We start from the raw sequence: 71,575 nt of genomic DNA on the forward strand, positions 1-71,575 counted from the left end.
GAATGTTACACCTGCTCATCGGCCCACACAGATCTGGACCCTGTTTCCACGTAGCAATTGATCTTACAAGGTAGAAGTATTTTCTACAAACGCTCTTAAATTTCCACACACGTTTCCCAAAATTAAGAGCAAGAGCACTCACTGTTAAGAATTTCATATCAAATGCACTTAAAAAAAAAACAGTGTTCAATAAGAGTCTTATTAACTTCAAATGACAGCTGTGAGGCAGCTGTACATTCATAACACTCCATAACATTTTATTCAGGCTGTTCATGGAAATAATCACCTCATGTGTACAACTTTTTTGAATCATGAAGCCTGTGTGTGCTCTGCTCCTCAGGTGAATCTTGACCCTGCAGAGCGACTCCTGAGGGAAAAATCTGTGCTGAGCTGTGATCGGTCATGGCAGACTGGAGCCTACTGGGAAACTTCCTGGAGGAAGTACAGGAGCACTCTACCTCTGTCGGCAAGGTGTGATGCAGCTAAAAACAAAAGATCAGGCGTGCGCAACTCGAATGTCTTCAGAGCCTAATTATAATGCAGCCAAGCCAAAAAAAATCACAAAATAGCAAATAAAGTCCCGAAAAATAACCGTGAAAGACTTTAATTGATGCACAGCAGAAGAAAGAAATGGCCTGAGGCTTTCCTCAGTGTTTCTAAGGCATTTGTGAGTGTGACATCAATTAAAAAAGAAGCAAGGAGCCAACACATCCGCTACAGATCATCAAAACATCATCACCAAAAACTACAAATATTAGATTAATTAAAATGTATGTCACTATATCACATTCTGTTCCTGCGACAACCACCTGAGTGCCCAACTGATTTACATGCTAACAATAACAAATGCATGCATGGCATAGCAAAACCCACATGGACATATTAATAGGGAGACCATGTGGGTCCTGCAGGTGATTCTACCCTGCCATCTTTTTGTCTGTGTGGGGATGTGAAATAAAACGGTCAACCATTGTGATAAAGGGGTAATGTTGTGCACACTGCACACATGGCGTACCAGCCAGCACAGCCCCTGTCTAACTTCCTCTGCATACATACACACTGAAAATGAAACATATTTCCAAAATATACAGTGTATTTTGTGTATCCTGGCCCATAGTTTCTGTCTTGGGATCGTCTAATAATAAGCAGATATGAAGTTTGTTAAAATAGGTCTGTTTACATTGTGTAATCTGAACAAAATCTTAAAATAATCTAGAATATCGATAACATCCAGAGGTTTTAACTCCCTCTAAAAGAGCAGCAGTAAATATCTCTAAGGGTGTCATGAGTATCCCTAGATAGTTTCTCCTTATGCATAATTTCATTTCATTTCAACATGGTTATCCCTGCCAAGACAAAAAAAACTCAATTTGTGTGACAAATAATACACAGTATCTATTTCCATATGATTGTTTTAGGGTTTTACATATCGTTTTGAATATCTTGGGTTTTTTCTCCACTGCATAGGTGTGGCTGACCATCCTGTTTATTTTCCGTATCCTGGTACTGGGGACTGCTGCTGAGTCTTCGTGGGGAGACGAACAGGAAGATTTTGACTGTGACACCGAACAGCCGGGCTGCGAGAACGTTTGTTATGACCGAGCTTTCCCTATAGCACATATACGATACTGGGTAATATACACAACCTAATGTCGCGGGATGAAAACAGACAAAATGAGGGCAAAATAGGGATAATATCAATGGATTTAAGGACTGTACTGGTTATTATGAATGTTTTAACCTTTAACTTCAAGTAAATGTTTTTAAAATAAATTTTTCTTGATGATGCATTTTAGGAAACTCCAACATTTTAATCTCTTTGTTGGTTTTGCACAGAAATCAGTAACATGTGTCCAACTCACAACCACACCAGGTCTTAGTCCCTTCCTCTCCAAAAGGTCAATCCTTCATCCTAAACCTGCCTGACCAGAAGTCACATTCATGCACACAAATACCAGGACAGGGGAAGAAAAAAATATATGAATGAGGAAAAAAACCATGAAATTAAATAAAAAGTCAAGTCTTGTTCTTCTGAAATGTTTTAAAATGGTTATCAGTGATGTACAGTAAAACATGCAAAAATGTTGGTTTTGTCACACACTTTGCAAACTTTTTTTTTTGTGACTGTAAATCTTGCTGTGTTCCTCCCAGGTGCTCCAGATCGTGTTTGTGTCCACTCCCAGTCTGATCTACATGGGCCACGCAATGCACACTGTTCGCAGAGAGGAGAAGAGGAGGAGCAGAGAGGAAGAGGGAGGAGGGAGAGAGGAGGACCCAGGAGGAGGTGAAGGAACAGAGGAACAGGGGGGCAAAGGAGAGAAGGACAGAGGAAAGGAAAAAAGAGAGGGTCCATTCACTGGGCGTGTCCGTCTGAGGGGAGCGCTGCTACAGACCTACGTACTGAGCATACTGATAAGGAGCATCATGGAGGTACATGCTGCTGTTACTGCTGCTGTCCCTCCTGCCATCAGCTCACTTTGAGCCTCTTTTAGCTAATTGTTTTGGTTTGATGGCCCTGGTAATGTATGTTTGAGTCTCAGTGCTCATTTCCAGCTGCAGGAAGCTGTTTCCAGTAAACTAGCTCTAATAAAACTACTGTACAGCACAATCTGTCAAGCATCAAATCCAGACTAAAGGTTATTAAGACACAGTATAATCACATAATAAATTATGATATATTATTAGAGGCTGAGATAAAGGATCAATAAAACTTTATTGGTCCCCAGGTGGAAATCACAAGCTAAACAGCAATATATATAAATTAATGAATGAGCTCCACCTTTAACAACTGCAGGAAGTGCCTTAATGTATCAACCAATAATATAATATATATTATTAAAGGGCCATTCTGCATTGTGACTACTTTAGTCTTAAAATACCCAAAGATTATAGTTGATGTTAATACTTTTGTACTTCAACTTCAGAAAAAAATTGGAATGTAGGACAGAGTATTTCTACACTGTTGTGTTACTACTTTTACTCAAATAAAAGATTGGAGTATTTGTTCCACTGCAGTGTAAAACTGATTGTGATTGGATCTCCATACAGGTGGTGTTTCTGTGTCTGCAGTACTTCCTGTATGGAATCTTCCTCAACCCTCTGTATGTCTGTAAGGTAAAACCAGCAATCATCATCATTTTGAGTAACTTTTGCACATAAAACATGACATTCAGACATACAGTCATATTCTCTCTCTCTCTCTCTCTCTCTCTCTCTCTCTCTCTCTCTCAGGCCTGGCCATGTCCACATCAGGTGAACTGTTATGTCTCTAGACCTACAGAGAAAAACGTCTTCATAGTGTTCATGTTGGCAGTGTCTGTGGTCTCTCTGGTCCTCAGTGTGCTCGAGCTGCATCACCTGGCGTGGAGACACTGCTGCAGGTAGATAGGAACTCTGTGTGTGTATGTGTGTGTGTGTGTGTGTGTGTTATTCTTGTGCATGCATGTGGGTGACATTTGGAAAGAGCACACTGATGTCTTTGCATGTTTTTTTTTTTTTATCAAACTGCATATACCCAACATTACTGCAGCTGATTTCCAAATGTACACTATAAGAGTGAAGCTGTGTGAGGTCTGGAGAAATTCAAGCACCAACATTAGATAGTAAATACAAACAATGGCGCAGTGGGCTAACTACCCCATGAAGAACTTGTTTTTGGTGACTAGGTGAGCTGTTTCTGGAGGCAGGCATTTTTAATTCACTGCTGATTACATGGCTTCCCCAGGATTTCCAAAGATCTCATTTTCCTGGTTTTGTTAACTAGACTTTCTCCAGAGATTTTTTTTGACAAGACGGAGATCTGCTGCCAAAGATTACACATTTTTAGATAGATTTCCTGTTTTCCAGTCGGCATTAGTGTGCATCAGTTTTTGCTTTGACGTTATGAAAATCATCTTGTAGTTCTGATACACGTGTGAGATAACCAACCGTACATAGTGAGCGACACCTTTATTTATTGGCATCGTTGTCATGATGTCAGACATCAAAACAAAGGTGACAGTTCAAGTCTGGAAGCTTAATTTGAAATAAATTAAAACCAACAGCTGCCTTAAATCTTAAAACTTGAATCAATAAAATTTAGTAATAAGAGTCTGTAATGTTTAGGGGAAAGAGAACAATATCAGTTTTTATCATCCGTCGTAGTCCGTTTAATCATCATTTAAGCACTATTCAGCTGTTCAATGTTATTTGTGGTGCAGGCAAACAAATAAATCTAATAATCTGGTAATTTTATCTCAGATCGGGCTTCCAGACGTAAAATCTATGATAAGAAATTTGAACAGAAACTGGCAAGGTCCTAGAATGAGAGCATTTTCTTGAAAATCTGAATTGTTTGTTCAGGCCAGTTTAAGGTAGGATACATTTATGCTGCAGTGTTAATGGTAAAAAATGAAAGCTATTCATATGTATTGAAAAACAGGGATTTCTGTGTATGCTGTGTAGTGTACGTGGTTAAAAAGGCTCTTTGTTTTAATCCTTTAGAACTGGATGTAAACAAAGCCCTTGCAACTATTTTAAGCTTTTAGTTCCTGGAATTAAAGATAATGGCCAAACTGTATGAGAAAAACCCTTGTAGGCCCAAAACACGACTGCCCATTTCTCCAGGGAATGAAAAGCTCAACTTCAAATACATTAGGACATATCATTGTTTTACAAATGGTACAAGTGATGGTAGAGTTCAAACTTTATGCTTACTAATCTAGTTCTGTATGATTATATCTGTTGACGGTCTAAAACTCTTTGTTGCAGGCGGTTTTTCTTAACAAAAAAGGCAGTCGCTCCTGCAAAAGCCCCACTGGCCCGACAGCTCTCTCTGTCTCCTCCACCGCCATCAACCCCACCTCCAGACTTCAGCCAGTGTGTGATTGGCTCCTCGCACTTCCTGCCACTCCCTTTCCCTAACCACCGTCTGGCTAACCAGCAAAACTCTGAAAACATGGCCACCGAGAAGCACAATATGGCCGCCGCAGTGGAGGAGGTAAACCCCCACCAGATGAGCTGCTACTCGCCTGGATGGCAGGAGACTAGTGACAATCAGATCCAAGATGGCAGATACCTGAAGACCGACACTAACTGCCACACCCCCGGGAACAAGGAGATCAACTGCCCTCAGATCCAAAATGGCGCCGCAGACGGGCTGTTGCTTTTCCCAAATGGGGGGCTCTGCCAGAAGGACAAACGAAGATTCAGCAAAACCAGCGGAACGAGCAGTCGAACAAGAGCGGACGACCTCTCTGTTTAGAGAGGAAAGTGGAAACAAACTCAACTACCCACACACCTGCCCCTTTACTGCATGAACGCATGCACACGTGTTTGGAAAAGCCTAAAAAGACAAAGTAAAGGTCAGGTGGAGGAAGGTCAACAGATGAGGGATCCCTGTCCCATTGATGACAAAATTAGTGATACATCTAGACCAGTGGTCCCCAAACCAGTGGCCCGGCCCCCTGAACAATATCAGAGACGCATTATGATTTTTTTTTCAGTCTGGCCACGCGATCGAGACTAATACACGCATAGAACGTGACATTCTGTTCCACCCTCCTGCAGTCTGTGCCCCTATCTGAACCCCCCCCAGAAAAAAAATCTTTGATTTGAAATTTTATTGATTTTATAAATAGTGTAATTTTATTTCAGAAATAGTTTATTTATTTCTTGACTTTTTTCTGTGAAGATCCCAGAGAGGGTTATTTGGTTATTATTTATTTCATAAATAGTGTTATTTATTTCATTAATAGTGTCATTATTTCCTGACTTTTTGTTTCTGTGAAGATCCCGGAAAGAGTTATTAATATTTGGTTATGTGTGGCTTTCTGGAAAACAATAAATGTTTACGTTTAGGCACCCCTGCGATCGTCACACTTTTTCTGTTACAGACTGACCCCGGCCCCCCATCAGAGAAGGGAAAAGTTATGTGGCCCTCACAGGAAAAAGTTTGGGGACCCCTGATCTAGACTATAACACATAAAGAATCTGGATCCATTTGAGGATGTTGAGCAGCTTCAGGTGTCAAATAAGGAGGATTTGAGCCAAACAACCTCCTCTCCACCACGGAAACAGGCCATAGAAAGTGAGAAAGAGAGAGGGGAAAACGAAAGAGGGGGGGGGAGTGAAACCTAAATGCAGACAAACCTTAAAGACACTTCCTACTGGTCATTTTTAACATCCTAATCTGCAGTGTTACATTAATGAAGCTTGGAGGAACTACAGACAGACATTTATTACAGCTGCAGAGACACATTTTTGTAGAAACTTTTTTTACTAGATCATCAGCTGTGATTTTTATCCCTGTCAATGGAGGCTGATTACTGTGAAGGACTGGCAACTTGGCAAACCAAATCTTCTCTCCAAAGGTCAATTTAAGACAAATGTTGCTTCTTCTGAAGGTTTTTTGGTGAACCAACCAGTAATGGGCCACTGTGGGCTGATGTTCGTCCACTGCTTGTACAGCCAGTCCTCGTGCTGTAAACGGCAGCGGAGGTTGTTTTTTCAAGAGGTTTAATACGGACATTACTTACATAGGCAACCAGGACATAGGAAGGAAGTCAAGGTGGATGGATGGGTTGAACACAGGACTTTCATCCAGACGGCCACTATTTGTGTCTTGTGTGAGATCAAACACTGATTTCACCAGAGTCACTTCCATCTGTTCTGTATCCACCTTATTTTAACCAAACCATCATCTTTTCCTAAACGACACCATTTAGTTTTGGTACCTAAACCTAACCAAACTGTGACCGTATCTTGCTTGCTTGTGGAGGATCCCCGTCTGTCCTATAGATGGCGCTGAAAACACTCATATGTTGTCTTGGTTGTTCTTAGAAATCAACCTATTCTTTCGTTTCGGTGTTCTGACATGTAGGTTTGTACCACAGAGACTTGATGTTGTTAAGCAAACCGTTATTTAGTGGCTGTTCTCTACATCGGACTGATTTACAGCCCTTGAATCTACCCAGGAATTTAACAAGTCAGCCTCAAATCTATGGAAGTCACAACATTGGGGGTGTTGGGAACTTTTTGACCCCTCAAGCAACCTCAGTTTTACCTGTGGGCTGAGTCACAGATTTATTGACTGAAACTGCCTGCTGACTTGTCACTGTTTGTGATCATTTTGACTATATAACCCGTCTGTGTTTCAACCGCTTTAGCCCCACTGGATACAGGTGTTCAACCATCTGATTGATCAGTGGATTTGAATATAAAGCACAAAAAATGATTGCATCTTCACAGCAGCATGTTTTCATCATTATCAACACAAACACAATAGATCCTCTAAAATATGAACTGTACATTGTGTGCTTTGTTTGTATATTGTACTGTTGCGTAATGGTTACCTGACAGGAGCACAACAAATTACACTTTTCAAAAATCATTAGGTGATTACTACTATCAATGGTAATTTAAACTTGTTGGACATTACCTGTATTGTATATTTATTATTTCACTTCATTAACGTCACTATTGCTTTTTTTTTTTTAACCTGTTTTGGTCTGTTCTGTGTCTTAAATGCTGTCACACGTGGCCAGCTTATAAAAATACAGAGGCACTGTTGTTTATACTGCATGTTGGATATAGAAGCAGTGTTGTTTTCAATGCATGAAGGATATAATTAGAGAAACACCTTAGTCCTGCCGTGCTCACCAGGTTTGACTTCAATTTGTGCAGCAATTATCAGTGATGTCACCTTATGTTGTCTGGAAAGTTGACACCTGCTGCTGATTATTAGTCACCCTAACATGACTATAAACTACTGTTGTCACTGCTTGAACAGGTCTTTTTCACAGCAGACATTTTGATTTTTCATCATAGGAAAAGCACAGTATAAATGTAGTGTAACGTTAATGATGCCTCTGTTCTATTCAGGTGTCCCTGTAAACTGTAACAGTTTGATAGTGAGCCAGGATGACACTGAAGCAACTAAATGGAATTCAGCCATCATTCGTTTTTTAAAATTATTTTCGCTGGTGCCTTTCCTACTGTGACATGTAAAAATAAAATAAAAATAAAAAATAACCCATTGCTGGTGCATCAAGCTCTGGAATATGACGTAATGATGTTGAGTAGGAAAAGTCTCATCAACACTGGTTGAATGACACTGTACAGATTTGAATTTCTCGTCTGCCGTGCAGTTTGAGGGGCTCACAACGTCTGACACAATCATCACCCAAAGGCCCTTCACATTTCTACTTTGGGCCTGGACAAGAGAAAGCTCCGATGGATGACAGGCAGACATCAACGCAGTTAGAAAAGTCAGCTGCTGAGAAATGCTGGATAGTTTTAAAAAAAAAAGGGGCACTCTGGAATTTAAAAACAATCCTACCCTATTCCCATGGCAAATGTCCAACTTGGGCCAGGGGCTGATGGGAAAATTCCCAGAGAGGTCATCTGAATACATCAGGAATGTTTGGGAACTGCTACACTGAAGAGTTTTCTGTTTTCATTTCCCTCTGTAGCATCCATGTTTACACCACAACCCTGCTGTATGTGCAAAAAGGCTCTCCAGCTTCTTTTAGTTCGTAAATGATTGTGTCCATTATGGTGAATGGTAAATCATCACTGAAGGCAGGCAGGTGTTTTATATTTGACAGCCGATGAAATCGCCTGCTAGAATAAACAACACTAAGGTGAAATGACAATTTATGTGGAAAATAAAAAATGAGAGAAAAAAAAAATAATGATTTGACTTGACTTTATAACTGTTCCTAGGAAACTATCAAATTAAATTGGACACTGAAATGACTAATGGAAATTCTGAGATGGTAATTTGAATGAAAGGTCAAAATGAAAAACCTGACATGGAATATGGCAACGGTTCAATTTAAAATGACAACAGAAATGGAAACAGATAAAGACATAATAAAAATGAAAATGGAGCAGGAACTACATGGAAGAACCAACTTGAAAGTTATCATGGAAAAGCAAAACAAAAATGCTCCGAAGAATAAGGCTCCAATACGACTCATTTTAGAATTGACAATATCAAACAAATGTTGGTGAAATTTAACACGTGACGAAGTGTCACCTGTGCTGCAGCCACCACAAACACCTGCTGGTGTGTCAGAACAACAATCAGTGGACAACTGTGTCCTCTTATGGCCAAACATATAACTACAGCATTACAATGACCACACAGGACTAAACAACGAACCAAGTATACCAAGGATAAGTGTGTGCATGTGTGTGTTTTTTCCTCACTGCTTCACTTTTTCAAACACATTTTCAAAGTTGAGATTAAAATTATGTTTATCTCAGTTTGAGGTTGGGATAAAACTCAGAGGGTGGGTTCTTGGAGGTTCTCCCCTGGAAACATCCCCCTGCTGCCTGCAGCCAAAACCACAGCACACACAAAGGTCAGAGGGAACTAAAGCAGTCAAGTTGTGGACAGCTTAAACAATGAGCCATAAGCCTCAGAAACCCAAGGGGAGCTGTAGATTCAGGGGTCTTTCTCCTGTAGGCTCACAACTATGAGCGACCTCTTTCACATTTGAGACACTGTTTTTAAAAAAAAATATGGATTATACCTGCTGTAAGGTTAGAGCTGGGAGAGATGGGAAGGAATTATGTCAATAAGAAAAACCTCATTAAGCCTCACATGACCTCAGATATACTCAGTATAGTGAGGTCACAGCTACGCCCCTCCTCCATCAACACACACACACACACACACACACACACACACACCTGTTTGTCATCCATAATCCTCTATTTGGGTCACATGTCAGCTGTATTCATATCTCAAAAGGGGAGACCCTCGTTTAGAGCTGTTTATATGTGTGTGTGTGTGTGTGTGTGTGTGTGTGTGTGCGCGATGTTATGCCAGCCTCTATAAATGTCACCATAAGTTACAAACACACTGTACGTGCTATTTTTTTTTTAACGTTAACTTTGTTATGTCTGATATAACACGTCATATCAAACCTGGGCCACACAAACACACTCTCACCTGTGACGCACCGTGTGGTTATGGCTGATTTTCCAGTTAATACTATACACATAATAATGTAATGGGGAATGCAGGTTTCTCTCTTGCCAATCACACTGACAGAGCCGAGCTCCCTCCCTCAACGTAAACACGCCTTACAGCGTTTAAAACCTCACTGTTACTGGTATAATTTTCTAATCAGTGCACTTACAACACCACATAATAAGCGTTTTTGTCCTTGTACACACACATTTTATTGTGAGGCACTCATTCGGACCACCAGGGATCACTACATTTCCATAAACCGACACATAACTACTGCAGAGATGTTTGCAGTGATGTCTTCTCCACCCTCCTCCTCCATTTTAATTATCCACATAAAACTATTCCCTGTTCCTCGTTCTCATGCTCCCCTTTGTCCCCCAGGAACTTGTAAAATCTTTCATAGTTTAGGGCTCCTCCCAGCAGGAAAAAATACCTGCACCAAGTAATGATCTGTCTTCATCTTTAATTCCCTTAAAACAAATTGCACATTCTCACTAATGCTATCACTGCTATAATGTGGCCCTGTTTCTTGTGCTGAGGTTATGAAGTCTCCTTTGTTGTTGCATTGTTACTTTTTCGTGTTGTGCTTTCCATTAGTTAGTTTGCTAGCTGTTCTTGCAGGTGTATGGTCGGGATCTCCTTGTAAAGCAAGATTATTCATCGCAAGGGTTGATTCACCTGCATTTCAGGAGAGCATCAGGTAGAGGAGGACGTTGAGAATAAAAATATGGGTATTCATGGGTAGGGGCGCCTGGAGACAAGGAGAAGGAGACAGGGAGAGTGGGTGGGTCAACTTTGACTGAAGGGTAATAGTCAGTCAGAGGTTGCTGTTCATCCTTAGCATGTCTTCCTGCCTTCTAGTCTGCCTGTCTAGCTGTGCTTGGTTCACCTGTTCTCCAGGTTGTCTGCCTTCCATCACTACCTTTATGGCAGCTCTCTGTTGTTCTTTTGTCTTTCGTTACAAAAGCGTCAGTTACAAAATGCATTTTGTTGTGTAATACCACACTTTGACCACCAGGTGTTACTAAATCCCCATGAATCTGTCCTCGAGGTGTTTCTTTAAATGCTTCATGTCACACAAAGATACCAGAGACCACTGGAGGAAAAGGACTTTTAAAAGTAGTGTGATCATCAGAGCTACACTGTGGCTTCCTCCATATGAAAACATGTAGAGTAACTGCAGGGTTATTAATTTAGAGTGTAATTAGGAGGAACAGAGAAATCCCCAGCAGCTGTTCATCTTAATTATAGTTTTCCGCAAACTAGATCCTCATATAATTTCCTGGGTTTACAGCCTAGCAGCACAAACAAATATACTCAGCCGTGTGCAGGCAGAGTGTTTGAAGACAGATCCAGTCACGTCTCTGCTGCTAACTGAGCTTTGACCGAGGGGAGGAAACGTGACAGGGTACAGGGCCTGAGCTGCCCTCTGTTCCTAGAAAGATTACATATGCATATATATATATACACACACGCCTATATGGTTGCATATATATACTTAAGTCTTAAGTCCAACTCTCATAAACAAATTCACTTTCAAGGCTCATGGTATAGATCTGCTCCTGGCTTTTTAAACAGGAAACAATTGAGTCTCCAAACTGTTCAAACTGTAATTAGAGGATCAGATGTGCCTCAACACACTGAAAGAAATCTCACAATCAAAAAAATGCCAGACGCAGGACCAGCTAGTCTAAAGTTTAACATACCCTGGTTTAACCAAAAAAGTGAGGACACTAAAGGACAAATGGTCGTCTTGTAAATCATCAAGATGGACCTCAGTTAATGGCTCTAATTTGATAAGAATTTAGGGTAAATGTCCCCTAAAAAAATCTGTTAGACTTCAACACAGCTGCAGAGAGGCGATTGTAGAATTTGTAGAACTGGTCTGGTTTTGACTGAAGGAAATCATAGGAGATAGTAAACTAGATTTTTACCTGCTTTATTTTTATATATTCTTTCAGCTTATGTGTCATTTCACATATGTAAAGTATATTCAGCATTTGGTTGCCTCGATCTAAATTGGAGTCTCTGTTAAACCTCAGCAGCTACTTCCATGAAAACTTGTAATATCAGAATCACGATTTAGTGCAACAATAAACACCTTGAAATGAAGACAACCATCAACATTACCATTTCTGGATGTTTTCTTTTAATTGATCCTTCATCCATCCGGTCCACAACTACACAACATAGCTATCACATTTTTAATATTGTTTATGTGCATAATGTACATTCCTGTGTACACCGACAGCAAGCAGCCCCATCAAAATATTCTACAGATGTCAGTCAGATTACAGTAAAATAAATTAAAACCATACTCTCCCAGGCCTGTGAAACCAGGTAAATAACAAACGCTTCCTTCACTCCAGATGGTTTTTCTACTTAATTACAGTAGATTCGCAACATTGTTAGGCATGGTGATTGTATGCCAGCTGATTTCACACTGTACGGATCTCAGCATTGTGGTGGTTTTAAAAAGGCATTAACATATAATCATACCCCACAATTCTCAGCTGTAATGAGGCAGATAATAGTGTCACACTTAGCACAATTTAAAAAAAAACTCGTACCGAGTCTGAGGACAGGCAGGGGGTAAAAACAGGAACTGAGAGGGGCTGCTTCAGTAACCTAACAGATCTGGCTGTGTCATTTTGTCAGGCTGCAAAATGTTCAGTCTGTGAAATCTAAGGAGCATTCATGGGGAGTGGAAGTTTCTGACCGCCAATATGTAGAGATAGAAAAGGGGGAGTGCAGAAAATTCTGGACACTGCATCACCCCTTCTGAGGTTAGAAACTCCAGCTGCCGTTAAAAGTTGGTGGTGGATTGTGAGTCAGTACCAGTAAACCACCAAAAATCCCAACGTTCCACTCTGTACCACTCTGATGTGACTGAAAGTAATAACTTTTTTTTAGCAGTTATAATTTTCAAAAAATGAGGTTGATGGCGGATGGCTCTGCTAGCAGAAAGTACCACACAATGTTGTCATGGAAAACAGATAACCTATCATGACTAGGAGTTTTAGATAATGTGATTAGTCTTTTCCTTGTCATTAGAGTCAAAGGATAGATTCACAAAAAAAAAAAGAAAACCTGATTGTAGTTTTATGTTTAGTCACTTGAACAGCCACTCGCACCCCGACCTTAAAGTGACACTTGCTGTAAACTCACTAGTACCCACAAGTGCCACTTTTTTTTTTTTTTTAAAACCCTGGACAACATAAATTAGCATTATGTACAACTGACTAAACATAAAACCATATGTTTAGTTTGTGCAAGCCTAAAAATAAACAAAAATATACTGTAAAGTTACATTAAATATTTAGATGTTTAGCTCATGATGTTGCCGATTTAAGGTATGCAACGACGTCCTGGCGCTCTCCCTTCTTTTTAATGCCAGCGAAGATCATTTTGGTTCCAGGAATGTACTTCTTGGGGTTCTCCAGGTACTCCATCAAGGTGTCCTCCCCCCACACAATACCTGTGCCAAGACACACGATCAGCGATTAGACCGATGACCAGTCATGAAAGGAGGATGACTTATTTAATCAAAGCAACTATAACAAGAAAAATAAGTTTCACCAATAGGCAATCTTTTAAACCTTAAGTCCAAACTGCTAATGTAACTAGTGCTAAATAAATTATAGACTAAACTAAAGTACTGATTAATAATTAAGGTTACACTGCTATCAAAAGCAAAGATGTGTCTCAAATGTGAATATTTGCTGCTTTATTTCTGTTTTCTCACAGTGTAATGGAATATCTTTGGGGCTTATGCTGTTTGACTTAAATGAATGAATGAATGTGTCACCTGGGACAGACTTTTAGAAAAGTACTGAACAGATTAAATCCAATAATGGCAGGAATCGTTAAAATCACTCAAATGATACTTTCAAATATATCTAACATACTGTAAGTAATTCACATACATTCATTGTTTGCCATCTTGAATCATTCGTGTGTTCTTGAAATATACAGTGACTCATTCTGAAGACATTTGCAAATGGTTAAAGAATTGTTACGGCCATGGTACACCAGATTCTCTCTTCTGTGTAGTTGTCATTATTACACAGAAAATGTCAAATATCTTTACGTCAGATTCAGACGCCGCCTTCATGTGACTGATCCATATCCAAAGGAGAGCCACGGTCTCCTGAAACCACTAGTGAACTGACCTTTACTCTTGTTGGCATCCGTGTATGAGTAGCCCTCTGCCTGGCCGGTCTTGCGGCCGAACAGACCCCAGAGGTTGGGGCCCACCTTGTGCTTGCCCCCGTCCTCTACTGTGTGGCACTGAGCACACTTCTGGACGAAAGACTTCTTTCCTTTGGCAATGTCTCCCATAGTCAGCTGGAGAGACACAGAGCAGGCAAATAAGACAGAAAGAAAGCAAGTGTCATTAGTGTAATTAATCCTGATCTGTCCAAACTCTAATAATAATAATATTAATGATGGGTGTGAACTGCCCATCTTCTATTCATAGATCCTGGTTATGACAGGAAGCTCATTCGCTGCACCAATATGACCGCCGCCATCTTGAGAAGGTCGTTTAAGGAGACAACTTTCTCTGCACTTGTAGCACGACTTTCCCGTGTTTACTTGCACCCGGCTAAGGTCACTTCAAGGAAAACCTGTACAGGCCACCCTTTAAAAACCAGGTTAGCCTAGCTTCCACTTAACACAGTTATAACGCGGTTAATAGTGTCCCAGTCTTCCGAGCGACGGCAGCCTCCGCTCGGGTTACCTCACTAGAAACGCTGCCAAAGTTATCAAGTAAACCAGATATCCCGCTATGAGGGTATAGCTTTAATATATCGATCAGGAGCCAATGAGTTTTAAACAGCCAGCATTAACGTACTTAGCTAAAAGGTGCGTAAAGGATACGTGACATTGTGGCAGAGGGCTGGCAGGTGTTACGCCAAAGTGTGTTTCCGTGCTTGTATTATCCTGGAATTACTGACGGGAACAGCTTTGCCATGCATGAGCAACAAGCTTATTAACTTTCACCACTGAGTTGTAGTTAATTCTGTTGTTGGTTGAGATAAATGCTTAACGGCACCAGCAAACATTTAACATATCAAATTTCTTTCACCGGCTGTGCTGTCCTTATGTGATCCCAGTGTGCACCCACGGCAGCCAAGACCTGGACTGTCAGCTGGCCGGAGGTGGCGCTACTTTCTAAGAAAAGCTATTAATTACAGACATATTTGACCATCTAGTAATTTATGACTTATTATCATACTTGTATACCATCTATCGGTGATTTTCTTATTCTAACGTTATATTTTCTGGACCAAAGGGCGAACAAAGACCTTGAGTGTTGTGCCATTTGGAGTAAAACAGAAGGTAAAGCTAGCATAAGTACCAAAGCCCAGTCAGCCTCTAATATGGCGGGTTACCTCACATCCTTCTCATAAAGCATCAAGGACACACACAGCTGTGTCCCCCTCCATACTGTAAGTGTGCTCCCATGCACACACACATATAACAGTCTTTTGATGTAATGCTACTGCTAGCTTGGCCTGGCTAGTTGGGTTTTTGTCTGGGAAGTGTCAGGCTGCTCAGGCTGTCAAGGATGCTTCAATGTCGGCGTCCGAGCAGTTCAGTATTAGCTAACACTCTCACCGTATCTAGGACGTCTGGCGATCATAAATACACATCTACCCAATAATTAAACAGTCCGACATAATATCTGCCGCATCCCTCTTGAATCACGGGCTAGGCTGATTAAACCTAATTCACGCAAAGAGAGCAACTGTACTATTCACCAACATGGGCGCTAACGCTAGCTAGACAGGACCGTTAGAGCAAACACCTCCTTTCTTTCTCTTTTAAATAATAAATCCACAATCCCCGCTCAGCAGGAAGCATAAAAGATTACCTTTTGATTAAAATATGCCGGGTTAGAGCCACTCCAGGGTGGGTTTGAGCTGCTTCAGTGGGCCGACAAGCGGTTTCTGGCGGTCGTAAAGAAGGTCACTGTACTTTAGAGGCACCGGCTTTTGACGTCATCACCCAATCACGTGCCGCGCGAGTCGTGACGTGACGCTTCAATCCGGCCCAGTTCCATTTTGTTTTATTAATTTTTTATTTCAGAAGCAGACGCTTCCTTACCCAATTTTACATATTTACATGATCTTGTCTTTTACATTTTCATTTGAAAATCGTATCTTTTTTGTAATGAAATACTTATGATGAAATTCTTAATTATAACTTACGTAGGAAATTAGTTAAGGAGCCAAGGAAGGAAGCGACAATGGTGCCTCTATCTTGCCGTATTCTCCAGCTGCCATTGTGGCGGACGGCACCTGCTGATGTAACCTTATAAGGCAATACATAAGTACATTAATGTGTATATTTCTTCACTGTAATCAGACAAACTGAGGTGTATATAATTTTAGCTATACAGAAACTTAAGTAGATCGATCATATTCCAGCTCCTCGAATTTGGTAATATGGACAAACTCAAAATATCCTCATATTTTTCTGCTTTATTCAAAGTAAAATGTCTTGAGTATAGATGATCGCATGTTCAGATATCTAAGCTACTCTGAGAATATGATAAGAGTTACGAACAGGATGACATGACATATTTTGTATCATATTATAATTTAGAACTGTAGCACTTACCTGTAACTAACCTTTTAATGACAAGAAGACAAGCCAACATTTAACTAGTCTATATCACGCAGTCTGACATGCCTCTCAGCTCTATCTTTTACTTATAACAGTGAAATAATACGTCAGTAATAGTAACATAAAGTTTTTGCATAAAGAGCCTCTCTAGAGTAGATTTCATAAAGTTTTTCACACTAAAAGACAAATGCAAGACATGACATATAGACAAAATACATAGTAATACATTGAATTTAATGCAACTAACTGAAGGCAAGTCTAAATAGGAGGGTCTGTTACTGTTTTTTGAAGGTGACCGCTGTGTCCTCAGACTAAAGGGAGACTTTGTCTCCATAGTTTTAACTCTAGTCTAGGAGTTCAATTGAGGTGATCTGGTAGGCCACGTCCTTCCTCCACACTGTCTGACACCTCTGTCTGTCACTACAGAGTGGACTACGGACTGTGCCTCAGACCCTTTCACGCTGTCACTCTCATTTCTCCTGATGCAATCTCAGACAGTTGGCAAAGTCCACATAGCTCAACATAATGTTCCTGTTTGGTGCATGTATAAAAGCTCATGCTGCCAGAATGAATCTGTGCAACCTCTACAATAAGCCATCATAATCTAAACGGTGGTTCTCAAACTTACTTAACACTTGTCAGCATGCGTAATCACACTCAACAACACACATACTCACACGCACACACATGCGCGGCATTTGGTGGCACAGATATAGATCACATAGCTCACCTCAACCGGACAAACAAGTCACAAGACTGTGATGCCATGTAATCAGCTGAGAGCCTTACATATGTGGTGCATGTTACGCTGGTCAGTGTCATAATATGCTCTATTATTATCATTATTATTATAAGCATTCCGGTGAGTTTATTATTAAATACATTTACACAAGTACTATATTTAAGTACTAATTTGAGGTACTTCTCATGTCACTTTCTGCATTTAGTTTTACATTTAGATTTTTTAAGATATGCTTTTTTCTTGCACACAAACCCTATGAAAAAGCACAACTACAGCTGAAATGCTCAGTAGATTAATTGATTGACAGAAAATGAATTAGCAACTAGCCTAGTTGAAAATCATTTAACTCATCATTTATCTATCTATCTATCTATCTATCTATCTATCTATCTATCTATCTATCTATCTATCTATCTATCTATCTATCTATCTATCTATCTATCTATCTAACAGCACTGAGTACTTTTACTTTTTAATACTTTGATGATACTTATATACTTAACGTTTTCAATGCAGGGCTTTTCCTTATAGCTATAATGCAGTATTTTTACACTACGGTTTAAGTAAAAGATGTGAATACTTCTTCCACCACAGGTGAGTTACAAAAGCCTTTTTGTAACTAAGAACAAGAGCTTGTGCTTTACACACCCTGCACACTAGGCGGCAGCACACGTTCACTGCTCTTCCGGTTTGTCACTGGCAGTTCTGATGATAGCTTCAAAGCTGTGGGAATTAATACGATCAATTTACTACCCTTCGCTAACAAGATAACAGTCAACACGTTTAAAGATTAAGTCACACGACTGATGGAAATGTTTTCTCACGATTCTACCCCTTCAGTGTACCACCTGCTACAGGCCCCAAACTTATAGTCACTTTTATCCAAATCATCTAATATTGGGGTTGTTTTTGACCAAAGTGGGGAACAGTGTCTGAATTTATGCAGGCCTTATATGATTATGTCAAAAAATTAGTTATCAAAAACCAAGGTCTGCCACGGTCTCGACTGGTTAGTTTGTATTGTGTGGTGTTTTAAATTGATAGTTTGGATCCAACACAGTATATGTGTAAAACAAATTAAAAAAAAGGGGGTAGAATTGCTGTTTGTGTCTGCAAAAATACACAAATAAATGAATGAATGATTGAATTAATTAAATTATGAATGCAGTAGCCGTCTTTTGATCTACTTGTAACTGCTGTTCAGTTGCCCAAAGCTACGGTGAAGGCTCCGAGGAGCACCTGAAGGCAGCACCAACGGCTGCTGGCATTGTGTGGAGCAGGGCGCAAAGATGGAGGAATATCCCACCAAACAAGTAGCCGAAAACCTCGATGACCCTCCTAACAGCCGGCTTTTCGCCGTCACAAGTCGGTCCATAACCGAAGATGAGCTTCGGGATAGTTTCTCTGTGTTTGGGGACATCCAGGGGGTTTGGGTTGTCAAAGATAAGCAGACAAAGGAGTCTAAAGGAATCTGCTATGTGAAGTTTGCCAGGTCCTCGCAGGCCTGCCTGGCCATGGAGGAAATGCACGGAAAAGTGCTGATGGAGGGGACTAAACCCATTAAGGTAAGGTTATCAATTCGGCTAGTTGTGCTAATTAGCATAACCAATGCACTTTGTCGTTAACCTAATGATACGTTACGTCCGGTTAGCAGCTTACTAGCATGCTACACAACGGGCGGTAACGGTAGCAACATGGAGAGCGACATACGTGTTAAAGGGATAACTGACTTGTCCGCTTTTTAAAGTCCACATTTTCTTACTCTCCCCCAATAGTTTCCAGCAATGCACACAGCTCATGTAGTATCTGCTGAGGTCTGGAGATAAACTCCTCTGACACCGTCATGCCTCAGTTCCCTTCAAAGTGCCCCTGCTAAAGAAACAGTTAATAGGAAAAGACGCATTTTGGTTCTTCTTGACCAACCAGGACATTTTAGAAAGCTTTTGGCAGCACAGACAGTTGAATTTTCATTCATCTAAACCATGGCACATTCAGACCAAAAGTATCAGCACGACTAGATACCCCGAAAAGACTCGGAGAAATTTAGATTTAAAATTCAGGGGAACTGACCCTTTAAGTTAGTGCCGTTGGAGGTTGTCATTAACAGGCAAAACGTGTCATCCTCTGTGTTATGTTTAGGGACATACATGTTGTTTACATGTTGGAAATCCAGCTGGGATCACGCATTGTCTTCTAACTGCAAATATATTTTTAAAATCGATGCGTTTGTGTGTATCTTGTTCTAGATTCCTTAATGCTGCAGGTGGAACCAATTACTTATTTCTTTTCCTTTTGTGCTTGATTGTGTAGGTGTTCATTGCCCAGTCACGTTCTTCAACAAGACACAGAGACGTTGAGGATGAAGAGCTGACGAGGATCTTTGTCATGATCCCCAAGACCTTCTCAGAAGAGGACCTTAAAAACACTTTCAAAGTAAGTGCACCCACTTTTCACTCCTGCTTTATTAACCATGTTAATTCCTATTGCATATGTATTAAAGAATAACATTGAAAACCTGGGCTCTATTTTTTTTTGGCGTGTAAGATCCCTTTTATTTAACCAGAAACAGCTGTGATATTGCTCAAGAATTCACTAACAGAAACTGCAATTTTACCATGCAGCTTTGGTATTTTAAAGGGTTCATTTGAATCCAACACAGCATTTGTGTAACCCACAATAACACAAACAAACTAGCTGATGGAGGCGGTTGTAGACCAACAACTTCTGTGGTCTGTGAGGTAAACCTACTGGGTTTGTTAATGGAGTCTGGTGGCTTTGAAAAGAGTTCCTGGGTAAATAAAAAGGACCTTGCAGGTCTCTCTCTGTAGGGATCTTCTCTGCAATGCTGTCACATACTCCAAATAACAACTGAGCCTGTCGCTGGCAAAAACAAGCACTTTTAGTGGATGTATTTGACAGATGTGGTTCCCTCAAATGATTACAGTACAGCCATTGTGGCCTGTCTGTGGCTGCTGGCTGAAGCAATAGACTCGACTACTTCACAGTCATCCACCAATCAATCATTTAAAAAAAAGGAAAAATAAGGCCTCGGTGTTGTCCTTTGACTAAAACTGGTGGACTCTATGTATTTTTATATTTAATTTTAATTTGATTAAATCGTAACATCTTAAATATGAATACAAATATATATACTGGTTATAACTGCTGTCTCACATTATATGTGAATGGACATTAAATTATGTGTAATCGCCATATAACCAATTTTGAAGGAAGAATACAAATCCTTTTGTCCCCTGGTTGTTGCATCTGTCTGTCTGTCTCTCTTTCAGGAGTATGGTGATATTGAGTATTGTGTGATCATCAAGAATAAGACCACAGGGGAAAGTAAAGGACTGGGCTATGTGAGATACTACAAACCTTCCCAAGCTGCCGTCGCTATAGAGAACTGTGACAAAAGTAAGATTTTGTCAACATCTTTTTAATTTCTCTTTATTTGTGGTAGAAGCAGCAGTAGAGTACTCAGAGAGTACTGAATGACAAAACTTTTACATCCCTGAACGTTCATGATTGAACTTATACAGTTAACAGAATATCTAGTATGTTTACAGACAGTCTCAGTGTCCAGAACGTTTGTGTGAACTGTGTGGACATTTCTTGTCATTCAGAACTGTGACAGTAATGATGATGGTGTTATTAGGTTACAGGGCCATCCTGGCTGAACCTCGCACCAAGGCGACAGCGTCAGAAGATTACTCCGGGGGAGCGTCCAGAGGTGATTACATGGGCAATGCTGGGGACTCCATGAACCAGTATGCTTACCCTATGGGTATGTAGTTATTTAACAACCTAAATCGATGTTTCTTTTCCGTTATATCTGGTTTAGGGTGATTCCTGTCTTTTGTTTCTGCTGTCAAATGACATTATAATCAATGGCACTGGAAGACATTATTACATCATTATTTAGGTTTATTAATATTATCACAACTTGATTATTAACATTTTATGACGCACATTTGATGTGCAGTGGGACTGTTCAGCATAAGTAATCAGTATTTAAAGTTACCCTGTAGAGTTTTTTTCCCCTTTAGTGGAGCTGTGGGGCAGTGTTTGTATAAATTGGCCCCTGTTCTCCTACTAGTGGTTTTACATTATTCTACTGACCTAAAGGTGGCGGCAACGCACCAGGAAATGCAGCAATACAACAGCACAGGCTGGGTAGATGATGCTAGCATGTAACCATAGATAGAAACAACGCAACTTTTTTTAGAGTGGGTTATACACTCTATTGGTGAGCGCAAGAATTTGTAATGAGTTATGTACTGTCACTATCACTTAAAGCAGACATCAAAACAAAGATGGGAGAGTGAGAAGCTGTGCGAGTAACAACAACAGAGCCAGGAGCATTGTTGTTACATTAGATGTCTTCCAGCTTGCTGTTTTTTTTTTTTGTGTGTGTGCTCCTCATTTAAATCAATCCAGCATTCAGAATTGTAGATTTTGTGAAGAACATTAATAAATCAAATGTTTGTGTACATTTTGATCAGAAAGATGGTTAAATTCAATATGTGAATGAGGAGACTGTAATGAGGATTCAGTGTGTTTCAGTTTTTTGTTCACCCTTCTTGAAGTTCTGTGATGTGAATACATTTAGGACCCCTTTACTGCAGTTGTCTCTGACCTGTTATTGACCCTGGCGTCCTGTACTTCCTCTACAGCTGACCCTGGCAACTACCAGGTGATGGACTACCGCTCCGGTGACTTCACACGGTGCCTGATGGTGTCAACGCGGGCCGCACTGACCCAGGAGCAGATTTTTGCTCTGTTTGACCTCGTTCCTGGCATGGAATACTGTGAGCTGCAGAGAGACGCCTATGGGATGAGCAAAGGTTAGTGATTAAAGCCAAAATATGGGTGCTACTCATCTGGGCACTGTAACGCCGTCTTTGTTGGAATATTCTAAAAAAATGACAAATGTGTAATCCAATTTTTGAGACATGGTGAACATTTTCAGTTATCTCAAAAAAGAAAAGACTTTGCTGAGCTTTCTGTTGGAGTGCTGACTTCCTAGTTCTCCACCTGTTGAATTTCCAGAAGGCCACTAAGGCTCTATGGAAGTCAATGACCATCACCAGTTTTTAATCTGACATTTTTTTAGTCTGGCCAACACAGTAAAACCAAATGGTATGTGAATGTAAAATATGAAGTGAATAAAAGCAGCAAATCCTCATTTGATAAACTTGAATTGACATGATTTTACCTGATGTATATTGATTTTCAGTTGAGTGCACTATGATTGATCTTTACCATGTCATAACTTGAGTACAGTTTCCTGAGAGGTCAAACATTTTGGGGGGGCAAAAGTATTTAAAAAGCAATTTCCTTCATTTTAATTAAGCTAGGGTCAAGTCCCCCAGACTGTTCCTCCAGTTGGAGACTATCTTGTCTGTCTTGTCTGTCTGTAGCAGAGCTCAGCCATCTCCTGTGACCTTGGCTGTGACAGTAATGCACCGTCACTCCTTATCCGGAGTGTGCCAGCCTCCCCAAAACAATCAGACAGCTGAACTCTGCTCCAGAGGCAGAAGCAGGCCTTTCCAACTTTAGGTTACAATTCGGCCCAACCAATTTGACCCAACCATGACTCAGTGAGGCTCACATGATTCCTCCCAGATTCCAAAATTCCTACACAAACATAAAGTTGCTTCCTATGTTTCATGTGCCCTTAGGTCATGCTTTGATTCGCTACAGTAATCTTGGATCAGCCGTTTACGCCAAAGAAAAGCTGAATGGCTTTGAATATCCACCTGGCAACAGACTGGCAGTAAATTTTGTTGACGATGGAGAGGACCGCAGCAGGTACACACACATACACACACACACATGCATGTACTATATATACATAATACACAAAACAGCATACACTTAATGTGTGTCTGCCCAAGTGTCACAGTTAATAGAGGCATGGAGAAGAAATGGTATTCAAAATTAATATATCCATTAATTAAAACATGGGCACCAAAATGCCACTGATAATTAACAGTAACCTTCTGTGCATGTCGTCTTGGTCACGCATTATTTGTTGTTAAATATTCATGGGTGAATGTGACTATTACCCCCTGTGGGCCATAGTGACCGAGGAGTTGTTTTCCTCTGCACCCTGACGAAGAACAAAAGGAACAAGCAGTCTTTATGTAGTAAACAATAAGTACGTAAACCGAAGCAGAGAGAGTTGTTGGCACCACACACTTATGGCATCAAACCTCATGTGAACGACTGTGTTAACAAAAAAATTAAACAACCAATGTTGTTCTTATTTGCAACACAAGCATTGAGGAAAAGTATCCAAGGGCTTAAAGCCAAAAGGCTTAAAATAACCATAAAAATAATCTTAGAGACACAAAATAAGGATGCAAAGTCGTTTTCATTAAGCTAGCATGTTCCCAGTACTGTAGTCACCAGATTTATGACGTCCGTGATTTAGTGTCTGCATGTCTGTCTGCATCCAGCAACTTCATCTGCATGAACCATTTGTAGTTCAGCTTGAAACAGCCCGCATGCTTGTTTTCGTGCGTAGCCCTGTAGGTCGGATGGCCATGCAGTTTGTCGCCGCCCAGATGATGTCCGCAGTGTGGAATGGACCCTCCACCAGCCAAGTGATGAAACCTCCTGTGAGTACATTAAATCAAAGCCCAGTTTACAAAGTATCATGCCACGCTGCTCTTTATCTCTCCCGAGTTATTTTGTCACTTTTGCAATCGTCACTGTTTTCTGCTTGCACGAGCCACACGCGCATTAATCCTCTCAAGATGTTTTGTTGAAGAAAAGGAGATTTTCTGTACGCTGTTTTTGTATTTTCGACATTTATTGAACCAGTGCTGTAGGGATCAATAAAAAAAAAAAATAAATAAATTAAAAAAATAATAATCTTCATTTGGAAAACTGCCACAATTTTAAAATCATTTCATGTTAAATTATTCTACATTTCCCTTGCTCAGGCATCACAGTAGAGACAAAATTTAATAACCTGCGTAACTTTAGAAAACAATTCACCCTGTAAATAACAATTCAAGGTTAATTACTGTTCTGGATAATTATTCCTCCAGGCCTCCTCCTGCCACCTAATAGCATTTTACAGATTAAATAATTACTTAAATAATTAGCAGTTACACAAGATTGAGCACTCCTAACCTGAAAACTGCTGTTCAGAAAGACGACATAATATTTGACCCATTGGTTTTAAACATTTTGGTTTAAAAAAAAAAAAAAAAAATCACTCACTGATCCTGGGTGTGTTTGTCGGTATCTTCCAGGGCTTCTCTGCTGTCTCACAGATGTCCCGGATTCAGACAGACGTCAACCTGCCGCCCCTCAAGAAGCTCGCCCCACCTGACAGCAAGTCGAAGGAGCGCTTATTTGTTGTGTTTAGCCCTTCCCCGCTGCCGCCCGACGTGCTGGAGGATGTTTTCTGGTAAATTTCCCATGTGTTGACTCACAGTTTTACTTAACTGTAACATTGTAAATACTCATTTTGTCTGAAAGTCACAAAATTCTTAAAACAGTGTGAAAATAATGGCCCATTAGCCTCAAGGTCAAAGCTTCAGTTGATCACAATTCTTGGCTTAGTGGCTTTAAATGACTCTGGGTGAGAGTGAAGCTATATGCTCTCAGTTGACAGTGAGATGTTGTAATTAAAATGATGACAAGACAGACAAGACATCAACAAATGCTTTACAATTATATGTTTTTCTCACACTGTGACTCTCTCTGTCTGTGTCTTGTAGTCGCTTTGGTTCTCTTATTGAGGTCCATTTGGTTCCTGGGAGGAAGGTTGGATACATGAAGTATGCAGACAAACAGGTGAGAGTCTGAACTGATGCAGGATAAGGTCTGGAGTAATGAAAGAAGTGACGTGTTGTGTTATTCTGTATTTCAGTGCGGAGTACGTCTCCCTTAGTGACATTTTCCCTCTTCTTCCCCCTGGATGTTCACCCCTGCCTCTCTCTCAGTGTGCGGATGAGGCCATGGCAGCGCTCCACGGTCGGGTCGTCAACGGAGTGAAGATGAAGGTGATGCTGGCCGATCCTCCCAGAGAGGAATCTCATAAACGTCCTCGTACCTACTAGGACCACCAGACAGAAGTGACCGGTAAGTGCCAAGTTTCAGTATGATTAAATGGCCAATCTGGTACCAAAGTATTTTGTATTTTGGTAACAATGTGTTTCTTATAGTAAATATAATCACTGTAAGGCCTGTTTCATCCTGACATTTTTGTTTAGGAAAATATGAAGTCACATTTCTGAAATACAACACCAGTGTGTGACTCAGTGTCACATACTTTACGTGGACGTGCTAACCAACCACCAAGTAAAGTGTGTATGTTAGTGTTTGAGATGTAGTGCATATGGCACTAAGTAATTTCAGGGTCGGCTTGGAGACGAAGCAACCACCATTATTCTGCTTTCATGCCAGACAGTTGTGATGCCATTTCAGTAAACAAAATACAAAATACTTTGTACTTAATACACAGTCTAAAATATTTTTACCTCCCAGTGAAGATGCTTCATTTGCAAACAGTAGAGTGTGTGTTTTTTTTTTGCCAAAGCTTTTTGCCATTAGTAAGGAAAGCAAGATATCAACACGTTTCTGATGACAGCTGAGTTGTTTCTCTCCATGTGAATAACACTGCAGCTTCTTGTTCCCTAGGCGACTGTTGTCATGACACAATGACACCTGACCTGACAGACCGACCAACCGACATCGAGACCTTCTCCCGACCTCTGACACGACCTTTGACACCAGTCTGACCTTACTTCTGGTCAGTGACTCACTGAGTACACAGTAGTATCCACTACTAAAATGGAGTCTTAATCATATACACTCTGTGAACAGATACTACAATGTCTGTATGTGTAGCTTGTGGTCAGTGTCATGCTTTTATGCTTTTTTTATCTACATAATTTCCACCTTGACACTGATGGACTAATGTACCACAGCAGTAGCACACCGTGGTTAGTGAGGTGATTGTAGTTTAGGTGGTTGGCAGCATTTTCTTCTTGGTGAAATTGTGGGCAGGAGGCTGCCGTCTGTCGATCAGCATTTTGTAAAGCTGGATCCAGACAGTTTTGTTTTTCAGATCTGTTCCTTCCTTTTTTCTCTCATGCTATTTCCTGTAACCACATGTTGAGCTCAGTTTACTGTAAACTGTTTTCTTCTTTTTTTTTTGTCTCGATAAAAATAAAGAGAATTTGAAAGGCCCACTCAGCCTGTCTCGTGTCTTCTTTTGCAGCTTGTTGGACAACTGGACAGTTAATTGTTTTCATAACCTTTTTATTATGTTAATTCTATTTGCCATTTTGCTGCTTCACTTAAATCTCTTGTTGGATTTCTTTCATGTGCCTGTTTTGCTAATTCTTCAGTGGATTGAAAATCAAGTATAGGAGAGGGAAACCCATAGACTGTATAAAGGGGAGCATAAGTTATGAAGAGTTTATCAGAGGCATACCAAGTCTTTGCCACGCCACTGTCAGCTGAGAGCACATTAATGTTTTTTCAGTTGAGAGAAATCTAGGTTAAATTCTCTGTGGGGCAAGAGGACGGACTGTGGACGTAAGACTACAAACAAAAAGATGTTTTCTGAATCTGCTGGTGGTTTAATTCTTCAGCTGCTCAACAAGTCTCCCTTGGTAAGTATGAACATGAGACATGTGGTAGGTTGTCTTATAAAGCTGAATTAGTTCATCACTGTAATAAAGACAGTGCTTCAATCAGTGGCAATGTATGAGCCACTCTAATGATACATATGCATACTTAAAATACCCTCGTGATATTTTCCAAAGTCAAATATTAGCAAGTAATTTGATCTTCACAATTGAAATGAGTTTCAACATCACATTAATGATCTGATGTCTCAGCTTCTAAAACCTTTATTAGTTTTAGTTTAAATTTTGCTCACATGGTGAACATCTTGAAATCAACAAACTACCACAAACTAAGTGGCATGCAGACAACCTGAGATCAGGTACTAGTGTAGTTACGGGGCAGCAGAGTCATTTCTTACCACTTTGCTAATTTTAGGTTTTTAATTTTGATCTGTACTAATCTAGGGGGAACATCTGGCTCTATAGCCGCTGAACGCTCCACTCTGTTCACCAGCTGGTCTCTAACTAACTGGTCCTGAGCAGGTAACTTTTCTCTGCTGCAGCCAAAACACAGAGCAAGAAAACAATGAAGTTGAAGACCGGACAGCTAAATAATGAGTTCACTGATGACATCTGTGATGGGGCGTTAATGTGTTGTATGTTCATCAGTATGACCTCTCACGTCGTCATCTGATACATTATCATTGAAATGGAGATTTTAGCCATATGATGTAGGACTTGGCAGTTCAAGAAGAGGCGCACACTGGATGTACAGTTTTTATTTCTTCAGGAGGCAACTCATGAGAACATTATTTACAATAGAGGGCTGACAATGGGGGCATTTGGTTTCCTTGCTGGGGCTTAATTACAGATAGGCCGACATTTTAGAAGCTTGGTGTGGACATTTCCTCAAACGTTAAAGCATTAAATTTCCATAAGAATTTTCAACTGGGCTTTAACTTCGGCTAAATGAAATGACTAAGGGAAAAAGGTGAAAGTGATAAAAAGCTAAAACTGAAGCTTTTATTTTGGTGACGCTCTGACCAGATTCAGCTTCTTACAACAGAATCACTCCTGTCCTCAAAAAGTTATTGATAATGTTATCAGATTAATTTAAATCTCATTTTTAAGCTCTTAAATCTCACTCTGTAAATCACTATATTCAACTGATCAGGTAGAGAAGCACTGTAAGCCTAATTTATCAAGTAATTTAAGTTCACTGTAAGCCGACGAGTTGATTGAGCAACAAAAAGTGCACAACAGCAGCAGCCCAATTCTTTCAATGGAAATTGTGACACATTCATGTAGCGTTGGCCCTGGTGAACCCTAACTGACCCTGCTGTGGACATCTGAACATCCGATGGACTAAAAAAAAAGCAGAGGACTCGGTGGACTGTGAAGGGCAAAACAGAAAACGGGGCAGAGACAGGCAGTGATGTCATGATATCATCAGGCTTTATTACTGGAGTCTCTGAAATTTAAAATCGTTCGAACACGTCGTCTCTTTGTTGTTTAGCTCCATGCATCCATCCGGCCTTCCCTTTGTCACTTAGTCCGTCCTATCTTCCACCACACGCTCCCTCTCAGTCTTCCAGCGCCAGTGTGTTGAGTTCCTCGTCAAGCTCCTCCAGATCTTCGCCTGTGAACAGGTTCTCATCCACCGGTACCTCATCATCTTCTTCGTCCTCCCCTCCTCCGTCCTCCCCGCCTCCCTCTGCTCCCGAAAGCCCGTTGGCTTCAGCACCACCGCAAGCTCCGTTCAACTGCTCCTCTGAAGATGAGCAGAGGAGAAGACACATGAATGAAGACAAAAAGCCATCTTTTGTTTCTGTTATTTTGTGTATCAAAAGTACCCATCTGTTTCTCTTTAAGGTCATCAGAAGTTATAATTTCAACAAAACGTACTGGCTGGTGGTTGCAGGCAGTTGTTAAGCCCACCAACTGACCAGCATTAGCATGGCAAACAGGCAGAAAAGAGCACCAAGTTTTTCTTACCACTGTCTTTTTCGTTCAGCTGAGTGTTTTTCCTAGAAGTGAAACGGTCCGTGGATGCTACGGTAATGCCTGTGTTGTCGACCTCTTGTGGAACAAAGCGGGATAAATCTATGTCCTGGACCTCTGTAGTAGTAATCTGGAATGAAAGTTGTAAATAAGGTTGAGATGGGGGTGTGACATAAAAGTGGTAAAATAACACAGAAGTAGGGAAAGTACTCCAGTCTTGAGTGATGGACCACTGGTGTATTGTAAAACAATAAATACTGAGTGTTCTGCTGGATGCTGACTAAGGATGATTGTTCCGTAGTGAATACTTTGCATTAATAAGGAAACAGGTTTGTGATTAGTGTTATCAGGATATCTGCAGTTTTCAGAGACAAACTGAAAACGTGTCTTTACAACCTGGCGACAAAAAACAGATTTTCTCTGACAAAACAATATTTTAGTACCACAGAGGAAAAAATGAACCAGAAGATGAATTAGTGAATTAATGAAGTACAGACTGAGTGCTGATATCGTGATACTGTTACACTGCAAATATTATGGTAAAGTTAAGACGACCTCATGAGATTGGAAGGATTACATGACGACCACAGCACCTAGAGCCTTTGGTTCACTCTTACTGAACATTCATACAGTTGGATACATAGTTTGTCGGCTAAATGTCTAAAAACCAGAGCAGCAGCCATCATCTCATCACCTCTTGTTCACGGTGTTCAAAATATTTAAATATGTAAAGGCCTCATACGTCAATATTTTTGACTTTTTCAGGATATTTCAGGACCTGCAGTAACTCCCTGACAACACGACTTCACAGTACAACCAAAATAATTTCTCATACTGGCCGACATGTAAACACTGTTAAACTGCAGATATTTTGTACAATGCAAACGACGACGTCTCACTTCCAGCGCGAGAACCACAGCGCACAAATCAATATGAAGTCATCCAAAGCCAAATTAAATAACTATTGACTGTAGGAGGTTATGGCAGAGAGTGCATTTGAAAAGTACAGATAATTACTAATTCGTAATTACCTCTTCCTCATCTTCTTCATCTTCACTGGCAAATCGAGTGTCCACAGCTTCATCATCATCATCGTCGACCAACTCTGGACGGAACTCGAACACCTCGCGGCCGCTCACCTACAAATACATGTGATTTAATTAAATGCTGTATTACTCTGACAATGTCCACGATACAATCACTGTTAGTAAAGCTCATACATCACAATATGTAAAGAGACACGGACGGTTATCCTGGAAACTTTGTGAGAAAAACACACACACACACACACACACACCAGTTGGAGCCAGACTTACCACTAACGACTTTCCAGCCTTAAAGTCGGCCTTCTTCTTCTCCATCTCCTCCTTCGCTTTGTCCACCTGTTAAAAAGTGTATCCACATAAAGGTTTTATGATTTAATCATGGAACTCGTGACAATGTCCTGAATCTTTCCACAAGGAAATGAGGGACTTAAAATCAACACACTGGTGCTGCTCTGACAAACTGATGTTAATAAAAATAATCGAACACATTCCAACCTTCTCCTGCCTTTTCCTCTTCTTCCAAGCCAGAAAAGTCTCGAGGGTGATCCGAGTCACATCAGCACCCAGAGCTGCACGCTGCAGGGGGAAGGACAGACGTCAGGAGGTGGCGGATAAAGAGAGCTCCCAAGGTAACATCAGTCACATGGAGTATTTACAGAGCCTCAGACCCCTGGGTGGTAGCCCTCTGCAAAATGGCTTCATCACCTTTTGGGCAACAATATCTCAAAACTGGTTACATTTGTAATATTTCATTTGGCCGCCTCAGGCTTCATTTATTTCTGTGTTGTTTCTGACTGACAAATGGTCTTTGTTGTGGTTCCAGTATTGAAAGACATTTTACAACTTTACAACTTATCTAATTCTGTTTTATGAAGCTCATCTTGTTTTACTGGTTTTTGTGACCAGAAGAAGCACTTTGTAACGGTTTTTAATGGTGCAAAAGAAATAAAGTTTACTTATTTAACAATTACCAGTACTAATGGCAGTTTGTTAGCCAACATCTAACAGAATGGCAAGCTAACCACCACTGCCATGTTGACACATCTGATATGAACATAATATTTGTACTAGAAGCTTCCTGGGTTTAGTAGTTGTGTATTCATGTTCAAACGCTTGGCTATGGACCTTCATGATGGCACTAACAATGTTTGATGAGATTCAGGCCCCCAAGTGCAAAGCCCATATGTGGAATGGTTTGCACATCAGTAATGCAATGAAGCATCCTCACCAGTATTCCCTTCAGACCAAGCTCCCTATCCTGCTCTAATTCACCTCAGGCCTCCAAAAACACCTCCCATTTGGACTGTAATTTATTTTCTTCCCCAAGGCTATTTACTGCAAATCACAAAAGCAGAGACTTTGCATCCCTCCACCCCTCCTTACCTCGTTTTCTATCAGTTCCTCCAGCGAAATTTCCTCCTCTTTCTCCTCCTTCTTCTTGTCTTTTTTCAGCACAAAGCCAGGTGGTAGGGCATGGCGGTACATGCAGGAATCACCGCCCCCCGGACATACCCAGAACCAGCCGTACTTATTATTCTCTATGGCGTCCAGGAAGTGCTTACACACCTGCAGACAATACAACAGAGTAGACAATGTTACATAACGGGGACTTCCCTCATTGTTCATAATTTATTATCAGAACACACTTACAATTTGTGTTTGTGTTTGTGGTTTCTTCTTCTCGGCCTCTCCGTGTTTTTTGTTGACCACCTCCTCCAGTTTCTTCTCGTCCCAGTTGTCCATGGTGTCTACACAGAACACAGCAGGCCCAGTCTTCATCAATTCAACAAGTTAAGCGTTTCATACAAAATAAAACCCAATCACACATTTGTTTCATATTTCAATGAACAGAAAGAAGAAACACAGGCAAAGGAAAGTATGCCTACAATTCATGTAACTGTAATATTAAATGCCAAGCAATTCCCAAAACTGTCATAGTTTATAATCAGATGGTCTGACGGCTTAGGGACGATAGTAACAAAAATTACAATTTTCATGAAGTAACAATCATAATACGGAAATCACAACATCGCACCGCACTAAGTTGTATTATAATATGTCCTGGTCATTGCACTACACACACACCTTTTTCCAGGTCTTCATCTCTTTCATCCACATAGACACTTCTCTTCTCACATTTCCTCTCCATTGACAAATCATGGCTGAACTTGCACTTGTCACCTTTAGTGCACTGGCCTTGCTTAAAGAAAGCACACAGCACTGATTTTGGGTCCACGCCTGCAGAAAAGACAGAAGAGGTGAACGATTATTTATCTTTTCTAGTACACGGGTCAAAGTTAGAATTAACCATCTGTGTGACGTTTACCTTTGCTGACTTTCTGAGCAGCGACAACGGGTTTAAACAGCTCATTGAGCTCATCCAACTCTTTTTTCTTGTCAGTCTTCTTATTGGTCTTATCTGCGTCAGCAGCCTACAAACAACTGGCAACAATCAGACTTTTTTTCTCTTACAAGTGTGGCTTTTTCACAGCTGACATTTAAAATGATTTGGTAGAATGAGAACAGAGAAGTAGAGTGACAAACAGCGAGGCTTAGAGACAAAAATTCTGAAAAGACAAGACATATGAACACATTGAGAAAAAAAAAACAGATCCTGAAAATGAGCATTGCCTCCTGACCTGTCTGCTACTTTGTTGTCCATATTTGACTTGCTGAGTGACGTTCTTGATGAACTTCTGCTGCTTGGCCCCTTTCTTGTTCTTCAAGCCAAATGTCTTGTCCTAAGGGAAAAAAGTCAAACAATCATTAGCTTCATAATCAGCATCTTGTGAGAATTCCAGGCAGCACGGAGCTTACAGGCCGTTACACAGTGTGATTTTGGGCCACCCCAGATTAAAGTTTCTGAAGCATTGAACATGGTGACTCTTCATTACATCCACCAACATGTGATTTAGAGCGCTTGTGACCACAGACAGCCTGAGTCAAAACCCTGACAGTCTCAAATCCAACAATGACTGCTGATAGTTGATAGATGACCAACGTCTACAAACTGAGATGACACAAACAGTAGACACTAATGGAACAACACCATAACCACCATTAATGAGAAGAGTTTAGATAAACAACAAAAAAAACTGCTTGTCTTTTGCTGCATTTCCACAGAATGAGGACACGCGTTTATGTTGCATCTCTGCATGCATCTTCTTTTATCGCAATTCTATGATTCAAGACATCCATCACACAATCTGACATGCCTCAAAATTCAGATCACGCAGTTTGCAAGATTGCGACTCCTGATTTTAGTAGACTCACCTCGCACAGTGTGATATGTAATGAACCTGCGTGACTGCTGTGTGTTAGGGGCTGTAAAATTAAGGATGATGCAGCTGTCCTCATCCATAAGTGTGAACACGTTAATGGTTAGTAAGAGGTTTCCAGGAGCACACCAGAAGAATAAACACACACCAGCCAAGATTCATTATATCACAGCGACAATCTATCTCAGCAACTGACCAAGTCTGTAAGGAGTAAAGCGCTGTAATAAATCAGATGTGACAACTGTTTTCCTGTTGGATTGGTCACTGTGCTGATGGCCATAAAAAGATGAATTGTTTCTAAATCAACTTCTAATTCAGCAAAAAATATTGACAGGCTCTTCTCTAAATTTCCCAGTGCACAGCTTAAATTTTCAGAAAAGAGGTATACTGTTTCATTGTTAAAAAGCGATCACACTGTAGTTTTTACTGTTGCTTCTGGGGAATAACATGTCAGTCAGGACAACGGTGTGGCTTCCATGAGTTTTCAATAGCTTCTGTACAACAGTGGGGGTCTATGGCACAGAGGAATAAACTAGATCAGACTTTGGACACACATACATCTCCTGGGATTTGTAGGCAATGCACCTTTTCCTATTAAGTAACAGACCACGGATTATGTACAAGGTTGTGTATTTAGTTGCTATCACACTAGTGGGCTGACCCAGTGCTACTACCTGTTGAGAAATTAAGGTGGTGGTTAATGTAACCAATTCAGGGCAGATAAAACATGCCACTTCATGGATTAGGTCACCTACAATCTAACTCCAACATGCACAGTAATAACCCTTCTGGCACACTAGCAGTACAATCTGAGTGTGTGTGTGAAACAGCAAAAGGCGGCTAACGCTGACAAGCCGGTTACACTGACAGGGAGATGTGGCACCGTTTTATGGACCAATAGCTGCTTTTAAAGGGCGACATTAACAGTACTCTCACCTTTGACAACACACTAAGTTTAAAAACGACTTAGCTTGGCACCGAAACGGACTAAAATCTGGTCCTTCATCCGTCCTGTTGGGCCGACCACAAACAGGCCCATCAAACCGCGTTTCGATGCCCTTTAGTGTACAAAAACAACCAAGCTAATCATATGAAACACTATACAGACCTTATTCTATGGCTCCTAATAGTAGTTGCTGATTTAAGGGACGTATTGTAACCTTAATCTGACAGGTGTGAACTCTTACTGCGGCGGAGAGGCCCTGCTAGCAGCTCCACGGCCTCACTAAGATAACGTTACACGCATTTGTCCAAAATAAACATAGCTAGCCTCCTGACAGCTTGCTAATTTGCCCAGGGTTACATTGTAGTGATTAGTATTTGTGTTAGGAGCCGGCTAACTTAACCACAGCAACTTCTGGACAATTGGGTAACGTTGACAAACACCCAGAGGCCGGTGTAACTTTTCTGTTCACTTGTGTTAGCTTCTGTCAGCATTGAACGGCAGCGTGCGGTGCTTTAGCTGCTCAGCTAACGCTAAACACCGACAAGCTAACGCGTGTTAATGTTACCTCGATTATCTTTTCCTTTTTCTTCTCTTGAGTTTTTTTACTTCCCGTGGGCGGGGCGGGTTTCTTCGGAGGCATGTTGGCTCAAAGAAAACTGTGTACAAAACGAGCCTACAATAATCTATATGTATTTTTAATCTGGGGTTTCAGATGGGAAGTCCACTCCACATTACCCAGTTGTTGCTAGCACGGCAACGGCGCGCGTAGGCCACATGTGAGTTGTTGATGTTCGGTGGCGTCATCACGCACCCCGATAAGCATGGCGGGCAATGTAGTCTACTGAAAAATTTACTTATCCGGCTAACTAAAACCAGCTAAAATTTTTTTATTAAACCTACTTCTAACAATTTGAGATTTGTATTCATAGTCAATAATAAACAAATAAATAAATAGATAAATAATTAAAGTGTTTTTTAGGTTGTAGCACAATTTCCATTCCACATTATACATTACTGATTTACATTACTGATATTACTGAGCTAGTGTTGCTATTCCTCCCTTTACTGAGATGTTTTTATTTTGGTTTGGTTTGATTTTACAACAGTTCATTTCTTAGCATTTTGGAACCTTTTCAATCTTCAACTGGGTAAAAGTACAATTTAGGTTGAAATCTCTTATTCAACACTATGTAGAAATATATGATATTAGATTTTAATGGATTAATATTGAAATTTGGTGGGGGATAGCTGGGGGAGAGATCATGTATATGAGTGATGTAGCTGCCAGAAAAAGATCAATATCTTAATGGATGCCTATATATTTTGATTCATTATATTTTTTGGCGTCTGCACAGCAAGTGGGGTGTTGGGGCAGAGACACTGTAATTTCACTGCAGTTTTAGTATTTAACCGCCAGGTGTCAGTGTTGTGATATCTGCCAGTTGAGGTGAGATGTAACAGATGAGAAATAATGCACTGACTAGTTTAGTGGCCAGGTCAAACCAAAAGGCCAAGACATATCCTTAGAGAGCGAAGAGCTGATATTAGAATGAGAACAAGAATAGGAAATGTAGTTCTTTGAAGCAGCCAGTTGACTTCAAGCACCTGAGTGGAAAATGAACATTATAAATATATATATATACACACACACACACACACACACACACACACATATATATATATATATATATATATATATATATATATATATATATATATATATATATATACTGTCTGCAGAGATAAGGTGATACAATTACCAACTATGTCAAGTTTCATTAAGATGGTATTTTGTGTTAATAAGTCACACTTTATTTAGTCAGATTCAGGCCACAAACCTCAGCTGATTGATATGTAGCAGTCAAATGATCAAGATCAAGACAAGTGTGACTTATGGGAGGAGGATGGCAGGAGAGTCCAAGGAGAAGCTAAATGCCAAAGTTGGACATAGCTGAATGAATGATATCACACTATTATCACACTAATAGGAAAATTCAACATGGTGCAGAGACCTGTGTGGCAAGAACTGATGTTCCAGTGTGCTGCTGACTCACCTCATGCCACAAAATCAAAAAAGAAGCAAAAAAGAACTGTGTTTCTACAATACATGGTTTACAAGTAATTATCCTAGCATAAAAAAAAAGATTTGTTACAGAGCCGCCATCTGGCCAGTGGGCATAAGACTGTTTTATTAGCATTTTGCCTCTGTTTAATAGTTTGATTATATAGACCTCTGGTCGATTAAGACACCCATGGTATGACTTTTACTGCCCGAGTATTGGATGACATTCTGGAAACTTTGGTTGTGTGCTGTAGGTTGTGTGGTCTCTGAGCTCGAAATGCTTTTAGGGGGAAAATTATGGGAAAGCAGAAACAGCAAGAGAGCAACAACCTCTGCAACAACAGGGCTGCGTAAGAAACCCCTTTTTGTAACCAGAAGCGAGAGATCGTGTCATGGCTGCAGGGCAGAGAGCCAACCAGCAGTGGTTTTACCGCCTCAGCTGCTGATTCAACTTGATTTAATTAGATTTCACTTAAGTTACTAATGTGATTTCATTTGGCACATTTGACATGTGTGGCCTGCATCCACATCCTGTCTCAGTTCGTCGGCCATTGTGTGTGCATGTGTGTGTGTGTGCGTGTGTGTACGTGTGTGTTGTACAAACTACAGCACAGTCAAAAGCCAAAATGGGTCACACACGCTTGCTCCTTTTGGGCTCTCATTTGCTCTCGTGTGTTTTAATGAGCCTCGGTTTTTGAGGGTAAGGGACAACATTAACTCAGTTTGGGTGCCCACATAATGACAGTACTAGTGGTGCGCTTTAATGAGTCCCACAGTGAGACAATGGCTTTACTCTTGCAACAGCATCCTTTTGGCTGCAAACATGTCATGAAGCATCACACGTTAGCATCCTCTCTGCTGTCTCCGTGCCCGCTCACATGCTCTGATGCAACTTTATTTCATTTCATCTGATGTAGACATATTTATTTATAACATGTTTGTTATGCATGGTGCCCTTCCACGGTGCAGCTCAGTTAGCTGGCGAATGCGCGTGTGAGTATATAATAACCTATATTGACATAACTCCTGACTGCATGGCTGAAGGCTACATTTTAAGACAACAGAGGTGGTAATATTGCCTCGAGCAAACTTTCCATCCTTCCCTTCCCTTGCTCCCACTCTCTCTTTCTCTCTTTCTGCGAGAATCTTTGTGTGTGTGAGGGCAGTCTAATAAATCACTATCTCTGCTACATGACCATTTTCCCCTATAACCGCCTTCCTTATATTCATACGAGCATCGATCTTTTCTGCAGAGGCCAAGCATGTCATGTGCACACAACAGCAAGCACACACATGAATGCACTGGCGCCTGCAGAAGGAAAGAAAACATCTCCTGCCTAATTAGCAAAGCACAACAGTCAATCTTCTTCCTGTGGCATCTGAGAAAACTTGACACCATCCCAGACCAATTTTTCTGAGGCTGTAATCCAAAGCGTCCTGGTATTCAGTCTGTCTCGGCCTCCTCCTGCTTCCAAGGACAAACTGCAGCACCTTGTCTGCACTGCTAACTGCTGAGCGGGTCATCGGCTGTCAGCTGCTCCCCATCAAGGAGCTGCACGACACCGGGGGCAAAGAAAAGGGCAGGAAAGATTGTCTCCAACCAGGCCCACCTAGACAACCTGGGGGAAAAAAAATAAGAAAAATAAGTTTAGTGTACTGCTACATAAAAACCGAGACCTCCCATCGCCTTTCGCTCTGCACACCACTGACATCTCATCAGTCTATGATGATCCAAGAGTTATTTTGTACTGAATTGGTTGTAATTTTGCCTTTTTTTCTTTTTTTTTTTTGGCAAAACCTGTCTTGTCTACATTTACTTTAAGTGACAATTTCCTACACTTCCCACAACCCCAAGACAACAAGTGTGAACTCGGTGTATTTAGCTTTGTGCTTTATGTTAAGGTAATGAGCAATGGCAGCAGCAGGAGCGATAGTGACAGCCAGAAAACACTTTTTTTTTCATCTGAGAAAAGGAAGAATCGCATCCTTTTACTGATAACACAACTCGTCTGCTGGATACATTGTACTCCGGTCCCTTGAGGGTACTGTCGGTGAAGAGATTGTTATATATTCCTCCTCTCTAGGTGGATTTCTCTCTCCCTGTGTGATGGTTGAAAGTCGGTGCAAAATGAAGAGTCTAGGAAGGAGCGCTTTGCTCAATAATCCTGAGGGACTGCCACCAAAACAGGATGTTTAGCCTTCTGTTGATGTTTTAAAGACATTTAGTGTTGCATTTGCAGTTCTTTATACTTCTTTGGTGCCATTGTAGTTGAACTGGAAATATCTCCTAATAACCACAGCTATCCACAGAAAAACAGAGCACCAAACGACAGGAATTTAGGAGAATTTAAGATACTTTTTCGATTGCTATTTTTAAACAATGATAAACTGTCCTCAGGAGGATTTTCCTTTAACTAGCTGTCCCATTATTCACCTGCAGAAGAAAAAAATGTCTAGACTCTTTTCACAACTGAATAGAGCTGTTTGTAAACCTTATTACTGTCAGTCATAAGTGCTGCCACCCATTCATTTTGGTGGTTGCACCAGCAACACTGATGGCTATTGCAGCATGTTCAGCGATTGACTCCCTGCAGCTCATGCCTGTCTGTGGTATAAAACTGTGTGATTTTACTTGTATTTCTGTATTTTATGGCGTTCCTACTGTGGTTTTTATTGTGTATTTCAGTTTCATTACTTTATTGTTAACTCCATCTGCAAACCGTATTCATCTCATGGGAAGATAAAGAATGAATTGAGCTGCACCGAGTCAGTCAGAGAGGAGTAGAGGGTGATGTTGGACTGGCTGATAACTGGTAATGATGGGGACATAAATGAAAAGAAATTGCTCAGTAAAATAATCTCACTATAAGGTCCATTTTGTAACTGTTGTGGTCCTTAGAACATATCACATTATCTTCATCAGCAGATTAAATCAACTTTGATGAGTCCTTCAGGACGACAAACTTTAGCTAATGAAAATCATTTGTCCATAAAATGGACCTTGACCGTAATGATCTAATTTTCTCAGTTTCTGAACCTTGAACCTCAACGTAACATCCACTTCTAATGTTGCAGGTTTTGGTAATTCTTTAAGAAACTAGAAAAAAGTTATACAAATGTTTCATTAAAAGTTACACACGTTTTTCATATACAGAATTATAAAATGAAAAATGCATCCATCAGAAATCAAAATATTCAGCCCGAAGCACTTAAAACGGGACACAGTCTCTGGGATAATAAAACAACAGCAGGCAATGGAGATGCTGTGGTAAATTATAATTTCATCTTTTCATAGCCTATCAAGTGTTGGCACATAGAGTACAGTACCTTTTCCATTTTGATTCAGCCATGATGCATCCATGTGAAATAAACATTGATTAGTCTATATTCTTTATGATGATGGTTGATATTTTGGTCGCAAGCTGCTGATTTAAACTGGCGCGAGCAGCATGCGTAGGTGGACCTCTTCATGACATCATACTTCTGTGCCAGAGTCAGAAAAATGGTGACAGAAAAATTGCCATTCGTTCATCACAGCTACTAAGGTTGCTGTAAGTCGGCTTGGAGAAATAACAACTCGTGTGATATAATCAAAAGCTCCAGAATGGCTACTAAATGGAGCACATGGTGGGCTGTTTTCTCAACTTCTCAAAGGACAAAACAAACATAAGCCAATGCGGATGAGGCATCCGTAAAGTGCTTTAGAAAACAATGGAAAAATGGAATGATTATAATTCAATGACGACTCTGCAAACTCCATCTGTTGAGGAAGTTCGTGTTATATAATTAAGAGTTCCAGAGGATCTAATGAATGAACATTGTAGGCAGATTAGTCATTGCAAAATACAGTAATAGCCCCTTGGACAAGAAAGAGCCAAGTAGAACATACAATATGTAGCTGACATGAGGGTGTCCTCTCGTATCAGCTACCAGTCCAGACTAGAAGAATCTCTTCTAGATTAGATTATGTCTGACAGATAACTAAATGTCTTCACATCAAAAATGTATATGCTGTCTCACTGTCGAATGCAGCTCTCCTTCATTATTGACACCAACAGACACAGTTGAGAATCATGCACCAAAAACAACTGAGCACCTGCTTAACAGATGGATTTGAGAAAGAGTTTATAAAATGCCGCAGTAAGACGGTGACTTAGAGTAATTACCTTATGAGTCTCTACAAGAAACTTGTGCTATGTTTGATTTAAATCTGAGGTCTGATTTTGATAGTGGAGTGTTCACAGATTACAAATTGCTAGAGTTAACTAGACTTTTTCACTTAAATAAAAAAGGAAGATTTTCATTACAAAGTTAGACATCCACCACTTGGAAAAAAATTTATATATATATATATATACTTTTTTTTTTTTTTTACCACTACCAGTGGATGATTGCTGGCAGTAAAGCTCAGTATTATTATAGTTAAGAGGCGAGTCACGTTTGCTCAGCAAATTGTTACGATTTAAGGACTTAATACACTGTGTTTCTGAAATATTAACAGATGAATTTCAGACAGTAAAGACAAATTTATTGCAGCTTGAAATGAAACCTGTAAATCAGTTTCAGATCCGTAACTGAGGCTCTTGTTATTGCCAATAAAACAATGCAGATGAACATTTCACCTGCTGTCATTCACAGCTTGTCGGAGCCCTACAGGCATGCCTGCCTTTTAATACATTTTTGTTTTTATTAAAGCAACATGGAAGATAATTTACACACATAAACTCCAAGTTCAAACTTGAATAAATAAAAGCAAGCATCCTTTTCTGAAGTCCAGTCACGTTCCTGTGTGAACGACGTGCAGCTCAACTCAAACTATTTTGATTACAGTGGAAATGAACTCTGCTTTAATGATCTGAGTGTTTCAGTTAAGATTTGCAATCAGCTGAATGGCTCAATTTAGAACAACTGAAATAAACCAAATAATTAATTTGAGAGCGTTCGAAAAGTTCTAAAAGATTAATTTTTTCAGAGTGGCAAAGAAGTAAATGATTCATCAGAGCAGAAGTGGAAGGAGCTTAATGTTGAATGGAAGCAAGCGATTCATTCAGGAGTCAGTTCTATATGAGTCTGAGCCAGTTTCATCCTGAAGTTAAAAATAGACTCTCTGTGGTTAAAGAAGATCACACACACTCCCGTGCACAGATGCTTGCATGGATGTTAGTACACATAGTGTCTCAAGCACATGGACACACACACACACACACACACGCACACAGATATACACACAAATGGGGTTGCAGGAACCTCGAAACACCACAGTTATGTTTTCAAAAATTTCACAAGTTAAAAAAACTTGCACACACACAGACGGTGTCACACTTTCTGTCACGAGCTCTCTTTTCTGTTCTTTCACTTGCTGACACACAAATACACACACACATGTTCTCTTACACAATCCCACTCCCTCTCTCACACACACACACACACACACACACACACACACACATACAAACCCCCACACACACGAAGAGACACACACACTCTCTCTCTCTCTCTCTCTCTCTCTCTCTCTCGTTCTCTCTCTTGCACTCTGGCTCATGAATTAAAGAGCAGAGCTGGTCCAGGGGGAAGAAATTATTCAGGCAGATCTGCTCTCTGACAGAGGAGTGGGAGGGAAGAGAGGAGAGGAGAGGGGAGAGATGGAGAGCGAGGAGAGGGAGGGGAGGCAAAGAAGGGAGGAAAAGAGAGGAAAAAAGAGGAGAGAGAAAACAGAAGGGAAGAGAAGAAAAAGGCCGTTAATAAGGAATGCACTGATTTGACATAGAGAGGCGATCAAACCCCCAACGGCACGCTGTGTGTGTGTGTGTGTGTGTGTGTGTGTGTGTGTGTGTGTGTGTGTGTATGCGTGACAGTGTGTTTCAGTTCAACTCTGTGTCTCCTCCAAATTGAGTGTGAGTTATGGATGTATGAATGCGTGTATCAATTTCTTCCAGTGTGTACATGTTCACAGTTTGCATCTATGTGTGTGTGTGTATGTGTGTGTGTGTATGTCCAAGCCACTTCTGTGCTATTAAATGACAGCTTCTCTTTCAGTGTAACCTCACATGTTGCTTTAAAACAGGTGATAAAAGATGTTTTCTGTCAAGGTTCCTTGATGAGGTGCAAATTAAAGACAGACTGATAAACCTGCTGAACATCCATAACCACAGCACACACGTGGGTGTATATGAAAGCTACTACTCTTGTCTGCTGGTCCAAAATTTGGAACCCAACATGCATAAATAAATTTTCAAAAAAGTAGATCCCAATCCAAAAGGGAGATGAGAACAGTCTGTTCTGGTCTGATTAGATCCCAGGATAATAGGACCTGATTCAAAACACAGTCAACCCTAACACACCCAATTAGAGACAGAACACCATCAAAGGCAGCCAGCAGTGTGGACTTGAGTGACATGATATGCTTTAGCGGGGGTACAACAACACAAGTGGCTGTGCTGATGGGGTGTGGTGTTGTTTCGGGTACAGGTAAGACATGGTGTCCTTTTGGAGGAACAGATGCATGAGTTTGACGGCATTTCAGACCTCAAAAAATCAGTCTGAGCACTGACTGTGATGGCCCTTTGTGGCCTACGAGTCTGCCATGACATGACTTAGAAGTTTAAAAAGTTTAGAAATTATTTAATGAAAATATGTTCAGAGAATCAACTCTAAAAGGCAAATAATTACTTTTTCAGGACTTAAAACACAAAGTTTAGGACTTGACTTCAACACCAAGACCTGAGACTTACTTATTGTGATGTTTCTAATATAAACTGAGGAAACTTGTGTTTGTTAAATATGATTATTTATTAACTACCGTAGCAAAGCTCAGGTAATGTGTACATCCACTATTGTGGTGTCTTCTTTTACTAAATCCTACAGTCTAATCAAGATAAGTGTAGCTTACAGGTAGGAATGCTAGTCGTTGCTTAACTATTCATCCAGTAACTTCAAACTGTTTTCTTTTCCTTTTCCTGGTCTTTTTTTCAGCAGCATAAACAAACATTTTCTATTTTTCATTCACGAGTGCAATATTTTTTTCCATTTCAATGCATAAGTGTCCATCTTTGATTTCAATGTTTTTTGTTGGTTTGACAAAAGGATACAGCTCAGTTAATTTGCTTTAAAGATTTGCACGGTAGTCATTCACCAGCAGGTAATTTCCATCCAGGTGGAACGAGCCAGTCCCAACTTTCTGCCATGGCTCGTCTGCCAGGTCTCCAATTGCTATAGGCTCTTTTGGCCATTTTCCTTTGTGCTTCAGACAGGTCTCAGACAATCATGTCAGTGTCTGCACTGATTCCTGGCTGATAAATGGCTATTCTGGCCCTTTTCCTGCATTTTTCCATATCAAAGTGCCCCCTTTTTTCTAGCATCTCTGATCTCAGTGACTGAGAATGACATTTCTGTTCTTTCGTTGACGACACTCAACTCTTCTCTGATGCTGTTATACTGTTGACATTCACCTCCTGTGTCTTTCCCAGTTTCAACTGCAATCTGCTTGCATTTCATGTCGGACACGGGTAATGATTCAGTGATCAGGTTCATGTTGAGATTCACATCAGTCTCTGTGGAACTCTTATTGTGTGCTTCACCCTGTGTTGTCGCCCTGGACAGAGCGTCAGCGAGCACAGTGCACCCCGGTGCGTGGATCAGGTTGAAATCACAGCGCTGCTCCTTCATCATCTGTTGTGGTGACATCTCACTGAGGATTTTCTTGAGGAAGACTCTTTTTCAAGTGGTGCGTGGCGACATTCAGCTACAGTCATCTTTCTTGATGCGCAGGCGACTGGCCTCCAATCCTCTCCATGAAACTGTATCAACACAACTCCAATCCCATTTTTTTCTTGGAGTCAGTAAATAACTTTGTCTTCTTGAACAGGTCAAAGAACGTCAGCTCTGTAATGAGAGTGGTTTTCAGTCTGTCCATTGCTCTTCATGTTTGTAAGTTCGCTTGAACTCATACCTGTTGTGCAACAGCTGTCTCAGGTGCAGGTGTAGGTGTAGGTGAATGGTAAGCCACCAAACCCACAGAGGATGTTTTGATACTGAACCACTGTTGATTCTACACTAATCCTGTGCATTGGAGTTGATGCGGTGCACCCACTTAACAAGACCTACATTTTCACATGCTTCATCAGCTAGCAGTGAGTCATGTCTGTGTGGAACTACCACAAACATAAAGTAGTGTACTTCTGATTTAACTCTCACTTTGAGTCAGCACATGCCTTTGGTGTAGAAGAGTTGTCTATTGTAGGCTTTTAGTGCAGTAAAATTTGGATGGCTTTACCTTCACGGCTGATATGCTGAGCTCAGTCATCAAATCGGCCTTTGCTCCTGTGTCCAGTTTGAGAGGAGTGACAGCTCTTGACTGTTCAGTCCCTTTAGGCTTGAAATCTTCCTGCACTACCGTGCCCACAAAGAATGAATCACAGAGCAGTTTCCTCCACAGCATGCACACATTCGCCTCTGTTTGGACAAACATTGTGTTGTGTAGGTGTTTTGTCCTTTACACTTGTTTCAAACTTTGCCGTTGGCCGGGCATTGTTTTGGTGCATGTTGAGTGCCACATCTTTGACAATTGAAAGTTTTTGACTCTTTTTGCTTTTTAGCCTGCAATGCTCTCTGTTTCTGTATCCAGACATTGTGACTACTGCTGTGTTGTCTTTGTCAGTGTCCCTCCTGCCATCATCAAGTTTTCACAGCTCCAGTTAAGGTTAAGTTCAATCTCTCATAGCAAACTCTATGTCACTCTTGTTCTATTCATTTTAAGCACACGTTAATAACAGATCATTGAATCTTGCAGCACCCTGCTGCGTGCACGAACAACACACTTAATGTGTGCTGGTATTAATAACTCCTATCACGACTCTTATCCCTCACAAAACAACTCCTTTGTGAAAGGTTTGTGGAAGGTGTTGACTCCTGGATCTGCGTGATGCTTGAGTTTAGAATATTTTATCACAGATTTGTTGTTCCAACATCAAGAACTTTCACCAAATTAGTAATAGGTAAAATGACCAGTGTCCACACTTTGTTGCTTTTGATTAATTGTCTGAGTCAACTTTCTGACAAATTTGTCTTGAACCACGCTACTGCTAAAAGGAGTGCTTAGTCCGACAGATAAATCAAAAGTCCTCTCTGAAAGGACACAACTCACACTTCTAGTAAAGTGAATTATGTAACTTGCTAATGTTTCTCCACATATGAAGGTATAACATTATGTAATGTAATGGGTTCCTCCAGTGCAAAGAACAGGCACACCAGCACAAAACCCGAATGTAGTGCATCACAAACATGTATTGATGTGTTTCAGGTGTAGGTGCAAAATGCAAATGCTGCTAATTGAACAGCCACAAAGAGAGGAGCAGTCACTTCCACGAGAGCCCGACATGTAAGTGCTGCAGCTGCTAATGACTGCCGAGTACCTCGGTATGACAGCCGCGCTTGTCACGGGTAATCAGAGGTTCAATATAAACAAAATTTGATGCTGATATCTGAAGACGTTGGAAATGCTTTTCTTCAGTGGAACTCCACAAGGAAAAAACAAGACAGCAGTATTCCCCATGTCGTGTCCTTGACACATGTGACATACAGATATTTTCTCATTTATTTGCTCTGACTCAAAGTGTGTAAAAAAAAGATTTTACTCAGCTGGAGCCTTGGCTTAAATGCACAGCTTAGTGTATAAAGATGCTGATACTCACTTTTGTCACAAAGAATCATTACAGAATCAATATATGCCCGTCGGCATCTGACCTCATTGAAATTAAAGTCACTAATTCATACATGTGAAAATCAAACATGATTATAGCTACAGCAAATATCCTGCTCTCAATATAAGAGATGTATGATCTACTTTCTATATCAGGACACTTCAGGGTGAATCATGCCTGGTCTTAACAACACACCCTCATGTACATGCCTGTGGCACAATGGCTGTGGTCTAGTAACACGTGTTGCTAGGATACATTGTTAACAATCTCCCCCCATTTTGCAGGTTTTGTTGCTGATTAAAAGAAAAGGAAATTTCATGGGCATAGAAATGCAAAAATAAATACAGCTGTACAGCCAGCACAAGACCAAACCGACTGCCAAGCAGTCCGACGTCATAACAAATGAGAAAAACATTAACATGAGGCAACGATTTAAAAGAAAAAAGTGAATTGATTTATTCCTAAAACAGGCTCATATCATGGTCCATGGTGCTTTGTGATGATCTGTCATAACACTCATATCTGCCTCCCTTTCCTCCCTTTCGCTCCTTGGTGCTGATCAGGCACATCGCCGGACTCCATTAACTTTTTGGTTTACTTTATTCGTTACGGCCTGGCAGGCGGTGGACACAGCTGACATCACTGCACTGTGGCCCCACACAAACTGTATGTGACAAACAAGCTGGCGTAAGCTGGTAAAGTGTTTACATTATCTCTGTAAGGATGCAGTCTATATGGCAGCAGAAGTAGATAGAAAGTTAAAAACATAAAGTCATGATGTAATAGTTAAAAAGATACACGTGTCATGATAACTTTAGTCCTGGGACTGAGTGTAATCGTGCTTATAAATTGTACAGGAAAGTGTTAACATGTCACTCAATACAGACGAGTGAAGGAGAGAGCTGCATGTTGACTCTTCATACTTTTTCTATTCCCCTGTTTAAATGCACAACACCGGCACGTTGTCTTTAATGTTGCTTTTATGTTGATAAGTGGCTCTTGAAGGTTTCGCTTTGTCGTTTTGTCTCTACTGATCATAAGACTTTGCTGGACACTTAAAATGGTTGTCGAGAACCGCTGAGCTGCACTTAACTTCTCCGCCACAGACTCTTTCTTTGTTCTCATTCACATTCACGGTCACCAGCTGAGATTGTAACAGCAGCAGAAGTTTCACATTGAGAGGGCAAGCAGTCATAACAGTAAATAAAATCAATATCTATCTGTTTCATCCTGTTTTGTGCTTTTTCTGTTTTGTTTTTTCCTGCAGAATCTCAAGGTTGGATTGCAACGCCGTTTTCTGTAGCTTTCAATATCAATATGTGCAGACATTCCTCTTGAAAAGTATGACCCTGGGCACAGAGAGATATAATATTACATGGGTCATGTTTGTATACAGTACGTCCCAGTACTGTTGTTTTTTCTCTGTTTTTAAAATAAATGTAAGTGAGTGTGGGTCCCCAGAGCCGCTGATACGGCAGCTGATTATTTCTACACTCCTGCAGAGAAATGTGAAAATGTCCTGCTAAAAGAAGGCAGAACATTAAACCCATTATGTTCTGTTTTTTGTCTCTTGTTGCTTATGTTTTTTTCATAAGACCAGTTGTTTTTGGACTGTGCTTTTAAAACCAAACTGCCCTTGTATTTCACCTCCATCCGCTCAATCAGAGCTGCGGCGCTCCGTCAGCCAGCAGGGTTGTACCACGTAGCTCCCAGAGCTTTATATCTCAAGCTGATCTGCAGGATCAATATCTGGACCAATCACTGCACATTTTAATGATTGCTATTGGCTAAGTAAAGCCTGCTAAATCCATTTTCAGTGAATTGTGGTAACCCATTGTGCTCCAGGTACCCCAGCTGTTCAAAAAAAATGCCTCATTGTGCTCTGAACGCCAGATCAGTTTCTAACCCAGAGACTTTGCTGCAGATAAATAGCAGCCTGTAGTTTCAATGAAATATCCACACTCACCGCATGAGTCATTAGGCAATACGAGCATAACACTTAAGGGTTAAAAACAGTTGCTTTGCATGTATTTCAGCAACATTTAATCGGTGAACAATTCCTCTGATGAGCAGCTGCTGGACTTTGAAACATTTGATCTTACAAGTCAGGGTTCTCACATTGTTCTATTTAGCAGGCACAATGAAGCAATGAAACACTTTCCTTTAAGTCAGAGGATATTACTATAACTAAGCTTCAGGGAAACACAGCAAAGATGCCATACATACAGTATATCTGATCAGTTAGCTGGTAGTTACAAAGTCACATATTAACATACAGTAGTATAGCGCAAATATCTGCTCACCACCATCACATCCTTAATGAATAAAACATTACTTAACCCTTTAATGCCTGAACCATGAAAAACTTGCCAGAAAATTCAAATTTCTTTGAAACTGGAGTGTTTATTGAACCTTCTGACAAATTACAAAAAAAAAAAAATTAAGTTTAAAAAGTCTTAATTTGTATTCTTTTTGCTACATCCTGCATTTTTGTGCAATTTATTGCTCACAGTTTGGTCATCTTAAGCAAACAAAAACATATAAAACACAGATAAGATACAAAAAAACAAAAATCACACTGATGATGTAGAGGTCTCAAAAACTCCATCCATCCATCCATTTTCAACCGCTTATCCGGAGTCGGGTCGCGGGGGCAGCAGTTTTAGCAGAGATGCCCAAACTTCCCGGGCCCCAGACACCTCCTCCAGCTCATCCGGTGGGACCCCGAGGCGTTCCCAAGCCAGCCGAGAGACGTAGTCCCTCCAGCGTGTCCTGGGTCTTCCCCGGGGCCTCCTTTCGGTGGGACATGCCCGGAAAACCTCCCCAGCTGGCTCCTCTCGATGTGGAGGAGCAGCGGCTCTACTCCGAGCCCATCCCGCATGGTCGAACTCCTCACCCTATCTCTAAGGGTGAGTCCGGCCACCCTGCGGACTCATGTATCAAATATGATACACTTGGCGTTAAAGGGTTAAGAAGAAGCGTTAAACCTTTATTTGGATGTCACTATCCATGCCAGGATGATGAGTTATTTTGGGTAAATCTGGCAAAATTCGTAATTTCTTCAAACAAACGTCTTTCATTGCACCATACACACTGATGTAGCATTGCAGCTTTAGTTTAGGCTAAATCTAAATTGATAATGAGAGATGCATCAGGATCTGTCAGTCTTTTTCCATTGCTTAAAACCTCGACTAACCTAAAGCTTACTAGTGCCAGTGATGTATTGAATCCTAAATTCCCAGTCAGTTTGGGTTTTATATTTACTTTTTACTTACTTCATCTAGTAACTCTCTGTCCTCATATTGTAATTCTAATAGATTTACTTCTGTCTGATCCGTTCTGCTTGTAAAGCATCTGTTTCATGCATGTCTGTCCTGGAAGACGGATCCCCCCCTCTGTTGCCATCCTGAGGTTCCTACCATTGTGTTTTCTGCTTAAAATGGTTTATAGTGGAGTTTTTCTCCACCTTAGTCAAAGGTCTGAAGATATAATGCATCATATATTGTACCACCCCTCTAGCTAGATTAGAATATCAACATTGGATGAGTCTGCAAAAATCATTATTACATTCAGTGTAAGTTTCTGGTGTTGTTAAGGCTTAAGAAAGATTGCAGTTATGGCAAATTAACTATGGTTTAGGTGTGGTTAATGTTAGTCAACTAAAATACTGGGTTAACATTCGGCAAAGACTGTGATTATGGTTATTAGAAAGGCAAAGTTTAATTGCAGATCTCGGGTGCCTCTGCATGAAGTCTCTGTTATTAACAGCTCAGTCCTTCATGTCAGTAACACAAGCCCAGATGTCACTAGAAAAAAAAAAAAAGAAAAAAAAACATGGTACATTTTAGTTGAGTGTGCTGTTGAATTTAATTGAGTGTACCAGGGCCACATTGTCTCGTGCTCTTATGGGTATGACATGCACATCCACCACTCCAACCGACCAATAGAGCCATATTTCCTGGAGATACTGGGATGGTCATGCAGGTTGTAAAGCACTCAAAGACAAATTCATGATCACAATAGTTAATATCCATATAGCAGAGTCGAAGAACAGAAGCCTTTGATGAGAACCGGACAGACAAGACTGAGGAACCCACACGCTCGACTCAATAAAGTCACAAAGAAACTTTAATCAAAAGGCAAAACAGGAACCAAGACAAAAACCCTAAAACTAACAAAAGGCAACTCCGTGAAAAGACACAGGAGTGATCTAACAAAACAAAATCAAAATCAACAGAAAAACTCAGGCCAGAAAGGGCAATCAAAACACAATACAAAGTAGCAACTAAAAATGACTGGGTAGACTAATATCAAAGTAAACAACAAAAGGAGCAAGACAAGGCTTGAAACAAAGTACTCAACTGAAAATAACCAAACATCAAATACAAGAACCAGAGTTCACAGGAAGGCACGACAATGGACATGACGAACTGGCACAGGACAGAGGGAGAAGCAGACAATAAATACACAGGGTGATGGGGAACAGGTGGAAACAATCAGGGAGGAGCCAGACAATCAGACGACAGGAAGTAAAATGTAACTGAAACAAGGAAACACATGATACTACAAAATAAAAGCGGAAATGACAAGACAACATGAGACGAGACAAAAACGGAACTTAAGACAAAATACAGGATCATGACAGCCTTGTTGATACGGGGTCATTGTTGTGCTTTGATTTCATTCTGAAAAGCCCAAAGACTGAATGTGACTGAGGCTTTCAATTTCCATGTTTTACAGCCAGCCAGTGTTTCATCTGACCCTGACTGATTTATCTGCCAAAGACAAATTTTACTGCCATTTTCCTCTTGACACGCTGTAATTTTGAACCTTCCCGGTAACCAAGAGTGTAATTAACATGTCTGGTTTATATTGAGGATCGTAAAAATAATGTCAGTTGCTCTTGCAGCATAAAGGGGCTTTCAGATGGGGAGCAGTGTCCAGTAGGGTCAGCATGTATTTAAATAAAGCAAGGTACAATAGAGAGGGCAGGGGAAAGTAACCACTCACATTATGTACATGAATTAATGTTTGAATTTGTAATAAAGGAATGAAAAATGCACCCAAACACATTTTAAATATTAGGTAGCGTTCAGTGTAATTTAGCATCTAGCTGGTGAACACTGTGGATCATTTAGCAGCTAAAGAGCCATTTTCCTCCAAATCAAAAGTTCCCAGGAAGCCAAACCTATGCGAAAATAAGACTGAACAATTTATGTACATTTGTCAGGTGGCCAGAAATATGACTATCTCTCATGTTTGGTCTAATGCAGATTTGAGTTTGATTTCAGAACAAGAAATTATTATATGGTATAAATCGTGTGTAGTCTCAACTTTTTGTTGGCATACTTTATGCAGGTCAGTAGCATAGTACTATTTATTTCATAGTAAAATTAGACGAATAAAATTAAAGCAACCTTTTTTCATGGTAGACAGTTAAAAGGAACTATAGATATTGCTTTCTGTGACCAGGATTTTGTCCAGTTGTTCAGGGGGATTCGCACACAGGCATTGCTCAGGGCTGTCTTCTTCCTCTTCTTAATACTTCACCTGCTGAATGAATTCAACCTGTCTTTAGGGATCCACGTCCAGCATCTCAATACAGAGACAGTTCCTGAACCACAAGTTATGTTTTATCTTTCATTTACTGCTCTTACTCTCAGCTTTTTTTTGTAATCTGAAAGAAAAATGTTGTCAAACACAAGTGGTAAGTGGAAGACACAGCTGCAGGCTGAAATGTTGAATTTTGTCATAAATATGAAACTGCATTTCTGTGTCATGCTACAGTATTTGTGACAGTTATAGTAACATTACTGCAGCCTGGGAAGCTGTCTTCGCCTCAGAACATACATACATCTACAGGAGAGGATTTAGGGGAGAAAACATGGTAAATACTGGCATTTGAATTCCCCAGCTTCTTTTTGGACGCCTCCTCACTTTTGTATCTATGGAGGTTACGTGTGCAGTACTATGCCTATCTGAGAGCACCTTAAGTATCATAACCCTGCTGGGTTGTGAGAATGCTCTGTTGTTTCTGTGACTCCCAACTGTGAGCGCGAGGTTTGATCTCCACCAATTTCACAAATAATTCAAGAAGTTATACGACAGCAAAGTACACATAAACAAGTTCCTAGCTGCTCGTGTTTCTGTCCCCATCATCAGCCATCTCATTACCTGCAGCATTATTCATCAATACTCCCACCTCGATACCCCTCGCCCTCACCAGCAGCACACATATACCCCCACTGGGGAGGATGGCAGCCTGTGACAAGCCCTGAGTAAATGGGCACCTCATCTGAGTGTGTGTGTGTGTGTCTATTTGTGTGTGTGTGTGTGTGCTTTTGCATGTGCACCTGTGTGTGTGTGTGTGTGACAAGTGCTGACAGTCCAGGAGCCTGGCCTCGTACAAGGTCAGCATCTGTGAGCTTCATCAGTGTGTGCGAGTGTATGTGTGTGTGGGTACAAACAATATACCACCTGTGCCCCCCTGCCATGCCTGCACCCAGCAGATGCTCTGAAAGTCATGCTCAGTCTTAAACACACACACACACACACACACACACACATACACACACAGCACTAGTCATGAGTACCACGCAGAGTTATCAAAGTCAGCCGAGGTTAGTTGTAGTGTTATGAGTGTGATAAATATGATAAAATATGGACCATAAATTCAGGTCATATGGAGGGAGGACAGGGTCCACAGGCTCACTGACACTAGAAAACCACACACACACACACACACACGTACACGGAAGTCTTCTTACGACAACCATGGTGAGTTTTGACTTAAATGAAACACTGGATCAAGCCTCATCATGAAGGCGGATCTAAAAGTCCTAAAAGATGACATGATTTAAACGTTTGGCTCTGTGTAATTTCCAGCCACATCTTTTCATAGAACCACCACATCGTCTCCTGTTTTTCCTCTTCATCCCTCCCTTAAAAACAACTAACACCCTCTGCCACAGAACTAAGTCTAATTTCCTTAGTCTTGGCCACACTTGGTGTATTTCGTAATACATCAAATAAATCAAGAATATCAAAAATATTTCAAATATAATAGAATACCCCAAATAGTTGCATCTTACATGAGGGGAAACAAAAAGTATGAAAATTTATTTTTACAGAAAATCTCTACTTAGACATTTGTTGTAATCAGCGCACACTGACATAGATTCAATAAGTTGTTTTTGAGATTATGGAGAGATGAAATGTTTAATACTGGGATCAAAACATTGTCAGTTATAAAATTGTGGTTTGGAGTCAGTAACTCCAATATTTCTTGACAAATAAGCAAGAAAATAAAATGTTCTCATAACCTGAGAGGAATCACAACTCCAAAAACTAGACCCACGTTGTTGGATCTGGAATTTAATTTTAAATGTCTCCATCAAAACACGTTCTCCACGTTCTCCAAGACTTGTAGATCAACACTAAATGACTTACTTATGAAATTAATGGTATTATTCAAGTAAAACCTATTTTATTTTGACAGGAGTGAATGCTGACCAACGCTCCCTCTCATTTAGATTGTTAAACAACTACTTTGTTTTCCTGGCAGGTAAGGATGGGGCCTCCACTAATAATGAACAAAAAAAAAAAACGAGACAGAAAAAATTGATCAGAATTTTATTAACACTTCAATAAAAGCGTCTGGTATGTCAAGAGAGAATGTTTGAATTTTAAGCAGGGCGAAAACAGCGCGGCTCGACAGGAGGCAATACTGTGACAGCAAGAGCCAGAGGGAGGCATTATTGTTATTGTCTCCCTTGGTGGTGACTCGCTTGCAATGCTGCATTGCTATTAGAGAGCAACATAGAAATAAAATCAGATTAAATGCACATGACAGGAGGCACAGTCTCCAACTGGAGTCAGGTTCATGACAAGCTTGTGTCATTTACTGTGACTGCATGATTTATTTGGCCTCGCTAGGAGTGGAGGAGGCAAGCTGGGAGTTTTCTAATTCCTTTCTCCATCATTTCTGCAGCCATCAGTCAAAGCCACAGAGAGCAGGGGCTAAATGTGAACGCTCAATAAATGGGCTGTTAATGCTGCCAAGTTACATTTCCCGTCTTTGTTATTTCAAGCCGTGTTTGAGATTTACGTTTTGAACTTCTGCATTCTTGTTTTAGCCTTTTGAAAAGCCAGGCGGCTCGGGGTTTTTCTGTTTATTTTTTACTCTGTAATATCATGCTGGGTAGTGCCAGAGGTTCAGAAAGCCACAAAACCTGGTTGGAGTTATGGAAAATAAAAACCTCATCTGCCCATTCATCCTGCATGCAGCATGCAGGTCTGAACAGCTCATCAACCTTTGTTTGATTTACTTTAAATTCATATTTCTTTTGAATCTTGCAATGACCACATGCGATACATTTACAATTCAACTTCCAGTTATTAGACTGGTCAAATGTCTTCCATAAACCAAATGCATTTGCATATAAGTGATGGCAACCACATATGAAACCATTAAAAATGCCTTTTAAATCAGCAGAATTTTTGATTCTCACATAGTTTGTCACACATTGTTCAAAGTGTTGATTCCAGTTAAGAGCTTCAAACTGTGGATTCTGGATATTTAATGGATGAAATCACAAGATGGGGCTTTTAATCATCAAAATCAAAGTGATCTTTTAAAGACTTACTCAGATGTAATATTGGTTCAGATGGTCTTAATATAGAGCAGGATGCTCACTAAGAGGTCATGAAATTCAATGTTGATTAACAAGAAGCAAAGCAGGCTGGACTGGGGGGGCGAGGGAAGAACCCAAACAAAATTAATTTTCTGAGCCTGCAGATAGAGATTCTTCTGAATACATCGACTATAGCGCTGAATAAGCTACAACAAACACAAACGAATAGAGAAAATGTATGTATGTTTGAAAAATCAGTTTATTAGCTCTTACTGTTTCTGTGGCTCTGCTTATGAGATGTTTGAAAAACTTTGTTAACTTTGTACATATATCTGAGGATGCAGTGTGCTGCAGAGCTGTCCTCACCGGTTAGGAGTCCCCAGCAGGTGAGCAAACATGTGTGCGAGGTGTGGACATGTGAAGAACGCTTGATTTAAAAGTTTCGTCAAAGACACTGATCGAATTTTTGTCTCCAAAAGCTCAAAAGTCAAGTTCCTCAATGTCAGGCTTAATTGAAAACAAGGAGAAACGACAGATTCGGTCACATTTTGTTGCACCTGAAAGATCCACTGCCGTGCACATTTTCACATCTTCTTTTTGTAGTTTATGGTTCCATTTGTTGCTTTGGGATTATGTTGTTTCTGCTGTTTCAGGTGAAAGATTTAGCTCACAGGCGCTAGCAGGAGTTAAACCACTTCTCAGTAGTCATGGCTGCCTTTTGGGATTGAATACCTGCAGCAGATATCTGTATTTTTGTTTTTATCTTTTTCAAAATCCCACATCCCTCAAAAATGTGAGCATCTTCAAACACAAAGTCAGTTCACAGTGCTTTAAGGCAAATAAAAAGGCATTATAGAGCTGAAGGATTAGTTAATTCATTGATTAGTTAATCCACACCTGCTATGATAACTGATTAATCATTGAGACATTTTTTCAAGCAAAATGCCAAACATGCATTTGGTCCAGCCTGTTGGCTTCTTTTTATTTCAGTTTGTCCAGTGATTTGTCACCAAATATATAGTAAAGTAATTACATATAGTAATGTGATTACTTTTTCAGCAACTAGTACGGTAAGGGGTTACAATTTTAAATTAAGTAATTACAATAGTCCCAGTTTGATATTGTTACTTTGACATTTGGGGTTGACTTGTTCACTGTCTGAGCAGATATCCTGAAGAATTCGAGACAGACCTGAATTACAAGCAGTTGTCCCGACCCTAAAGCAACAAAATCTTTACACAAAACTTATACACAGCAGGTGAGGATGATTATGATGAAGGCTAATATTTGACTCGCTATCACATTTGTTGTAACAAACGCAGAGGACAGCACTATTATGCTCTTGACAGCAAATCTATACGCCAACCACAAACAATAATGCACAGTTTAGTGCAACACAGTAAAAGTAGGCTGACTAGTCAAGTTAGTTATGTACTCAAAGGCACACCAGACAAGTGGCTGTGGCAGATGGTTAGAAATTGAGTTTGAGCTTTGGTTACTGTTGCATATCTCATTTCATATCAGCCTATTTCATATATGATATCATAGTGGCGTTCAGTCAGCTCGGCTGTTGGAAATAGTCTCACACAAACCTGGGCTCCACCAGAGCAGTCACTGAGGGTCCTTCTCAAAACCAGTGCAGGCTGGACTCCCACACTTATTCAAACATTGTGGTTTGTCAGGTTTTGGAGAGCTGAGGCGTTCGCCTCATGAGACAAATGCATAGCAAATGCTCTGGTTCTCCATGAGCACAACAAACATTCCTTCACTGGAAATAGATGCTGACCATCTTCATTCTCCTCCATTCCCCCCCCCCACATTCCCCTGATATGTCACTTTTCAGTGTGCACACAGGAGGAGGCTTTAGCAGCTACTCTGGTGGCTCCAGAGCTCACAAGCATGTCATGGTTTCCAACAATGATACAGCTGCTGTCAGGGAAACTATGACAACTCGCATGGCGCAGAGACTCGCTCTCTCCCAGCTGGACGGCTCAACACTTTCCACTGATATCATCATACAGCAATATCATATCATCTTTATATCTATGTGCACAATAGCCAGCAGTACATTAAGGGGATACTTAGCTTTCTCTGGCCTACATTACCTGCTGCACTGACACAACTAGTTAAGTGGTTAACAAAGATCCAAGAGATCAAACCCAAAAGCCCTGTTAACCTCACGCTCCATGACAGCACACACTGTCCTTGTCTCTGTCTAACGTACACACTGAAAATGCTGAATCGTTGGCCTGTTTCTTCCCATTTGGGATCATATTTATTTTGATAAACAGTGCAAACAGGGGAGGTGTTAAAATGTTATTACTGATTCACAGGAATGAAGAAAACAGGGGGAGACAGGTTCATCTCCCCAACATACATCTAATACACACTGTATCTTTGGTATTCTGTTTTAAGCTTACAGATTCCCCACCACCTCTTACTGTAATCTCATGCTGACTTGACCTCATATCAATAATTCATTTAGCTCAGAAAAAACTCAGGGCTCGCTCATGAGCTTAAAACTTTTAGTTCCAGCGTTAGCACTTCTGGTGTGGCCAAACTTTAGCTTTGGATAAGCGGTATTTCCCCCTGATGTTGACTCATGAATTCAGGTTCTCCTCTCCTTGCTTCTCTCTCTTGATTTCTTACTCACTACTTCTACCATCCTATGCCTACTCAGACCTTTTTTTCTTTGATTTATCCCTTATTTTTGTCTCCATGTGTGTCTGTATGGACCTGTTTACCCTGATCATAAGCTCAGAATCCAGTCTGCATTCTCAAGCTTTCAGTTTTACTTTAAAACCATTATCATGAGGAGACACAACAAAGCGAATTTAGGAAACATTTGCAATTAATAGATAGTGTATAAACCCTCTTTGAATAGTGCTTCAAAAGCTACTAAAAAATGAAGGTACTTGTGGTGGCCAAAAAAGAGTGGAATGTGCACACAATGACTTATGTTATCGGGAATCTACAAAATTGTGTCCACACCACAGAAAACAAGTTCCTTTTGCTCAGGCTGAATTAAAACAAAGAAACACAGGTGTAACTGTGAAGATTTTTAGTGTAACAACAGTAGTGAGCCTCAAAGCTCCAAGAACATGCATATTCTGATTTACTGCCTGTAGTTTATTTACAGTCAGAAAATAAAACCTCAAAACCCTCAGTAACCAAGGCTGCACAATGCTTTGAGACTGGAGATCGGGTTTTGTATCCTGACCCTCATGTTTAATCAAAAGCACTTTAGTGGAGGTTAAGAAAATATTGTGGACTTTTTAGAATATATAACGAGGAACAATCTCTCTCTAGCGTAAACCAAGTGTTTCGTGTTGCCTACACATAACTATAAAAACTTGACTAACGCTTCAGATGCCATGAGCAGTTATTGGATTGCAAGAGCAGGTACTGTAGGAAAACAAACTGAATGTTTTCAGTATAAACATTTTGTGAACTAACTAAAGATACCTTTATTGGAATGTTTCTTCTATATGTTTATAGAAAACATAATTTCTAGGAGTTGCTACATTTGTTATGAGTGTGAAGTTGTCTGACAGCACCTGTGTTATACTGTATTTTGACGTTAAAAAAAGAGTGATCATAGAGAGGGTTAGAAGTGACAGCAGATGCCTTCTTAACTTTGTTTGGGTGTGAGTTTTGGGGACAAGTTTTGGGGAAAACAGATCAATTTTCAGATTAATCTGGTCAGTCTTTTCTCTTTTAGTGTGGTTTTATTAGGCTGCTAACATTCAAACTGAGATGTTAAGAGCGAAAATATAATGCAAACCTACAACAAAAAGCAGCCTGAAACACAGGGCTTAGGAATGTGAGTAAATTGATGTTGGCATCTGACAGACAGCAGCTTCAAGGGCCTAAACTGTCTGACTGATGCTTATATTCAGCTGTTTCCTCAGCAACAGATGATGATGGCAAGAAGCACAGACAACTTTCCTCTTTCCCTTTGCCAAAGACTCAAAATGAGCTGACAGGTTATCAGAAAATTTTCTTTTTTTTTGCTGCTACTCGTAAGTCGTTTTTGCTGTTGTTTGAAAGCTCTGGTTTGCTGTTAGCAGATTGAATATGTAAGAACCAAACTCAAAAATGGGAAAATGGCCATTTCTGCATTTTTGCAGAGTCAGAGTCAGTGTGTGTGTGTGTGTGTGTGTGTGTGTGTGTGTGTGTGTGTGTGTTGGTGAGAGTCAGTCATCTCTGCCAAGTGTCCTCACAAAGATAGTAAAAACACAGCTCTCATTATAAACACGAACATTTTTGAGGAATTGAGGATAAGAAGTCTTCAATGACATCAAGTGTCTTCACAGTAATGAAAAAATGTGCTGCATGTGTACGTGCAACTGTATTTCCGTGTGTGTGTGTGTGTGTGTGTGTGTGTGTGTAGGTGTGTAGGTGTATGACAGGGCAGCATATGGCTAGCACTGCATGTAGTGAAATATTAAAAAGCAGTGTCAGCAAGAAGGGCACTGCGTGTGTGTGTGTGAGTGTGTGTTTGAATGTGTGTGGGTTTGTGTGTGTGTCCCATGGGGAGCAGAAATCTGCCGGACATAGACAACTGGGCATGACAAGCTCCCACTGTGACACACACACACACACACACACAAAATATACTTTCTCTCCTCTGCCTCTGCCAACTTGTCCAGTTGGCCTTATCTGCTGGTGAAACTAAATGCCATCCCTCTCTCTGGCGCGCGCGCACACACACACACACACACACACACACATACACACACACCTCTCTACACGTACACATATTTTTTTCCCTCACGTCAAGGTTTTCATAAACACACCTTGTATCAGAAAGTCTTCATCACAGTGAAACTATTCAGTATGCAAGTGTGCGTGTGTGTGTGTGAGACAGAGAGATAGGCCAATCCAAGCCTTTTTTTCTTTACCTCCCCCTCTCCACTGTGAATCACACACTCCTGCCTTGAAGTGATATTTAAAAATCTGTTCTTACCGGATCACTTAGGGGTCGATGGAATATTTTGACACCATTTGGTGTCTATTTTTGGGAGATTTCATGCTCTGACCAAATTATACCCCTCACTTCTGTTTTCTCATAATACTTGATTCGTGTTGAGAGGCGAAGCAACACCTAAATGGATTGTGTAGATTTTTTACTTAAAGGTGTGTCATGTCCGACTCATATCTGCATCCCTGTACAGATGTGCTTCCATTTTAGTTGCCTATCTTTTGACTTTCACATTGTTTAACTTATGAATGCCACAGAAGGGAAAATCTAGTGTAGACATGTTATTGCAAGATTCACTTGAATTATGGGCAACGCAAACACCGATGACAACAAATATTACTGTGTTCAGTGTTCGTTACTACATGCAGCTGAACCTTTAAAAATGTTTGATTTTTTTTTTTGTGTGAAAGTTTTTGAATTTCTTTTTTGAAATTTTTTGAAATTTTGAAGTTGAATTTTCAAGACAGACCTCCATACAAGAAAATGTAATTCAGTATAAAAGCATAGAGAAATGATCAAAAAACACATTATGAACCTGCATAAGTTGACACTTTTTCCACATTAAAGCTATTGCAAATGGCTTTAACACTAGAACCACCATGAGGTCATGTTGACCTCTCTCGTCTATTAAAATGTACGTAACTCTGTTTGAATAAAAACCCTATGTCTCCCAGTCGATGATTTTTCCTAAAAGTGTGTTACACATCATCTTATGCGTTTTGGGGATTCTGGAATAAAAGAGAGAGAAAAAAGGAGTGTTTTTACCTAGAACCGCCATGCTTGGCTACCAACTCCGAGCTTAGGAGAGAGTGTAGTGATGAACCTGATGCAGCCTTACCTAGGCAAGGGGAGAAACGTCACTACACACAACTTTTCTACATCACTCCCCCTGGCTTACAAACCTGTAGTGGGGAACACCAGGTAGGCACTGTGAACAAAAACAGGCGTTCACTCCCACCTTCTGTGCATCAGAGAGCACCACTGTATGACATCAAAGTGTTGAAGAGTGACAAGGCAACGCTCACAATATACCAGGGCAAGGTGAACAAAAATGTGTGCATCCTCAGCACAATGCACCAGACGGTGAACGTGGAAAGTGACAGCCAGAAGAAAAAGCCAGGCACCAGTGCACTATTATAACAAGAGCAAGGTCGGAGTGGATGTCCTGGACCAAATGACCAGTCTACAACATGTCTACAAATTCATAAAATTCTGATGCCATGTTATTTCATCTATTTTTACATGCAGGTACTGCATTGTTGGCCGTTCTAGTGTTAAAATGCCTGACTATAATGTTTCAAAAGCTTTAAAAGGAATAGTGGGCTTTAATTGTTACACTGAACATACACTACTGGTTAAGTTACGATTATACTTACAGCGCTATTGCAGTACTGCAATTTACATTGTTAGAAAGCACCAACAATTTGTAATAATTTATCATTTTGTCGACTTGAGAGACTCACAGCCCTGGTATATTTTTACCTTATAGAGCTGTTATGATCAACAGACATGAAGCAACAACTTTATCATTCATTTTGGAGTCGTTTTTGTGTCCACCTGATGAATTTAAATCTAGCATCATCTCAGTAATATCTGGCTCTTTAGCTGCTGAATATTCAGCTTGTTGTTGATTTTGTCTGTCTGGAAACAAGGTTTATGAGAGTAGTGAGACTGAACCAAAAAAAGAGAGACTACAAAGCGCCACAGAACAACTATTTTCACATTACACATAGCCATTTGATTCCTTACATGAAAGAGCACTGATAAATGAAGCTTTTGCTTTTTTGGGCCACTTGCAGGCACAAACACAAACTAAAAAAAACCCTGTCTCTAACGCATTTTACTCAATGTCCCAGATATTGCCCCTCTTTCCTTGCCATAAACTAAACATTATGAACAAAATAGCTTTTTCTGTGGGTGATGCTACAGTAAAGCTCATAGAGCTTCCAAATCAGAAAGTGGTCATTCCCTGGGGGATATGAATGTCCTCAGTTAATGTCATGCCAAGCTGGTCAGTAGATTTTAATGCACAAGTGGAGATTTTGGCCTGGTGGTTGTAAGGTCAGAGGGTCACTAAAATCATGATGAATCTTCCTCTTGGGACTGTGAATATTCAGAGCAGATTTAATGGCAATCTGTTGGACAGACGGACCAAACAACAGCAGCAAAACCGTGTTTGACCGGCAAAAATTGTCTGTGCTTCATTGTATTTGATTGATAAACTTTAGCCAAATAATTCTCAGTTTTTGTGTGTGTTATGTTGAGTGGTAAGTTATTTGACCATCCCAAATTCTCCATGGTTTGATCCCCTTCCAATCTGTAGTGGAAAGAGATTAGACAAGGGTTTAGCAGGCCAATGGACTCGGCACACTCAAAGTATATTGAAAATGTCAGAGTGTTGCATCAATTATTAGTAGACTTCTTGTTTTGGTTGAAAACTCTGACAAAAACTGTATGTTAAACTAAAAACCTCTCAAGTGCCATTAGAATTAATCAATCACATGCATTAATGTCATAATTGATGTGTATCAGCTTCTGGATCTCATGTGTGTGTGTGTACAGTAAGTTTGGTATGATGTGTGTGTTGTGTTTTTGGCTCTTTATTACTCTTTTGTTGAAATGACATGTTGTCTGCGCATCTAATAGAACAGAAAGAGAACGTTTTGCCTCGTGATGTTTAAAACAAAGCCATGTCGGTCCACAGCCCGTTACAGTTCCTGTTTCACAGCTATTAAGAGACAAAACAACGGGAAAAAACAAAGGTTAGAGAAAAATCTGAAAATAAATCACATTTTTGTGCAGGATTTTTAAAATTCTTTCTTGCCAACCCCCCTCATGACCCCTCCTGATGTGTTATGTTTCGAAATTGGAAATATTTTGTTTTGTCTATGTGACCAATCCATCCCGCCAACATAATTTTCAGTCAATAGAGAACCTTGAACAGTTTGTGGTTATGGGCTGTTTGCGTCTTTCACACCGCTGACAGAAATGTGCAGATTTAAGAGTTGTTACTTCGACAAGTGGACTTACAGTAATTTGTGTGTGTATCTGACGCACGCTTCTGGCCATTTTTGTGGCTTTTTTTCGTGAATGTTGGTATTTTACTGGATGTCGTATACCGAGATGTCAAGACATCAGTGTTATGTACAGTATATAGCCCAAAATCACATATCCCAAATTTTCCTCAAGGGATTAAACAATCAAACACCCTCCATCCTTAGACCCTTGGTGACACTTTCAATCCCACCTCAGACTCTCCCACTATTGGTCAATTTGTTTTTCTCTCCCTTTGGGAACTGTGACTTTTCCCCTCAAAGATGATGCTGTAAACTTAATTAGTGTCACAAAGACCACAAAAAGACTCTTGAGCAAAAATTCTAAAAAACTTAACAATAGTAAATTATTTTTGTGCCATTCCTGTGTGCAAGGAGTTAGTAAACATTAGCTTGGTCAAGCTACATTTTTAATGGCATTCTGTCTACTTTGCTCCTGCCCTGCAGGCGCAGAAACTTTTCTGCCTTCACACCTGGTGAGCAAATTCAATTAGAATGAATGTGACACCTTTGTTATTAGATTAGAAGTCAACTGTTCAGAGGATTTTTCAGTTTGGTGGAACAAAAGAACACAACAATCCCAGCGTCAGACTAGTTATAATGAAGATGTAAATGGCAAATGAAGCGAAAAGTAGATTACTGATTCAAAAATATTTTTCAGTTTAAAAGATAGTTGTTCCTTTCATATAACTACTTTTACTTTTATTGCTGCTTTTTTTTTTTTTACTAATGTGCATTACTTGTAACGTGTTATTACCCACCCCTCTATACAAGGATAGGGCCCAACTCCAGGGTGGGTTGTCATTGTCTTCTAATATCAAATATATGTGGCCAAATAAACAAGTTATAGTCATGAAAAGCATCATTAGACATAATTTAATAAGAATGTTGATAGTGAAATGCGCTGCTACTCTGCTTACATGGTTTAATCAGACTTGGATGAGAGTAGTGCCTCCCTGGCAATAACTGTCATTAGATTAACTTTCCTGAATTATTAAATTTTGATTGGTAGGTGGAAAACTGACATCGCTACCTCAATGGAGTGAGAGGAGCACAAATACAGAAACCTCTCTTGAGAAGTAGTGTGTGTTTCGCAGTGTGTTTCGAACTCTGGCAGATTATAGCATGTTCATGAAGGACTCCATCACTTGGAGGAAACATCTGAGTGGGAAACTTGTTTTCAGGTCCTTTAATTTCATGATGCAACCATTGAAACACGAATCTGCGGCATGTTAAGCAGGAAGTAGCTGCTGCCGAGTTCAGTGTTGTGATTCTGTGAGCATAGTTTACAGACGGCAGGAACCTCTTTCCTCTCTAATGGTAGCAATAACTCACACACATACACACACAGGGCTTAATGGCTTTCATAATGAATGGCCCAAGATAGTGGGCTAAATGGTGGTTGCCATGGTGATCGGGTCAATCGATCAGAAAGTATTGATTGGCCATCGATAAGTTCCAGACGGCAAGCTACTGGAATAGACAATGAGGAGCGGTATGTGTGTGTGTGTGTGTGTGTGTGTGAGGGGTAGGGATTAGCTGGTGTGGGTTCATACTGTATGTGTGCATGTCAGTTGCGGGAGTTTGTGTTTGTGTGTGTGTGTGTGTGTGTGTGTGTTTGTGTATTAAACAGACATTCCTCCACAGTAGTTTGGATATTGCTGTAATAGATTAATGTGTCATGGCTTCACCTCCTTCACCCTGAATCTGGGTGACGTGAACGATCACACCAACTTTAATTTGGCCTGTTGGTCACCTCACTCAGCGTCTGATGGGAGGGTGAAACCAGAGCCGTCTCTAAGTCTCAGGGTCATGGTTTCATGAGGGGGATGGTGAGAATATATACCTGGAAAAAGAATTAATGATGCATTAAATGCTGTTATCGTTGCAAACTACAAATCCCAGAGCCTTGTAGCCATCGGCATTTGTACCATACCAGCATTGGTTCAAAGAAGGCATGTTTGTTAATTCTATTTATTTATATTTTTCCCACTTTTGGATAATCACATTAATTCTTACAGAGACACATTAAGTAGACCAATATGTGTGAATTCTGTGTCACTGAGATTAAAATGTCTTTTTCAAGAGAGATCCGGCCGAAACTGCATCATGAGAACGTCGATACAACAATTAAACTATTCAAAAGAGCACACATAACACCCACATACAATGCATATATAGTTACTGAGTCTCAGAATAAAGTAAGGCAATAAATCAGAAGCAGAAGTACTGAGCAAGGGACTTTTTATTTAAAATTGACTTGAGAAGAGTAATATCTGCCTCAGTTTACTGGCAATGATCAGCTGAGCTGCCTCTGCCGACCAGTCAGCCAAATAATGTCTGTGAGTCATTAACATGATGATATTATCAACATTATCACTTTTATACAGAATACCAATGAAGATAGAAAGGCTTGTTTGATCTAAATGTAAACACGATGTTGTTAATGCTTTATAAAAATGGCTTGAAAAATTAATATTTTGATATTTACAATAAGTGTTCCTTTATTGGTTGAGAAAATCTTCCTACTTGTTAAGCTAAATAAACTACAGTGGAAACTGGTTATGGTGATCATGTCTGTCCGGGTGCAATTGATCACTTTAAGTGGATGCTTATTAGCCTATAACTAGATATTTTGTGCATTTTTATTATTTCTCATGCAGATAACCTTTTAATTGCACCTGTCTCAGGCAGCCAGAAGGAGGCAGACGGGTAAACACGAGGCAAAGTATCATGGGAGTAAAGTTAAAAAAGTCTGAAAAGACCCAAAACGAACACTGTAAGTGGACTACTTGATTATGAGTGACTTATTTAATTATTATTCTTATTGAGCATTTCTATTGGATTAATTGTGTTTTAGATCCATACAAGTGGTTGATCGCTGTAAATGTGATCACTGTAAGCGGTTTCCACTGTATCAGAAAAATTTTGTCAGATTAGCTTTGAGCTGCATTGTCACAACGCTGAAAACAGGCTGTTTTCTTAAGGGAACTGCTGCGTCTTAAATCCAACTCGCTGTTTGGTACAGTCACTGCTAAGTTTTGTTTGTTCTGTTTAGGTTTCACTGTTGAATGCTCGAGAGTAGCACCGGGGAGACCATCTCTGCCTCCGCACAAGTGGCTGCCTGTAGGACTGTGTGGTGCTCTGTCTTGGTCCCACAGCAGTGGATCAAAACTCACCATTGAAGTCAGGACAGCAAGCTGAAAACCAGTCTTTTCATACTATACCTCAGGGTTTCCCACAGTGTATATGTTCTGATGTCTCATGCAGCAAAAGCCACTAATGAGTGTATATTGTTTGACTAGAGCTGAAACAATGAGTCTAACTATACAGGAAGGAGACTCAGTCTGTATGTGTGTGTGTTCTTTGTGTTTCTCAACAACTGTTCATCTGATCTACTTCACACTTGTATGGCTGAGGACCAAAGGAAAGTCAGGGTCATTCGTGAAGTTGTTTAGATTTGAAATGTTTAAGATATCATGAGGAGAAAACAAACAAGCGGCTAATATCGCGACTGCAAATCCTTCCTCCCCAATATGGCAGCCCCTCCACCTCAGATGTGTGCGACCACTTAATGCCACTTAATGATCACTTAATGTCTACGCTTGGTATTATGTAACAGCATACGCCTCGCAGAGGCCACTTGGAGAGCAGAGGGAAAGTGGGCGGGGGGAGGAGCGGGCAGTGGTGGGATGTGTTTAAATGTACCAAATGCATAGCTGCAATGCATTGTGGGTGATTTACACCGCTGGAGAGACCATCGTTATTTACTCCCCGAGGTCAATCTCACCACGGTCACTTCAGTTTTCCAGAGACATTGGAATGACACTTTTGATGGCAGGATTCCCCAAAGATCAAGCGCTGCAGGGACGCCAACGAGGGCGTGTTGAATGACAAATGAAACATGGATTGTGAAGCCTGTCCAATATGTCCGCCTCTCTACCTCAGATGTGTGTGCATATCTGAAGAACTTCCCACCTCACACTTGGGTATATTGCTGAGGACCCAAGGGAGGACAGTGTTGAGTCTGAAGCTGATTGGATGAGCGTTTCGTGAGAACGCTGCAAGCAGCACTTCCGGGGGCCGAGCAACAGGCCTGTATCGAACAGCCATGTGCTCCAAACGGCCATGCGCTCTGAGCCACTGATGGTCTCTAAATTGGCATGCTCCCAACAACACTAAAAGTAGTAATACTAGGAGCCAATCAATTGGTCTGTTTTCCAAAAAGGGACACGTTCCAATGGGCACACACTCTGAATGGGCACTCACAACTTAAAACCACAAGTCACTGTTATAGTATTTTATTATGAGGATTTACTGGTTTTCTTAAAAGGACAAAACAAACTATTTGATTCCACTGATATAACTTGCAACAGATATCTTCTACCAATTTCAGGCATTTTATAAACCAAATATGACTCAATTATGTTATAATGGTGTTATAATCTTGTAGGGTGGTCTCTAAAATAACTTTGGGGTGTTAGGGTCATAGAACGAGTGAGCTTTCCGAGACACACACACACACATAGCAGCCGACTATACTTGCAACAGTTGCAGATAATTGTTGGTGTTTAAATGCTACATGCTGTCATTCATAAGAGAATATGGTGTCTAGTTCTTTTGGAAAACAATTGTTTTTTGGCTTCTTCGTCTTGTTGACACAATATAAATATTTATGACATAGAAAAATGCATTATTTATAATTAAAATAATGGTTGATAATGTATTAACTCCCCCCACAGATGTATGATTTCAGTGCTTTCGTGGGAGCTCAGACCCTCTTTATGGGAGCTCAGCTCTCACTGGCTGCCACGTAACTCAAATCCTGGTCTTGTGTAACAAACTATCATCCTGTCTGTCTTAAATATTTTATAAAGCTTTTACTTTATATCCACATGTGGGTGAGTGGGCGAATGTACAGTAGACCTATTTCCAGCTTCATCTCAGTAGCAAATTGAATTGAAAAAGTTGACCTGTGCATCTCTTGTTAAATGTCAAATCTGTAATGCTCACAGTGTCTTAGGAGTTACTCTGCAGTGCTGTAATTGACTTTTTGGTGTACTTACCATGAAAAAAGAAAACATCAGAAACTATTAGATGAACCTTTGTGAGTTCCACTGGTACTGACACATTACAAACCATTAAAAAGCTTCCTAACCCATTAGATCCTTTGTTAGTGTTGGGTTTTGTACTCTGATCTAATGGTTTCCACTACATCTTTTCACTGTGGTTTGTAATTGCTTCCATTACAGGCTGCATTGGTTACAAATGGTTGAGATGATTTCCAGCAGATTATAACAGACAAACCAACGAACCATTGTGGTATAGATTGTCAGAACCCATCAACATTATGGATAAACCATTAAAGCTGAAATGCTGACATTTTCCCTCAACCCACCTCTTCTACTCCTACTTAATAATAGACATTTCCATCCATTCTCAGAAAGCCCTGCCAGCCACTATACAATTTTTGTCATTTCTGAATTTTAAATATTTGTCCAAAAATTTTCAAAATATGTTTGTTATCACATAATGGACACAGGAGGACATTGAAGTACCAAAAATATAACAATTTATGTATTGTGAGACTATATCACGACCAAAATATACAACTGTTTGTCCTGAAGGGTGAAAACACATAAAAACATGTGGGGTTACAAATGTGAATAACTTTTGTTAATATTTTATAATTTGTATATTGAAAAAGATTTTTCCCATTTTTAACTACAATCCAAATTACATACTTCAAAAGTATTTTTCTATCTTTCTATCATCAAACTTTTAGGTTTATGATTTATCATTAAAGGTGCATTTTCAAAAAACAAGCAAAAAGTCTGAAAAATGATGCTTCATTTTCCAAACCACATTACTTGCTGATTCATTAGCTACGTTTACATGGGCAATATTTTTTACAGTTTGATTGAAATCATTCCGATTACAGATACTTCAACAAAACTGTTCGCCTGGACGTAAATAAAGCGATTCAATGAAATGTGTGTTTACATGCTCCAAATCATTTAAACAGAATTACATTTCTTGACGCGAGCAAAGTGTCTCTGAAGCGTCTAATCTGCCAGCAATATAACAGAGGGAGAATATGTCACCAATATTCTTTCTGCACACGTTTTGGTGCATTTATTTATTCCAACAAGTGAGAAACAATTGGACTAAGTGTTTACATGGTTATCCGTTTACACCGCCCATATTAAACGTTTGAAGTGTTTATTCTTGGAGCACTCTTTATATACTGAGTTATTCTTTTTGAGCTTTGTGACCTCTTTGTATCTCCAAAAAAGTAAAAGGTGATAATGGATCCATTTTTCTTGAGGGGGACAGACACTGAACATAAACCTGAGAACACCTGATTTTTCTTTTCCTCTAGCTATGTCCATAACGTTTTACTCAAGCAAGATGGCTGCGTCCTCGTGATTGATCTATGGTGTTCTCCAGTTTAGTTTTATTTTCACAGCACAGATTCAGTCAACACTACAGTGACCACAACATGTAAAATAATAATACAAACTCACTGCAGTTTACTGTATAACAGGTCTTTGACAGCAGCCATGTGGGAAATCAGCTCTCAGAACTGCTCAAACAGCTAAGTCTCCAAAAATGGACAAGCCAGAAATCCATCTAATCGTCTGACAGCCAGATTGCTGATCGCTCAGGCATTTAATCAGACGTCATAGCCCCCTGAAACCGAGATGACAACCAATCTAATAGAAATTCATACATTTTTGTTTGTTAGCTATTGGGGGTAAATTTGGGCTTTGGGCACATACTGTGTCTGCCAGGCACTACCTGAGAGGATTTCAGGGTGCTGAAAGGTTTTTCTTATGCCCACAGTACACACAGTACAGTAAAGATACATAGATCTGAGCCTTTAAAGAATGCTAATAAGTGTGCAAGAGGTGGGTGGCAGGTCGTGGATGTGTGAGACAGGAATTGCATAATTCAAAAATGAACATGTTGTCACCCTTTTTTTTTTTTTTTTTTCATGAGATGGATGAATATGTGACTGTGTTAGATTGGCCTTGGAAGGTTTAGGGCTAATTCAAATCAATAGATTGTGTGTTGAGCCATTTTCAACCCATGAATCGCAGATTTTTATAAAGTTGATAAGAAATGTCAGTATTAACACAAGCATCGTTGCAGTACCAAAATGATTTGGAAATAAACGTTCTGGTTAAAAAACACAATATTTGGCCCTGAATTACAGTAGAGTAAAGGTATGAAGCAGCAGAAAATGAAAACACTCACTCAAGTAAAGAAGAAGTTCATGAAGATTGTGGTCAGAACAGTAAATGCCGTCCCTGCTGAATGTGGACGTGTGTAGGGCTGGACAGAGTGAGGCTCTGAGCAAAGGCTGGATTTTCAGTCTCATAGTTACAATATCAGTGGGCTTCAATTAAATGTTCTTACTTCAGTTGAACTTTGACTCGGTGTAGTACATCACAGCTGGATGTAGTGCTACAGGCCACACTTGGCCACACCCAGCCGTGATGGTGTGTATGGTCAGAGGTTCAACAGACTTCTACTGTTCAGCCCACAGAGGTCAGTGCAGCAAAGCTTTTCCTCCCTACAGGGTGTAGTGTGGAATTGGTCTTTAATCTCAGAGTGCAGTGGATATATTTGGTCTTGCCCTTGAGTCTCTTTCTTGTCATTGCAGTGCTGTCAAACTGATCAGTCGTGTAACTGGAATTAAGTCGGTTATGGCTTAGTCCACAGTCTAGGTCCTGCTCCTGCCTCACAAGAGGCCTGAGCATTGATCCGTGATCGGGTTCTGCTCATCAGCTGTTTCTGTTGGTGGCAGTGCAGGCAGCAGCAGAGCAGCAGCTCATTTAATTAATGCGGATTTGACTGGTCATGCTGCTGCTGCAGACTCACATCTACCTGCTTCCCCTGCTGCCACCGAAAAACCTTCAGCCGTGTCACAACACCACATCAAAGAGGTTTTAGAATTTCTTATGTAATTAACTCGGACCTCTCACTGTCAGACCATCATGCTGCTCATCGTGCAGGTGGCAGGAGAGTTTTGTCATGTTCCCTGCCGTATAAAAATTACCTTCATCCTGATGTTTTTGACAGCTGCCTCAGTTTTAGGCACTTGTATGATAATTGTCATCTGCCATGTTTTAATACAGACACAGACGAGCTGATGTTCAATATGGTTGACTTGTTGCCCATCAAGCTGTCTGCTCTCATTTGGTGCTGGCCTGTATAATCACTTGCTTAGGCAGTGATTTTAGAATCACATTAGTACACCGTGAGAGAAAACGTAACAATTTGAAATGGAGGAAATGAGAGAGTGGAGGAGACATGTAGCGACTGAGGGCAGAAGAAATAGAGGAACAGAGACAAAAGAATTCCCAACTGCCTGTTCAGGTAAGATTATTATTATTTTTACTTCAGCAGAAGTTATTAACAGCTGCTTGGATAACTGAGAGCTGAGTAATTTTTATTACTATGGGTCACTATGTTATTCTAATAGTCATAAATATTCATTGAAGTCCGCTGATGCAAACATTCTGTAATTTCTGTATAAAGTATGTATAGATGAATCTATATCTGTGTGTGTGTGTGTGTGTGTGCGCACGCTAGCCCACACCATATTGCATGTTTGATTTCGCTATCTGCTGGCACCAGCTGTGAAACTATTGGAGATTTAAATATTTAACATCTTGAGATATCATTTTCACAAGCTTCACTCCACATTTTCATCTCCATATGTGGTTCCTGTGGGGGAATCTCTGCTATATAGTTGTATGTGTGCGGTTTAACATGTGCGTAACCTCAGTCTGCAGGTTTGTTTTTCCTCGTGTACAGAGTGTGCATATGTAGACGTATTTACAGTATCTATGAGTTCATGTGCATGTATACCTGTAACCAACACCATGGCATTATTTGGCCATGTCCAACAGATGTTTTCCAAAAAACAC

General features: G+C 40.3%; 4 protein-coding genes across 6 annotated transcripts; 2 read left to right on the forward strand and 2 right to left on the reverse strand.

Moving 5' to 3' along the window:
• Nucleotides 1–374: 374 nt before the first annotated feature.
• LOC139210639 (gap junction alpha-5 protein-like) lies at nucleotides 375–5,408 on the forward strand. Its single transcript, XM_070840722.1, has 6 exons — nucleotides 375–471; nucleotides 1,468–1,632; nucleotides 2,152–2,430; nucleotides 3,049–3,114; nucleotides 3,232–3,380; nucleotides 4,750–5,408. Exons 1-6 carry the CDS (start codon nucleotides 403–405, stop codon nucleotides 5,240–5,242), a joined length of 1,221 nt encoding a protein of 406 aa, XP_070696823.1. The 5' UTR covers nucleotides 375–402; the 3' UTR covers nucleotides 5,243–5,408.
• Nucleotides 5,409–12,090: 6,682 nt separating this feature from the next.
• On the reverse strand, nucleotides 12,091–15,951 carry LOC139211136 (cytochrome c). The gene is made up of 3 exons (XM_070841407.1): nucleotides 15,843–15,951; nucleotides 14,137–14,311; nucleotides 12,091–13,442 (listed from the first exon to the last, which is right to left on the reverse strand). Exons 2-3 carry the CDS (start codon nucleotides 14,303–14,305, stop codon nucleotides 13,297–13,299), a joined length of 315 nt encoding a protein of 104 aa, XP_070697508.1. The 5' UTR covers nucleotides 14,306–14,311; nucleotides 15,843–15,951; the 3' UTR covers nucleotides 12,091–13,296.
• Nucleotides 15,952–18,619: 2,668 nt separating this feature from the next.
• rbm45 (RNA binding motif protein 45) lies at nucleotides 18,620–26,546 on the forward strand. Of its 2 annotated transcripts, none has more exons than XM_070840838.1 (11): nucleotides 18,620–18,904; nucleotides 19,650–19,772; nucleotides 20,630–20,756; nucleotides 20,998–21,126; nucleotides 22,016–22,186; nucleotides 23,024–23,153; nucleotides 23,872–23,965; nucleotides 24,608–24,765; nucleotides 25,079–25,154; nucleotides 25,304–25,442; nucleotides 26,001–26,546. In XM_070840838.1, exons 1-10 carry the CDS (start codon nucleotides 18,629–18,631, stop codon nucleotides 25,418–25,420), a joined length of 1,401 nt encoding a protein of 466 aa, XP_070696939.1. In that variant the 5' UTR covers nucleotides 18,620–18,628; the 3' UTR covers nucleotides 25,421–25,442; nucleotides 26,001–26,546. The 2 variants fall into 2 exon arrangements, with proteins under 2 accessions (XP_070696939.1, XP_070696940.1); XM_070840839.1 differs by having other exon boundaries at nucleotides 23,872–23,950.
• A 1,152-nt stretch (nucleotides 26,547–27,698) lies between these two features.
• zc3h15 (zinc finger CCCH-type containing 15) lies at nucleotides 27,699–34,965 on the reverse strand. 2 transcript variants are annotated; one of them, XR_011585277.1, is made up of 12 exons: nucleotides 34,772–34,965; nucleotides 32,622–32,723; nucleotides 32,309–32,414; nucleotides 32,068–32,220; nucleotides 31,633–31,730; nucleotides 31,366–31,548; nucleotides 30,478–30,558; nucleotides 30,253–30,318; nucleotides 29,968–30,075; nucleotides 28,931–29,066; nucleotides 28,163–28,706; nucleotides 27,699–28,128 (listed from the first exon to the last, which is right to left on the reverse strand). XR_011585277.1 is itself a non-coding variant. In XM_070841409.1 (11 exons), exons 1-11 carry the CDS (start codon nucleotides 34,844–34,846, stop codon nucleotides 28,519–28,521), a joined length of 1,296 nt encoding a protein of 431 aa, XP_070697510.1. In that variant the 5' UTR covers nucleotides 34,847–34,965; the 3' UTR covers nucleotides 27,699–28,518. The 2 variants fall into 2 exon arrangements, 1 of the variants encoding a protein (XP_070697510.1); XM_070841409.1 differs by having other exon boundaries at nucleotides 27,699–28,706.
• Between the last annotated feature and the right edge of the window lie 36,610 nt (nucleotides 34,966–71,575).

This window comes from Pempheris klunzingeri, chromosome 12 (assembly GCF_042242105.1).
Source record: "Pempheris klunzingeri isolate RE-2024b chromosome 12, fPemKlu1.hap1, whole genome shotgun sequence".
In the NCBI taxonomy this organism is placed as follows: domain Eukaryota; kingdom Metazoa; phylum Chordata; class Actinopteri; order Acropomatiformes; family Pempheridae; genus Pempheris; species Pempheris klunzingeri.

What these genes read in the sequence shown, in the direction of transcription:
- LOC139210639 (XM_070840722.1), top strand. Translation starts at nt 403, where the DNA reads ATGGCAGACTGGAGCCTACTGGGAAACTTCCTGGAGGAAGTACAGGAG. An exon ending in ACTCTACCTCTGTCGGCAAG is followed by an intron (nt 472 to 1,467) that starts GTGTGATGCAGC and finishes TCCACTGCATAG; the next exon opens with GTGTGGCTGACCATCCTGTT. An exon ending in GCGTGGAGACACTGCTGCAG is followed by an intron (nt 3,381 to 4,749) that starts GTAGATAGGAAC and finishes TCTTTGTTGCAG; the next exon opens with GCGGTTTTTCTTAACAAAAA.
- LOC139211136 (XM_070841407.1), bottom strand. Translation starts at nt 14,305, where the DNA reads ATGGGAGACATTGCCAAAGGAAAGAAGTCTTTCGTCCAGAAGTGTGCT. An exon ending in GGATGCCAACAAGAGTAAAG is followed by an intron (nt 13,443 to 14,136) that starts GTCAGTTCACTA and finishes GTCTTGGCACAG; the next exon opens with GTATTGTGTGGGGGGAGGAC.
- rbm45 (XM_070840838.1), top strand. Translation starts at nt 18,629, where the DNA reads ATGGAGGAATATCCCACCAAACAAGTAGCCGAAAACCTCGATGACCCT. An exon ending in AGGGGACTAAACCCATTAAG is followed by an intron (nt 18,905 to 19,649) that starts GTAAGGTTATCA and finishes TTGATTGTGTAG; the next exon opens with GTGTTCATTGCCCAGTCACG. An exon ending in GTGCTGGAGGATGTTTTCTG is followed by an intron (nt 24,766 to 25,078) that starts GTAAATTTCCCA and finishes TGTGTCTTGTAG; the next exon opens with TCGCTTTGGTTCTCTTATTG.
- zc3h15 (XM_070841409.1), bottom strand. Translation starts at nt 34,846, where the DNA reads ATGCCTCCGAAGAAACCCGCCCCGCCCACGGGAAGTAAAAAAACTCAA. An exon ending in CACAAACACAAACACAAATT is followed by an intron (nt 31,549 to 31,632) that starts GTAAGTGTGTTC and finishes TATTGTCTGCAG; the next exon opens with GTGTGTAAGCACTTCCTGGA. An exon ending in AGAGGAAAAGGCAGGAGAAG is followed by an intron (nt 30,319 to 30,477) that starts GTTGGAATGTGT and finishes ACTTTTTAACAG; the next exon opens with GTGGACAAAGCGAAGGAGGA.